The following is a 72,089-nucleotide window of genomic DNA, read 5'->3' as shown; positions in this document are numbered from 1 at the left end:
AGCATATTCAAGTTGATAAACAAGGTTTGAACCTTGATCTGTAGTACTTGGGCAAAACCCTAGTTTAACCTATTTAATTATAGATTCGTAGGTTGATTTTTCTACTTTTTATTATTACTATGCAAAGACATGTGTGTTTGCCCGTCGAGTGAAACTCGGAGGAAGAGGGATCACTCGGAAGGAGAGAAGAAGGGAGAGCATTATGGTGTCTTCCCTTTTTCGGGTGATGATGTTGACTTTTGTGCAGGGGTTTGTCAGTGAGCAGGAGGTGCGAGCGAGCGAGCGAGCGAGTCGAGCGAGGCCGAGAATGAGAGAGATTTGTTTTTTTTTGTGAGAGGGACAACCGAAGGATCCAGAAGGACCAACAGGCTTCCAATACGCATCCTGATGCGTCTTCTCTTGACAAAGAAGATGGCTGGGAGTTTGCGTACCTATTGCACGTGACTTGTGCTCACTGAAGTGTGGGACCTCACACGTGGGCACCACACGTAAGTGACAGACCTGTTGGTGTAAAAACTCGGTTGATTATTATAGTGCATTAGAACAAAGTTTCCTATGGATTCAAGGGTAGGAAATCCAAGTTAACTCATTTACATGACATTATTTTTCTTATGTCATATAGTAAGCATTAAAGTTGATAAACAATGTCTAGACATATTCAAACTGCATAAATCATGTATCTATACCCCTAACCCCTAAACTCTGTCTTATGAAGTCAAGCATGTGAAGAGATGTGGTTTTGGGTTTCAAACATGGAAATTTCAAAAACCTCCCAAAAGCTTCATTTTAGAGTGCCTAAGAAGGATACATGCTCCCCTTTTCATTTTCATGTTTTAAACTTGTTTTAATTATCTTGGTCAAACCTAGGATTTGACGAAGATACAAATGGGTGGGCACAAAATTCAAAAAAATCAGAAAAATGGAAAACCAAATCACATAGTCTTCTTATGTCATATCGTAAGCATTCAAGTTGATAAACAAGGTCTAAATATATCCAAACCAGACAAATCATGTATCTACCCCCTGTCGATCTTATGAAGTCTAGCATGAAGGGAAGTCGTTTTGGGTTTCAAACATGGAAATTTCAAGAACATCCCAAAAGCTTCATTTTAGAGTAAATAAGAAGGATACAGACTTCCCTTTTCATTTTCATGTTTTAAACTTGTTTAAATCTTGGTCAAACCAAGGATTTGACCAAGATTCAAATGGCCCTAAAAATTCAGAAAAAAATCAAAAGAATGAAAAACCAAAGCACATAGCATTCTTATGTCATATGTATAGTAAGCATTCATGTTGATAAACAAGGTCTAGACATATATATTCAAACCAGAAAAATCATGTATATATCTACCCCTAAAACCCAAATTAAACTCAGTCAATCATGAAGAGAAGTGGTTTTGGGTTTCAAACATGGAAATTTCAAGAACCTCCCAAAAGCTTCATTTTAGAGTGACTAAGAAGGATCCAGGCTTACTTATTCGTTTTCACGTGTTAAACTTGTCTAAATCTTGGTCAAACCTAGGATTTGACCAAGATATGATTCAAATGCGTAAAATTAAAAAAATCAGAAAAATGAAAAACCAAAGTACATCATATTCAAACCATACAAATCATGTATCTATACCCCCTAACCCTAAACTTTGTCTTATGAAGTCAAGCATGAAGAGAAGTGGTTTTGGGTTTCAAACATGGAAATTTCAAAAACCTCCCAAAAACTTCATTTTAAAGTGACTGAGAAGGTTACATGCTTCCCTTTTCATTTTCATGTTTTAAACTTGTTTAAATTATCTTGGTCAAACCTAGGATTTCATGAAGATACAAATGGGTGGGCACAATATTCAAAAAATCAGAAAAATGAAAAACCAATCACATTGTCTTCTTATGTCATATCGTAAGCATTCAAGTTGATAAACAAGGTCTAGATATATCCAAACCAGACAAATCATGTATCTACCCCCTGTCGATCTTATGAAGTCTAGCATGAAGGGAAGTCATTTTCGGTTTCAAACATGGAAATTTCAAGAACATCCCAAAAGCTTCCATTTTAGAGTGACTAATAAGAAGGATACAGACTTCCCTTTTCATTTTCATGTTTTAAACTTGTTTAAATCCTTGTCAAACCAAAGATTTGACCAAGATTCAAATGGGCCTAAAAATTTAGAAAAAAAATCAAAAGAGAATGAAAAACCAAAGCACATAGCATTCTTATGTCATATGTATAGTAAGCATTCAAGTTGATAAACCAGGTCTAGACATATATATTCAAACCAGAAAAATCATGTATATATCTACCCCTAAAACCCTAAACTCTGTCTTATGAAGTCAATCATGAATGTAGTGGTTTTGGGTTTCAAACATGGAAATTTCAAGAACCTCCGAAAGCTTCATTTTAGAGTGACTAAGAAGGATCCAGGCTTATCTTTTCATTTCATGTTTTAAACTTGTTTAAATCCTGGTCAAACCTAGGATTTGATGAAGATACAAATGGGTGGGCACAATATTCAAAAAAATCAGAAAAATGAAAAACCAAATCACATTGTCTTCTTATGTCATATCGTAAGCATTCAAGTTGATAAACAAGGTCTAGATATATCCAAACCAGACAAATCATGTATCTACCCCCTGTCGATCTTATGAAGTCTAGCATGAAGGGAAGTCGTTTTCGGTTTCAAACATGGAAATTTCAAGAACATCCCAAAAGCTTCCATTTTAGAGTGACTAAGAAGGATACAGACTTCCTTTTTATTTTCATGTTTTAAACTTGTTTAAATCTTGGTCAAACCAAGGATTTGACCAAGATTCAAATGGGCCTAAAAATTTAGAAAAAATTCAAAAGAGAATGAAAAAACAAAGCACATAGCATTCTTATGTCATATGTATAGTAAGCATTCAAGTTGATAAACAAGGTCTAGACATATTCAAACCAGAAAAATCATGTATATATCTACCCCTAAAACCCTAAACTCTGTCTTATGAAGTCAATCATGAAGAGAAGTGGTTTTGGGTTTCAAACATGGAAATTTCAAGAACCTCCCAAAAGATTTATTTTAGAGTGACTAATAAGGATCCATGCTTACCTTTTCATTTTCATAATTTAAACTTGTTTAAATCTTTGTCAAACCTAGGATTTGACCAAGATTCAAATATATGGGCATAAAATTCAAACAAAATCAGAAAATGAAAAACAAAAGCATATAGTCTTCTTATGTCATATAGTAAGCATTCAAGTTGATAAATTAACAAGGTTTGGACATATTCAAACCATACAAATCATGTATCTACCCCCTAACCCTAAACTCGGCCGATCTTATGAAGTCTAGCATGAAGAGAGGTCGTTTTGGGTTTCAAACATGGAAATTTCAAGAACATCCCAAAAGCTTCATTTTAGAGTGACTAAGAAGGATCCAGGCTTACTTATTCGTTTTCACGTGTTAAACTTGTCTAAATCTTGGTCAAACCTAGGATTTGACCAAGATTCAAATGCTATAAATTTAAAAAATCAGAAAAATGAAAACCAAAGTACATAGTCTTCTTATGTCATATAGTAAGCATATTCAAGTTGATAAACAAGGTTTGAACCTTGATCTGTAGTACTGGGCAAAACCCTAGTTTAACCTATTTAATTATAGATTCGTAGGTTGATTTTTCTACTTTTTATTATTACTATGCAGCACATGTGTGTTTGCCCGTCGAGTGAAACTCGGAGGAAGAGGGATCACTCGGAAGGAGAGAAGAAGGGAGAGCATTATGGTGTCTTCCCTTTTTCGGGTGATGATGTTGACTTTTGTGCAGGGGTTTGTCAGTGAGCAGGAGGTGCGAGCGAGCGAGCGAGTCGAGCGAGGCCGAGAATGAGAGAGATTTTTTTTTGTGAGAGGGACAACCGAAGGATCCAGAAGGACCAACAGGCTTCCAATACGCATCCTGATGCGTCTTCTCTTGACAAAGAAGATGGCTGGGAGTTTGCGTACCTATTGCACGTGACTTGTGCTCACTGAAGTGTGGGACCTCACACGTGGGCACCACACGTAAGTGACAGACCTGTTGGTGTAAAAACTCGGTTGATTATTATAGTGCATTAGAACAAAGTTTCCTATGGATTCAAGGGTAGGAAATCCAAGTTAACTCATTTACATGACATTATTTTTCTTATGTCATATAGTAAGCATTAAAGTTGATAAACAATGTCTAGACATATTCAAACCAGACAAATCATGTATCTATACCCCTAACCCCTAAACTCGTCTTATGAAGTCAAGCATGTGAAGAGATGTGGTTTTGGGTTTCAAACATGGAAATTTCAAAAACCTCCCAAAAGCTTCATTTTAGAGTGCCTAAGAAGGATACATGCTCCCCTTTTCATTTTCATGTTTTAAACTTGTTTTAATTATCTTGGTCAAACCTAGGATTTGACGAAGATACAAATGGGTGGGCACAAAATTCAAAAAAATCAGAAAAATGGAAAACCAAATCACATAGTCTTCTTATGTCATATCGTAAGCATTCAAGTTGATAAACAAGGTCTAAATATATCCAAACCAGACAAATCATGTATCTACCCCCTGTCGATCTTATGAAGTCTAGCATGAAGGGAAGTCGTTTTGGGTTTCAAACATGGAAATTTCAAGAACATCCCAAAAGCTTCATTTTAGAGTAAATAAGAAGGATACAGACTTCCCTTTTCATTTTCATGTTTTAAACTTGTTTAAATCTTGGTCAAACCAAGGATTTGACCAAGATTCAAATGGCCCTAAAAATTCAGAAAAAATCAAAAGAATGAAAAACCAAAGCACATAGCATTCTTATGTCATATGTATAGTAAGCATTCATGTTGATAAACAAGGTCTAGACATATATATTCAAACCAGAAAAATCATGTATATATCTACCCCTAAAACCCAAATTAAACTCAGTCAATCATGAAGAGAAGTGGTTTTGGGTTTCAAACATGGAAATTTCAAGAACCTCCCAAAAGCTTCATTTTAGAGTGACTAAGAAGGATCCAGGCTTACTTATTCGTTTTCACGTGTTAAACTTGTCTAAATCTTGGTCAAACCTAGGATTTGACCAAGATATGATTCAAATGCGCAGAAAATTAAAAAATCAGAAAAATGAAAAACCAAAGTACATCATATTCAAACCATACAAATCATGTATCTATACCCCCTAACCCTAAACTTTGTCTTATGAAGTCAAGCATGAAGAGAAGTGGTTTTGGGTTTCAAACATGGAAATTTCAAAAACCTCCCAAAAACTTCATTTTAAAGTGACTGAGAAGGTTACATGCTTCCCTTTTCATTTTCATGTTTTAAACTTGTTTAAATTATCTTGGTCAAACCTAGGATTTCATGAAGATACAAATGGGTGGGCACAATATTCAAAAAAATCAGAAAAATGAAAAACCAATCACATTGTCTTCTTATGTCATATCGTAAGCATTCAAGTTGATAAACAAGGTCTAGATATATCCAAACCAGACAAATCATGTATCTACCCCTGTCGATCTTATGAAGTCTAGCATGAAGGAAGTCATTTTCGGTTTCAAACATGGAAATTTCAAGAACATCCCAAAAGCTTCCATTTTAGAGTGACTAATAAGAAGGATACAGACTTCCCTTTTCATTTTCATGTTTTAAACTTGTTTAAATCCTTGTCAAACCAAAGATTTGACCAAGATTCAAATGGGCCTAAAAATTTAGAAAAAAAATCAAAAGAGAATGAAAAACCAAAGCACATAGCATTCTTATGTCATATGTATAGTAAGCATTCAAGTTGATAAACCAGGTCTAGACATATATATTCAAACCAGAAAAATCATGTATATATCTACCCCTAAAACCCTAAACTCTGTCTTATGAAGTCAATCATGAATGTAGTTGGTTGTGGGTTTCAAACATGGAAATTTCAAGAACCTCCCGAAAGCTTCATTTTAGAGTGACTAAGAAGGATCCAGGCTTATCTTTTCATTTCATGTTTTAAACTTGTTTAAATCCTGGTCAAACCTAGGATTTGATGAAGATACAAATGGGTGGGCACAATATTCAAAAAATCAGAAAAATGAAAAACCAAATCACATTGTCTTCTTATGTCATATCGTAAGCATTCAAGTTGATAAACAAGGTCTAGATATATCCAAACCAGACAAATCATGTATCTACCCCCTGTCGATCTTATGAAGTCTAGCATGAAGGGAAGTCGTTTTCGGTTTCAAACATGGAAATTTCAAGAACATCCCAAAAGCTTCCATTTTAGAGTGACTAAGAAGGATACAGACTTCCTTTTTTATTTTCATGTTTTAAACTTGTTTAAATCTTGGTCAAACCAAGGATTTGACCAAGATTCAAATGGGCCTAAAAATTTAGAAAAAATTCAAAAGAGAATGAAAAAACAAAGCACATAGCATTCTTATGTCATATGTATAGTAAGCATTCAAGTTGATAAACAAGGTCTAGACATATTCAAACCGTGAAAAATCATGTATATATCTACCCCTAAAACCCTAAACTCTGTCTTATGAAGTCAATCATGAAGAGAAGTGGTTTTGGGTTTCAAACATGGAAATTTCAAGAACCTCCCAAAAGATTTATTTTAGAGTGACTAATAAGGATCCATGCTTACCTTTTCATTTTCATAATTTAAACTTGTTTAAATCTTTGTCAAACCTAGGATTTGACCAAGATTCAAATATATGGGCATAAAATTCAAACAAAATCAGAAAATGAAAAACAAAAGCATATAGTCTTCTTATGTCATATAGTAAGCATTCAAGTTGATAAATTAACAAGGTTTGGACATATTCAAACCATACAAATCATGTATCTACCCCCTAACCCTAAACTCAGTCGATCTTATGAAGTCTAGCATGAAGAGAGGTCGTTTTGGGTTTCAAACATGGAAATTTCAAGAACATCCCAAAAGCTTCATTTTAGAGTGACTAAGAAGGATCCAGGCTTACTTATTCGTTTTCACGTGTTAAACTTGTCTAAATCTTGGTCAAACCTAGGATTTGACCAAGATTCAAATGCGCAGAAAATTAAAAAAATCAGAAAAATGAAAACCAAAGTACATAGTCTTCTTATGTCATATAGTAAGCATATTCAAGTTGATAAACAAGGTTTGAACCTTGATCTGTAGTACTGGGCAAAACCCTAGTTTAACCTATTTAATTATAGATTCGTAGGTTGATTTTTCTACTTTTTATTATTACTATGCAAAGACATGTGTGTTTGCCCGTCGAGTGAAACTCGGAGGAAGAGGGATCACTCGGAAGGAGAGAAGAAGGGAGAGCATTATGGTGTCTTCCCTTTTTCGGGTGATGATGTTGACTTTTGTGCAGGGGTTTGTCAGTGAGCAGGAGGTGCGAGCGAGCGAGTCGAGCGAGGCCGAGAATGAGAGAGATTTGTTTTTTTTTGTGAGAGGGACAACCGAAGGATCCAGAAGGACCAACAGGCTTCCAATACGCATCCTGATGCGTCTTCTCTTGACAAAGAAGATGGCTGGGAGTTTGCGTACCTATTGCACGTGACTTGTGCTCACTGAAGTGTGGGACCTCACACGTGGGCACCACACGTAAGTGACAGACCTGTTGGTGTAAAAACTCGGTTGATTATTATAGTGCATTAGAACAAAGTTTCCTATGGATTCAAGGGTAGGAAATCCAAGTTAACTCATTTACATGACATTATTTTTCTTATGTCATATAGTAAGCATTAAAGTTGATAAACAATGTCTAGACATATTCAAACCAGACAAATCATGTATCTATACCCCTAACCCCTAAACTCTGTCTTATGAAGTCAAGCATGTGAAGAGATGTGGTTTTGGGTTTCAAACATGGAAATTTCAAAAACCTCCCAAAAGCTTCATTTTAGAGTGCCTAAGAAGGATACATGCTCCCCTTTTCATTTTCATGTTTTAAACTTGTTTTAATTATCTTGGTCAAACCTAGGATTTGACGAAGATACAAATGGGTGGGCACAAAATTCAAAAAAATCAGAAAAATGGAAAACCAAATCACATAGTCTTCTTATGTCATATCGTAAGCATTCAAGTTGATAAACAAGGTCTAAATATATCCAAACCAGACAAATCATGTATCTACCCCCTGTCGATCTTATGAAGTCTAGCATGAAGGGAAGTCGTTTTGGGTTTCAAACATGGAAATTTCAAGAACATCCCAAAAGCTTCATTTTAGAGTAAATAAGAAGGATACAGACTTCCCTTTTCATTTTCATGTTTTAAACTTGTTTAAATCTTGGTCAAACCAAGGATTTGACCAAGATTCAAATGGCCCTAAAAATTCAGAAAAAAATCAAAAGAATGAAAAACCAAAGCACATAGCATTCTTATGTCATATGTATAGTAAGCATTCATGTTGATAAACAAGGTCTAGACATATATATTCAAACCAGAAAAATCATGTATATATCTACCCCTAAAACCCAAATTAAACTCAGTCAATCATGAAGAGAAGTGGTTTTGGGTTTCAAACATGGAAATTTCAAGAACCTCCCAAAAGCTTCATTTTAGAGTGACTAAGAAGGATCCAGGCTTACTTATTCGTTTTCACGTGTTAAACTTGTCTAAATCTTGGTCAAACCTAGGATTTGACCAAGATATGATTCAAATGCGCAGAAAATTAAAAAAATCAGAAAAATGAAAAACCAAAGTACATCATATTCAAACCATACAAATCATGTATCTATACCCCCTAACCCTAAACTTTGTCTTATGAAGTCAAGCATGAAGAGAAGTGGTTTTGGGTTTCAAACATGGAAATTTCAAAAACCTCCCAAAAACTTCATTTTAAAGTGACTGAGAAGGTTACATGCTTCCCTTTTCATTTTCATGTTTTAAACTTGTTTAAATTATCTTGGTCAAACCTAGGATTTCATGAAGATACAAATGGGTGGGCACAATATTCAAAAAAATCAGAAAAATGAAAAACCAATCACATTGTCTTCTTATGTCATATCGTAAGCATTCAAGTTGATAAACAAGGTCTAGATATATCCAAACCAGACAAATCATGTATCTACCCCCTGTCGATCTTATGAAGTCTAGCATGAAGGGAAGTCATTTTCGGTTTCAAACATGGAAATTTCAAGAACATCCCAAAAGCTTCCATTTTAGAGTGACTAATAAGAAGGATACAGACTTCCCTTTTCATTTTCATGTTTTAAACTTGTTTAAATCCTTGTCAAACCAAAGATTTGACCAAGATTCAAATGGGCCTAAAAATTTAGAAAAAAAATCAAAAGAGAATGAAAAACCAAAGCACATAGCATTCTTATGCACTACTAGGAAAAGGCCTAGCCATAAGATGGGTGTTAGTGGCGCACCAGAAGGGCAGTGCGCCACTACTACTTAGCAGTGGCGCACCGGAAAGTGGTGGGCCACTATTAAAAATGTAGTAGTGGCGCACCTCTCCTGCGGTGCGCCACCACTAAGTTTGACCATGGGTTTGACCCAGCCTTATACATAGCAATGGCGCACCGTGCAGAGGTGCGCCACGGCTATTTTTTTGTAGCAATGGCGCACCTCTACATGGTGCGCCATTACTATGTAAAGGGAGGGTGGACATGTTTGGGCATCACTTAGTAGTGGCGCATCATGCTTGGTGCGCCACTGCTAAGTGGTGCCCAAACATTTCCACCACCCCCACCGTGGATCGCCTTTTCGAGTTTGGAAAAAATAAAAGAAATAGATAGAAAATTCAAAAATTAAATCCTTTGAAATGCCCATGTAATATGTCATCTAGGTTTAGTGAAAATTGAAAAAATTGAATTTTGATATATTATGCAAAATGGCATCATCTTTCGGTAAAACGGGTTTTCTCGGTTGCATACGACCTCCGATGAAAAACTTTTATATCAAAATCGATCTACTCGAAATTTCCTATTCGATTCAACTGCCTACGGCCGTTTGGACAAAAATGGATTCGTCAATTGGAAAACAGAAACAGGACTTTTTTCATGTTTTAGATTTTGGGCAAAAAATAGAAAAAAATAGCGGTGGCGCACCCATGCCTTGGTGCGCCACTACTAAGCTTCCCGCCCACGAACTTCCAAATGGGATTCAAAATGGGAGGAGCCGGCCACTTACCCCCTCCTCCCTCCTCCCTCCTCCCTTCTCCCTGCTCTCATTCTCCCCTCCTCCTCCTGCTCTCCTCCTCTCCTCTCCTCCTTTCACTCCGGCGACCTCCTCCTCTACTCTCCTCCACTCACTCCGGCGACCTCCTCCTCCTCTACTCTCCTCCACTCACTCCCGGCGACCTCCTCCTCTACTCTCCTCCACTCACTCCGGCGACCTCCTCCTCTCCTCTCCTCCTTTCACCCGGCGACCTCCTCCACTATGTCGAGCTCCGGTGACCTTACTTTCCGGCGAGCTCCTCCACTATGGTGACCTCCGGTGACCTTACTCTCCAACGACCCTCCGGCGGTCCTCTTGTTCATCCTCTCCTACATCCTCCATCTCCTCACCTCTCTTCACCTCTCCTCACCTCTCCTACCTCCCTCATCCATCATCACCGGCGGCTAGGCTAAGAAAAATAAGAATGAACATTGCACAAATAATTCTAGCAACAAGAACGAGAAAAAATAACGAGCAAAAAAAATTCGAAAAAAAATGTGCCGTATCCAGATCCGCATCCGCATCCCGATCCGGATCTAGAAATTTCAAATTTTAGTAGTGGCGCACCTTGTTTCTATCCAGTGGCGCACCTCAGATATTTAGGAGTGGCGCACCATGAAGCTAGTAGTGGCGCACTACCTGGTGCGCCACTGCTAAGCCAAATAGCAATGGCGCACCACTAGTGCGCCACTACTAAAAGTTAGCAGTGGCGTGATAGTAGTGGCGCACCACTAGTGCGCCACTGATGGGTAAAAGTGGTGCGCCACTGATTGCCCTTTTCCTAGTAGTGATGTCATATGTATAGTAAGCATTCAAGTTGATAAACCAGGTCTAGACATATTCAAACCAGAAAAATCATGTATATATCTACCCCTAAAACCCTAAACTCTTTCTTATGAAGTCAATCATGAAGAGAAGTGGTTTTGGGTTTCAAACATGGAAATTTCAAGAACCTCCCAAAAGATTTATTTTAGAGTGACTAATAAGGATCCATGCTTACCTTTTCATTTTCATAATTTAAACTTGTTTAAATCTTTGTCAAACCTAGGATTTGACCAAGATTCAAATATATGGGCATAAAATTCAAACAAAATCAGAAAATGAAAAACAAAAGCATATAGTCTTCTTATGTCATATAGTAAGCATTCAAGTTGATAAATTAACAAGGTTTGGACATATTCAAACCATACAAATCATGTATCTACCCCCTAACCCTAAACTCAGTCGATCTTATGAAGTCTAGCATGAAGAGAGGTCGTTTTGGGTTTCAAACATGGAAATTTCAAGAACATCCCAAAAGCTTCATTTTAGAGTGACTAAGAAGGATCCAGGCTTACTTATTCGTTTTCACGTGTTAAACTTGTCTAAATCTTGGTCAAACCTAGGATTTGACCAAGATTCAAATGCGCAGAAAATTAAAAAAATCAGAAAAATGAAAACCAAAGTACATAGTCTTCTTATGTCATATAGTAAGCATATTCAAGTTGATAAACAAGGTTTGAACCTTGATCTGTAGTACTTGGGCAAAACCCTAGTTTAACCTATTTAATTATAGATTCGTAGGTTGATTTTTCTACTTTTTATTATTACTATGCAGATATGTGTGTTTTGCCGTCGAGTGAAACTCGGAGGAAGAGGGATCACTCGGAAGGAGAGAAGAAGGGAGAGCATTATGGTGTCTTCCCTTTTTCGGGTGATGATGTTGACTTTTGTGCAGGGGTTTGTCAGTGAGCAGGAGGTGCGAGCGAGCGAGCGAGTCGAGCGAGGCCGAGAATGAGAGAGATTTGTTTTTTTGTGAGAGGGACAACCGAAGGATCCGGAAGGACCAACGAAGCTTCCAATACGCATCCCGATGCGTCTTCTCTTGACAAAGAAGATGGCTGGGAGTTTGCGTACCTATTGCATCGTGACTTGTGCTCACCGAAGTGTGGGACCTCACACGTGGGCACCACACGTAAGTGACAGACCTGTTGGTGTAAAAACTCGGTTGATTATTATAGTGCATTAGAACAAAGTTTCCTATGGATTCAAGGGTAGGAAATCCAAGTTAACTCATTTACATGACATTATTTTTCTTATGTCATATAGTAAGCATTAAAGTTGATAAACAATGTCTAGACATATTCAAACCGGACAAATCATGTATCTATACCCCTAACCCCTAAACTCTGTCTTATGAAGTCAAGCATGTGAAGAGATGTGGTTTTGGGTTTCAAACATGGAAATTTCAAAAACCTCCCAAAAGCTTCATTTTAGAGTGCCTAAGAAGGATACATGCTCCCCTTTTCATTTTCATGTTTTAAACTTGTTTTAATTATTTTGGTCAAACCTAGGATTTGACGAAGATACAAATGGGTGGGCACAAAATTCAAAAAAATCAGAAAAATGGAAAACCAAATCACATAGTCTTCTTATGTCATATCGTAAGCATTCAAGTTGATAAACAAGGTCTAAATATATCCAAACCAGACAAATCATGTATCTACCCCCCTGTCGATCTTATGAAGTCTAGCATGAAGGGAAGTCGTTTTGGGTTTCAAACATGGAAATTTCAAGAACATCCCAAAAGCTTCATTTTAGAGTAAATAAGAAGGATACAGACTTCCCTTTTCATTTTCATGTTTTAAACTTGTTTAAATCTTGGTCAAACCAAGGATTTGACCAAGATTCAAATGGCCCTAAAAATTCAGAAAAAAATCAAAAGAATGAAAAACCAAAGCACATAGCATTCTTATGTCATATGTATAGTAAGCATTCATGTTGATAAACAAGGTCTAGACATATATATTCAAACCAGAAAAATCATGTATATATCTACCCCTAAAACCCAAATTAAACTCAGTCAATCATGAAGAGAAGTGGTTTTGGGTTTCAAACATGGAAATTTCAAGAACCTCCCAAAAGCTTCATTTTAGAGTGACTAAGAAGGATCCAGGCTTACTTATTCGTTTTCACGTGTTAAACTTGTCTAAATCTTGGTCAAACCTAGGATTTGACCAAGATATGATTCAAATGCGCAGAAAATTAAAAAAATCAGAAAAATGAAAAACCAAAGTACATCATATTCAAACCATACAAATCATGTATCTATACCCCCTAACCCTAAACTTTGTCTTATGAAGTCAAGCATGAAGAGAAGTGGTTTTGGGTTTCAAACATGGAAATTTCAAAAACCTCCCAAAAACTTCATTTTAAAGTGACTGAGAAGGTTACATGCTTCCCTTTTCATTTTCATGTTTTAAACTTGTTTAAATTATCTTGGTCAAACCTAGGATTTCATGAAGATACAAATGGGTGGGCACAATATTCAAAAAAATCAGAAAAATGAAAAACCAATCACATTGTCTTCTTATGTCATATCGTAAGCATTCAAGTTGATAAACAAGGTCTAGATATATCCAAACCAGACAAATCATGTATCTACCCCCTGTCGATCTTATGAAGTCTAGCATGAAGGGAAGTCATTTTCGGTTTCAAACATGGAAATTTCAAGAACATCCCAAAAGCTTCCATTTTAGAGTGACTAATAAGAAGGATACAGACTTCCCTTTTCATTTTCATGTTTTAAACTTGTTTAAATCCTTGTCAAACCAAAGATTTGACCAAGATTCAAATGGGCCTAAAAATTTAGAAAAAAAATCAAAAGAGAATGAAAAACCAAAGCACATAGCATTCTTATGCACTACTAGGAAAAGGCCTAGCCATAAGATGGGTGTTAGTGGCGCACCAGAAGGGCAGTGCGCCACTACTACTTAGCAGTGGCGCACCGGAAAGTGGTGGGCCACTATTAAAAATGTAGTAGTGGCGCACCTCTCCTGCGGTGCGCCACCACTAAGTTTGACCATGGGTTTGACCCAGCCTTATACATAGCAATGGCGCACCGTGCAGAGGTGCGCCACAGCTATTTTTTGTAGCAGTGGCGCACCTCTACATGGTGCGCCATTACTATGTAAAGGGGAGGGTGGACATGTTTGGGCATCACTTAGTAGTGGCGCATCATGCTTGGTGCGCCACTGCTAAGTGGTGCCCAAACATTTCCACCACCCCCCCCCCCCCCCGTGGATCGCCTTTTCGAGTTTGGAAAAAATAAAAGAAATAGATAGAAAATTCAAAAAATTAAATCCTTTGAAATGCCCATGTAATATGTCATCTAGGTTTAGTGAAAATTGAAAAAATTGAATTTTGATATATTATGCAAAATGGCATCATCTTTCGGTAAAACGGGTTTTCTGGTTGCATACGACCTCCGATGAAAAACTTTTTTATATCAAAATCGATCTACTCGAAATTTCCTATTCGAATTCAACTGCCTACGGCCGTTTGGACAAAAAATGGATTCGTCAATTGGAAAACAGAAACAGGACTTTTTTCATGTTTTAGATTTTGGGCAAAAAATAGAAAAAAAATAGCGGTGGCGCACCCATGCCTTGGTGCGCCACTACTAAGCTTCCCGCCCACGAAATTCAAAATGGGATTCAAAATGGGAGGAGCCGGCCACTTACCCCCTCCTCCCTCCTCCCTCCTCCCTTCTCCTGCTCTCATTCTCCCCTCCTCCTCCTGCTCTCCTCCTCTCCTCTCCTCCTTTCACTCCGGCGACCTCCTCCTCTACTCTCCTCCACTCACTCCGGCGACCTCCTCCTCTACTCTCCTCCACTCACTCCGGCGACCTCCTCCTCTACTCTCCTCCACTCACTCCGGCGACCTCCTCCTCTCCTCTCCTCCTTTCACTCCGGCGACCTCCTCCACTATGTCGAGCTCCGGTGACCTTACTTTCCGGCGAGCTCCTCCACTATGGTGACCTCCGGTGACCTTACTCTCCAACGACCCTCCGGCGGTCCTCTTGTTCATCCTCTCCTACATCCTCCATCTCCTCACCTCTCTTCACCTCTCCTCACCTCTCCTACCTCCCTCATCCATCATCACCGGCGGCTAGGCTAAGAAAAATAAGAATGAACATTGCACAAATAATTCTAGCAACAAGAACGAGAAAAAATAACGAGCAAAAAAAATTCGAAAAAAAATGTGCCAGATCCAGATCCAGATCCAGATCCCGATCCAGATCTAGAAATTTCAAATTTTAGTAGTGGCGCACCTTGTTTCTATCCAGTGGCGCACCTCAGATATTTAGGAGTGGCGCACCATGAAGCTAGTAGTGGCGCACTACCTGGTGCGCCACTGCTAAGCCAAATAGCAATGGCGCACCACTAGTGCGCCACTACTAAAAGTTAGCAGTGGCGTGATAGTAGTGGCGCACCACTAGTGCGCCACTGATGGGTAAAAGTGGTGCGCCACTGATTGCCCTTTTCCTAGTAGTGATGTCATATGTATAGTAAGCATTCAAGTTGATAAACCAGGTCTAGACATATTCAAACCAGAAAAATCATGTATATATCTACCCCTAAAACCCTAAACTCTTTCTTATGAAGTCAATCATGAAGAGAAGTGGTTTTGGGTTTCAAACATGGAAATTTCAAGAACCTCCCAAAAGATTTATTTTAGAGTGACTAATAAGGATCCATGCTTACCTTTTCATTTTCATAATTTAAACTTGTTTAAATCTTTGTCAAACCTAGGATTTGACCAAGATTCAAATATATGGGCATAAAATTCAAAAAACAAATCAGAAAAATGAAAAACAAAAGCATATAGTCTTGTTATGTCATCTAGTAAGCATTCAAGTTGATAAATTAACAAGGTTTGGACATATTCAAACCATACAAATCATGTATCTACCCCTAACCCTAAACTCGGTCGATCTTATGAAGTCTAGCATGAAGAGAGGTCGTTTTGGGTTTCAAACATGGAAATTGCAAGAACATCCCAAAAGCTTCATTTTAGAGTGACTAAGAAGGATCCAGGCTTACTTATTCATTTTCACGTGTTAAACTTGTCTAAATCTTGGTCAAACCTAGGATTTGACCAAGATTTGATTCAAATGCGCAGAAAATTAAAAAAAATCAGAAAAATGAAAAACCAAAGTACATAGTCTTCTTATGTCATATAGTAAGCATATTCAAGTTGATAAACAAGGTTTGAACCTTGATCTGTAGTACTGGGCAAAACCCTAGTTTAACCTATTTAATTATAGATTCGTAGGTTGATTTTTCTACCTTTTTATTATTACTATGCAGCACATGTGTGTTTGCCCGTCGAGTGAAACTCGGAGGAAGAGGGATCACTCGGAAGGAGAGAAGAAGGGAGAGCATTATGGTGTCTCCCCTTTTTCGGGTGATGATGTTGACTTTTGTGCAGGGTTTGTCAGTGAGCAGGAGGTGCGAGCGAGCGAGCGAGCGAGCGAGGCCGAGAATGAGAGAGATTTGTTTTTTTGTGAGAGGGACAACCGAAGGATCCAGAAGGACCCACAGACTTCCAATACGCATCCTGATGCGTCTTCTCTTGACAAAGAAGATGGCTGGGAGTTTGCGTACCTATTGCACGTGACTTGTGCTCACTGAAGTGTGGGACCTCACGCGTGGGCACCACACGTAAGTGACAGACCTGTTGGTGTAAAAACTCGGTTGATTATTATAGTGCATTAGAACAAAGTTTCCTATGGATTCAAGGGTAGGAAATCCAAGTTAACTCATTTACATGACATTATTCTTCTTATGTCATATAGTAAGCATATTCAAGTTGATAAACAAGGTTTGGACATATTCAAACCATACAAATCATGTATCTATACCCCCTAACCCTAAACTTTGTCTTATGAAGTCAAGCATGAAGAGAAGTGGTTTTGGGTTTCAAACATGGAAATTTCAAAAACATCCCAAAAACTTCATTTTAGAGTGACTGAGAAGGTTACATGCTTCCCTTTTCATTTTCATGTTTTAAACTTGTTTAAATTATCTTGGTCAAACCTAGGATTTCATGAAGATACAAATGGGTGGGCACAATATTCAAAAAAATCAGAAAAATGAAAAACCAAATCACATTGTCTTCTTATGTCATATCGTAAGCATTCAAGTTGATAAACAAGGTCTAGATATATCCAAACAAGACAAATCATGTATCTACCCCCTGTCGATCTTATGAAGTCTAGCATGAAGGGAAGTCGTTTTGGGTTTCAAACATGGAAATTTCAAGAACATCCCAAAAGCTTCATTTTAGAGTAAATAAGAAGGATACAGACTTCCCTTTTAATTTTCATGTTTTAAACATGTTTAAATCTTGGTCAAACCAAGGATTTGACCAAGATTCAAATGGCCCTAAAAATTCAGAAAAAAATCAAAAGAATGAAAAACCAAAGCACATAGCATTCTTATGTCATATGTATAGTAAGCATTCATGTTGATAAACAAGGTCTAGACATATATATTCAAACCAGAAAATCATGTATATATCTACCCCTAAAACCCAAATTGAACTCAGTCAATCATGAAGAGAAGTGGTTTTGGGTTTCAAACATGGAAATTTCAAGAACCTCCCAAAAGCTTCATTTTAGAGTGACGACTAAGAAGGATCCAGGCTTACTTATTCGTTTTCACGTGTTAAACTTGTCTAAAACTTGGTCAAACCTAGGATTTGACCAAGATATGATTCAAATGCGCAGAAAATTAAAAAAATCAGAAAAATGAAAAACCAAAGTACATAGTCTTCTTATGTCATATATATAGTAAGCGCATTAAAGTTGATAAACAAGGTCTGTACATATTCAAACCATACAAATCATGTATCTATACCCCTAACCCTAAACTTTATCTTATGATCGAAGTCAAGCATGAAGAGAAGTGGTTTTGGGTTTCAAACATGGAAATTTCAAAAACCTCCCAAAAACTTCATTTTAAAGTGACTGAGAAGGTTACATGCTTCCCTTTTCATTTTCATGTTTTAAACTTGTTTAAATTATCTTGGTCAAACCTAGGATTTGATGAAGATACAAATGGGTGGGCACAATATTCAAAAAAATCAGAAAAATGAAAAACCAAATCACATTGTCTTCTTATGTCATATCGTAAGCATTCAAGTTGATAAACAAGGTCTAGATATATCCAAACCAGACAAATCATGTATCTACCCCTTGTCGATCTTATGAAGTCTAGCATGAAGGGAAGTCGTTTTCGGTTTCAAACATGGAAATTTCAAGAACATCCTAAAAGCTTCCATTTTAGAGTGACTAAGAAGGATACAGACTTCCTTTTTTATTTTCATGTTTTAAACTTGTTTAAATCTTGGTCAAACCAAGGATTTGACCAAGATTCAAATGGGCCTGAAAATTTAGAAAAAAATCAAAAGAGAATGAAAAACCAAAGCACATAGCATACTTATGTCATATGTATAGTAAGCATTCAAGTTGATAAACAAGGTCTAGACATATTCAAACCAGAAAAATCATGTATATATCTACCCCTAAAACCCTAAACTCTGTCTTATGAAGTCAATCATGAAGAGAAGTGGTTTTGGCTTTCAAACATGGAAATTTCAAGAACCTCCCAAAAGATTTATTTTAGAGTGACTAATAAGGATCCATGCTTACCTTTTCATTTTCATAATTTAAACTTGTTTAAATCTTTGTCAAACCTAGGATTTGACCAAGATTCAAATATATGGGCATAAAATTCAAAAAAAATCAGAAAAATGAAAAACAAAAGCATATAGTCTTCTTATGTCATATAGTAAGCATTCAAGTTGATAAATTAACAAGGTTTGGACATATTCAAACCATACAAATCATGTATCTACCCCCTAACCCTAAACTCAGTCGATCTTATGAAGTCTAGCATGAAGAGAGGTCGTTTTGGGTTTCAAACATGGAAATTTCAAGAACATCCCAAAAGCTTCATTTTAGAGTGACTAAGAAGGATCCAGGCTTACTTATTCGTTTTCACGTGTTAAACTTGTCTAAATCTTGGTCAAACCTAGGATTTGACCAAGATTCAAATGCGTAAAATTAAAAAAATCAGAAAAATGAAAACCAAAGTACATAGTCTTCTTATGTCATATAGTAAGCATATTCAAGTTGATAAACAAGGTTTGAACCTTGATCTGTAGTACTGGGCAAAACCCTAGTTTAACCTATTTAATTATAGATTCGTAGGTTGATTTTTCTACCTTTTTATTATTACTATGCAGCACATGTGTGTTTGCCCGTCGAGTGAAACTCGGAGGAAGAGGGATCACTCGGAAGGAGAGAAGAAGGGAGAGCATTATGGTGTCTCCCCTTTTTCGGGTGATGATGTTGACTTTTGTGCAGGGTTTGTCAGTGAGCAGGAGGTGCGAGCGAGCGAGCGAGCGAGGCCGAGAATGAGAGAGATTTGTTTTTTTTGTGAGAGGGACAACCGAAGGATCCAGAAGGACCCACAGACTTCCAATACGCATCCTGATGCATCTTCTCTTGACAAAGAAGATGGCTGGGAGTTTGCGTACCTATTGCACGTGACTTGTGCTCACTGAAGTGTGGGACCTCACGCGTGGGCACCACACGTAAGTGACAGACCTATTGGTGTAAAAACTCGGTTGATTATTATAGTGCATTAGAACAAAGTTTCCTATGGATTCAAGGGTAGGAAATCCAAGTTAACTCATTTACATGACATTATTTTTCTTATGTCATATAGTAAGCATTAAAGTTGATAAACAATGTCTAGACATATTCAAACCAGACAAATCATGTATCTATACCCCTAACCCCTAAACTCTGTCTTATGAAGTCAAGCATGTGAAGAGATGTGGTTTTGGGTTTCAAACATGGAAATTTCAAAAACCTCCCAAAAGCTTCATTTTATAGTGCCTAAGAAGGATACATGCTTCCCTTTTCATTTTCATGTTTTAAACTTGTTTTAATTATCTTGGTCAAACCTAGGATTTGACGAAGATACAAATGGGTGGGCACAAAATTCAAAAAAATCAGAAAAATGGAAAACCAAATCACATAGTCTTCTTATGTCATATCATAAGCATTCAAGTTGATAAACAAGGTCTAAATATATCCAAACCAGACAAATCATGTATCTACCCCCTGTCGATCTTATGAAGTCTAGCATGAAGGGAAGTCGTTTTGGGTTTCAAACATGGAAATTTCAAGAACATCCCAAAAGCTTCATTTTAGAGTAAATAAGAAGGATACAGACTTCCCTTTTCATTTTCATGTTTTAAACTTGTTTAAATCTTGGTCAAACCAAGGATTTGACCAAGATTCAAATGGCCCTAAAAATTCAGAAAAAATCAAAAGAATGAAAAACCAAAGCACATAGCATTCTTATGTCATATGTATAGTAAGCTAGCATTCATGTTGATAAACAAGGTCTAGACATATATATTCAAACCGGAAAAATCATGTATATATCTACCCCTAAAACCCAAATTAAACTCAGTCAATCATGAAGAGAAGTGGTTTTGGGTTTCAAACATGGAAATTTCAAGAACCTCCCAAAAGCTTCATTTTAGAGTGACTAAGAAGGATCCAGGCTTACTTATTCGTTTTCACGTGTTAAACTTGTCTAAATCTTGGTCAAACCTAGGATTTGACCAAGATATGATTCAAATGCGCAGAAAATAAAAAAAAAAGAAAAATGAAAAACCAAAGTACATAGTCTTCTTATGTCATATATATAGTAAGCGCATTAAAGTTGATAAACAAGGTCTGGACATATTCAAACCATACAAATCATGTATCTATACCCCCTAACCCTAAACTTTGTCTTATGAAGTCAAGCATGAAGAGAAGTGGTTTTGGGTTTCAAACATGGAAATTTCAAAAACCTCCCAAAAACTTCATTTTAAAGTAACTGAGAAGGTTACATGCTGCTTCCCTTTTCATTTTCATGTTTTAAACTTGTTTAAATTATCTTGGTCAAACCTAGGATTTCATGAAGATACAAATGGGTGGGCACAATATTCAAAAAAATCAGAAAAATGAAAAACCAAATCACATTGTCTTCTTATGTCATATCGTAAGCATTCATGTTGATAAACAAGGTCTAGACATATATATTCAAACCAGAAAAATCATGTATATATCTACCCCTAAAACCCTAAGGCTCCGTTTGGATGTTTGCATTGGGAGGCTTGGCATTGTATTGGCTTGAATGCCAATATCTCAAGATTTTGATATTGAGATTGAATACCAATATTCTTGTTTGGATGTTTCGTTATTTGGAACCTAAATTTGATATTGAGGTTGAATGTTAAATCTTGTTTGGATGGTCAAAGCGATGAATTCCGTTGTGTAAGAGTCTGACCATTATACTGTTTCAAGATATTTTCTGTATATCTTTTGAATATATTAGAACAATTATATATGATACATCACATAGCAATAATAAAACCGACACAAAAAATGCAATATTACTATGTTCCTCATTTTTTTCGTCAGCCAAAGAATGCACGCATATGTAACAACATTCCTCAATACTACACCAAATTTACACGCCACTCATGGCCCTGTAGATACAAATAATGAAAACTGTCATATACGTGCTCTATTACACAATCAACTTATTGGCAGGTCCGTCTGAACCAATGCATCCTAACTTCAACATCTTACCTTCAGTTCGTTCGAGCAGGCAACAACCAGTGGCGCACGGGGTGCTGCAGACCTGCAGTTAGCGGGCGGAGGTTGGGGGCAGCTGTTATAGTTCGGGGATCCAATGGCGCGCGGTGTGCTCCTGTAGGTCGACGAACCGGCTAGGGAGCGGAAACACCGGACTTGGGCGCAGCTTCAACCGGGTCTGCCTCTACCGACCGCCATGGCGAGGTCGACGGGCCGTACCTGCGGAAAGGATAGGGCAGCTGTCCATGAAGAGATGTGGGGCGGCGGGCGTACCTGCGCCGGACGGGATGAGCGGGAGGGGCGGGGGAAGAGAAGACTTGACAGTAGGAGGGAGACGGCGGCGTCCCGCCTCATCGAAGGCGGAGGAGGAGGGTGTAGGGGCGGCGGGAGTGTACCTGCTCTCTCCCGTTCGGTGGTTTCAGTCATGAAGTCACGAAGAAGATAAGAGGGAGCAGGAGAAAACGCTTCGGACCGAATGCAAGCAAATGTCGAGCTCTCACCCAAAACATTCGGGAACAAGCTCCCCAGGCAAAATATCGGGAGCTCAATATTCAGATCGAATGCACCCGTTGAATACCTAGGCCAGCCAAATAGCTCCAATCCTGGTATTCGGGCCTGAAACCCTCCGAATATCCAATACCTAGCTCCAATACAAACATCCAAACACAGCCTAATTAAACTCAGCCAATCATGAAGAGAAGTGGTTTTGGGTTTCAAACATGGAAATTTCAAGAACCTCCCAAAAGCTTCATTTTAGAGTGACTAAGAAGGATCCAGGCTTACTTATTCGTTTTCACGTGTTAAAGTTGTCTAAATCTTGGTCAAACCTAGGATTTGACCAAGATATGATTCAAATGCGCAGAAAATTAAAAAAATTTAGAAAAATGAAAAACCAAAGTACATAGTCTTCTTATGTCATATAGTAAGCATATTCCAGTTGATAAACAAGGTTTGGACATATTCAAACCATACAAATCATGTATCTATACCCCCTAACCCTAAACTTTGTCTTATGAAGTCAAGCATGAAGGGAAGTGGTTTTGGGTTTCAAACATGGAAATTTCAAAAACCTCCCAAAAACTTCAATTTAGAGTGACTGAGAAGGTTACATGCTTCCCTTTTCATTTTCATGTTTTAAACTTGTTTAAATTATCTGTGTCAAACCTAGGATTTCATGAAGATACAAATGGGTGGGCACAATATTCCTAAAAATCAGAAAAATGAAAAACCAAATCACATAGTCTTCTTATGTCATATCGTAAGCATTCAAGTTGATAAACAGGGTCTAGATATATCCAAACCAGACAAATCATGTATCTATACCCCCTAACCCTATAGTTTGAGGCCATTTGGATGAGGTCGAAAAAATTCTTGGATTAGAATCGTGTTGTTCGAACCCCGTAGTTGGATTTTTTTGAACCTTGATCTGTAGTACAGGGCAAAACCCTAGTTTAACCTATTTAATTATAGATTCGTATATCGATTTTTCTACCTAGGATTTGACCAAGATTTATGGTCATAAAATTCAAAAAAATCAGAAAAATGAAAAACCAAAGCACATAGTCTTCTTATGTCATATAGTTAGCATTAAAGTTGTTAAACAAGGTCTAGACATATTCAAACTAGACAAACCACATGTATCTACACCCCCAGACCCCTAAACTCTATCTTATGAAGTCAGGCATGAAGAGAAGTGGCTTTGGGTTTCAAACATGGAATTTTCAAAAACCTCCCAAAAACTTCATTTTAGAGTGACTAAGAAGTATACATGCTTCCCTTTTCATATTCATGTTTTAAACTTGTTTAAATTATCTTGGTCAGACCTAGGATTTGACAAGATTCAAATGGGCATCAAAATAACATAAAATCAGAAAAATGAAAAACAAAAGCAAATAGTTTTCTTATGTCATATAGTAAGCATTCAAGTTGATAAACAAGGTCTAGACATATTCAAACCAGAAAAATCATGTATATATCTACCCCTAACCCTAAACTAATCTGTCGATCTTATGAAGTCAATCATGAAGAGAAGTGGTTTTGGGTTTCAAACATGGAAATTTCAAGAACCTCCCAAAAGCTTCATTTTAGAGTGACTAAGAAGGATCCAGGCTTACTTATTCGTTTTCACGTGTTAAACTTGTCTAAATCTTGGTCAAATTTAGGATTTTACCAAGATTCAAATGCTTGAGAAAATTAAAAAAATCAGAAAAATGAAAAACCAAAGTACATAGTCTTCTTATGTCATATAGTAAGCATATTCAAGTTGATAAACAAGGTCTGGACATATTCAAAGTTTCAAACTAGACAAACCATGTATCTACCCCTAACCCCTACACTCGTTCTTATGAAGTAAAGCATGAAGAGAAGTGGTTTTGGGTTTCAGACATGGAAATTTCAAAAACCTCCCAAAAACTTCATTTTAGAGTGACTAAGAAGGATACATGCTTCCCTTTTCATTTCCATGTTTTAAACTTGTTTAAATTATCTTGGTCAAACCTAGGATTTGACAAGATTCAAATGGGCATCAAAATTCAAAAAAATCAGAAAAATGAAAAACCAAAGCAAATAGTTTTCTTATGTCATATAGTAAGAATTAAAGTTGATAAACAAGGTATAGACATATTCAAACCAAACAAATCATGTATATATATACCCCTAACCCTAAACTCTGTCTTATGAAGTCAAGCATGGAAATTTCAAGAACATCCCAAAAGCTTCATTTTAGAGTGACTAAGAAGGATCCATGCTTACCTTTTCATATATTTTAAACTTGTTTAAATCTTTGTCAAACCTAGGATTTGACCAAAAGATTCAAATGGGCATAAAATTCAAAAAAATCAGAAAAATGAAAAACACTACGAACAGTGAACAATACTGTTTCGCGTCCCTACAGTACACCATGGACAGTGTTGCGAGTGACCTGTGTCCTTCACGGATAGAGATCAGGTGACATGCACCTTTCGCATGTCACCTGGTGACATGCGGCTTAAATCTAAATTTAAATATTGCGAAAAAATCATGTCCCAACCTATAGCCCTCTCGATTTATAGGCCCCTGCCGCCTCTCCCCATTCACTTCACTTCTCGCTACCTCACTCCTCTCGATTTATAGGCCCCTGCCGCCTCTCCCCATTCATCTTCAAAATCCTATAGCCCCAACCTGTACCAGGGCTCGTCGGCGGCTGTACCATCCACAACCTCTCGTATTAGCGCCTCCCTGCACCCCCATCTTCCGGCGATGAATCCCACGAGTGGACAAGGGGGCACTGTTAGGTGTGCGGCCCACCGTCGTAATCCCCAAAGAGCAACTACGGGACCTCGCCGCCAACTCGCACGCCCCCTACAGCTGCTGCGCAGCAGGCGCATGGCGGCCTCGCCGTTGAGTCCGATGTGCCCACCAAGCGGCAGCGGATCAACGACCTCTCCGTGGGCTCGGACGTGACGATGTCCTGCTGTGCAAGACAACCTCGCCGTCGCCGGGGAGTCGGTCCTCTCCAAGGAGGAGAGCTTCGAGGTCAGTGGTTAATGTAGTTTAATCATTGGTTTAAAACTAGTTAGCCCCCTACTGAGTATTATTCAGAGGGGATTTGATGCAAAATACTTCATTCACCATGTTTTGGCGTGAGTATTTGCGGCAGATCAGGACAACCTGAGAGATAGCCTGTCCTGGGGCATTATTAGTTTTTTTTGAGGGGTTCCTCGGGCCTTATTAGTGAAGCGTCCAATTTCTATTCACGTAATCCATGCCAGCAGGCCTCAGGACTTGTAATTTTGCATTGGAATCAATCCCTCAGCCTGATCCATGCTAGAACGGGGTGGATGCCTGGAAGGAGAAGCAGCAATCGGAGCACGTATGTGGAACGACCAGAAATGCGAGAGCATAGAGGTGTTGCGGTTCCACATCCACCCGACGTGCGCGGAAGTGTTTCCTGAGGATCCCCGCGACTCTGATCCTGTCCAATACTCTTCTGCCAAACAGATAAAATGTGTTCTTATTAAGAAAGACCCAGATATTACTCACTGAACCATGTGAAAACACGTCAACCAAACAAGGCACAAGGGATTTCTACTGCACTAATACTAGCTGCATTACCACTTTCGAACTTCAATGCAAACTTGAAACTTCACTGCAGTCTTTTTCCCCCTTTCGAACTTGAGATCCAGCCTCTCCATCGATTGATGCATAGGGCAAACTTTATTAGTTCATGTTTCGTTCTTAGTTTGAAACTTTATTACTCCAAGCTCCGGAGTACTCATATTACTACAGTATTGCAATTGAAATTTATACATATTACAATTACTATTGAAGTTAGGCTTGTACAGATTACTATGATTATTGAAGTTTAAGTCCTGCAAACTTTCGGAGTACTATATTTTTACTATTGAAGTTACACTCTTGCACTTTATTAGTATAATATCATGTGTCACACAGGGTCGCTCTGTGAATCTACCATCTAATGAAGGACGACAACATGAAACGTCTCTGCAAGTAATCCGGCGGTCGCTCCTGGATGGGTCGCGCGAGTTGATTGACCATGCGTCCAAGCTCCGAGATGTGAACGCACATCTGGTAAACCGTGCTATGAAGCTATGGAATGAGTATGCCGTACTCTTGAATGAGCACTTATCTCTATCAAAGGAGAACTCATCTCTATCGAAGGAGAACCTCTCCATGGTAAATCAGAACGGGTCTCTAACGAAGGAGAACATCTCCATCCTAAAAGAGAACTCATCTCTGAAAAAGGAGAACATCTCCATCCTAAAAGAGAATTCATCTCTGAAAAAGGAGCACACCTACTACAAGTGGCGGAGCATGACAGGAAACAAGTAATCTTCTTCGGGTGTGAAGAAGTTGTACCCATATGTGCATGTAGAGAGGTGGAGACGGTTGCCGATGAGACAAGTGAGTAGATTGAGGAGGGCAGTCACAACCCACAACGTTTGTAGTTACAAATCTTCTATCATAAAAGTAGTAGTATCGAAATTAATATGTATCCCTTAATATATGTGGTGTTTGACAATATATAGTTTAACATGCAAGGACTCTGCAATGTAATTTGTATCAGTTTGATTGGCTTTCTACCCAAGTGAGCATGTGTCATATTTGTCCAAGGTTTGATTTTTGCATCTTATCATATTTTGTTGAATACCATACTAAAAAATTCCATGTGCATCATTTTGATGCAGAGGCTGGGGGTCTCAACTTCCATTACGAAAAGGATTTGTCAAGACATGAAACATTGGATAAAGTCCTTGACTGTACCCTGCAAGTGTGGCACCTAGAAACAATGATTAAAATTCAAAGCTGCATCTCCTACCAATACAAATGGTATATCAGACAATTTTGAAACAAATTGAATCCAACCCGAAATAAATTAAATTATATTTGGAAGAAGATATGTAGAAGTACCCCTGTACAGTAGGACGCTATGTGCAATGCATGACATATTGGCAAAAAATTACCCGCATGTACCAAAGGCATGGGCACCAAGATCTGATGCAAATTTGAATTCGGCCAAAGGAGGGTACTAGCAAAGATTTCGATCGTGTCAGCGATCCAGACATTCTTATGAAGTAAAGGGAATTTGATCATCTTGGTCTTGCAAGTAATGAAATGTGGGGACTCCTAAGATCGACGCCTTCAACAACGATGTTTCTTTTTCATCGAAGCTAGTGGTGACAACTTTGATTCCTATTCGGCTGATGCAGATATCCATGAGATCATCAAGAGGATCTTGGAACATGTTGAAGCACGTGTCGACATTCTGCTCTCGTGCTTGAAGGCAGATGATTTTGATAGGGTGATGCAAAAGCCGCCATATGGTCAATAGATTGTTATTATATACAAGGATGTTGTTTCTTGGGTCATCATCTAGATCTTTTGTTTTCTTATGTGTTAGCAGTACTTTATGGAAACTATGTTAGTATTGTCTTATACTGAATTGTTGCTATATCTGGACACCGGATGCTTATGTTCTATGACATTATGGAATGTATGGAAAAAGATGACACCTTTTTAGCTATTCAGAAAAGGCAAAAAAACAACAACAATTTGTTTCCCACAATAAAATGAAATCTTATTGCACCTTTCCCCAAAATGGTAATGCACATTTTACCTTGGGCATTTTCGTTAAGACCCATGGTTTTTTATATAAAATGGTAGGCCATATTTTGAAGCTAGTTTTTTTTTAAAAAACATATCAAAATTCAAGCTTATCATTTTATAGCCACAAGTTCACTTTTTTTTTCTTCATTTTTTCCAAAACAGGGTGGGAATCGACTGCATGCCATTCCTTGCAAACATTGGCGAATGTCGGAAATAATCTTAGATAGGGCGAACTCTAAAAGAAGAGGTAAATACCGAAATAGTCCCGAGACATTGTGATGCATGTAATTCTAACGCAATCCCAATAAACCAAAACATATTTTATTATAAGTAGGACCTATATACATACCAATTATGTGATCAATGGCAAAACTTTAGTTCTTTTGAAAATCATTTTGTAATTCGATCGATCAAGAATTTTTTCAATATCTTTTGCTCGATGCACAACTCGGAATTTATGATCTTTGTTGTCGAGCCATTTCAGGAGTCCTTTAAGTCATAGGATAGGAAAAACGTATGTACATCTTGTCTATTTGAATCCTATGGGAATATGAGTTTCTTTGATTGTACCAAAGGGATTTTTCCCTGAGGGATGACCTAATGTTTTGTTCATATAGGATTTGTAGTACAAGATTCATATGGGATATGTTCCCTATGAATATAACCAATAGTGTAGAATAATTCCCGTAGGATCTAAATCCTATAAATCAAAGGAGCCTCAGTTGTTTTCGTCACCACATATAAAATCAGCGCCAACTCAATGAGATGATAAATGTTGTCGGATGAAACATGGCGTTTCTTTCAAATATAAAGAAATATCTGAAGTCTTCAATTCTACGCGTATGATAATGAATAGCTCAAGGTTATTTTACATATACTAAGATCCATGATACATCAATCTTTTTAATGCGGAGAACGAGTCTATATATGTTTTTTGGTACCTAGTCCATGTTTTGTTTTCGAAATCGGCTCCACGCAGTGTTCACTAAAATAGGTGCAACTTTGTCATATGAAGTCCGTTTTAAGTACTCAAATGTTCAGAAAAAAACACATATATATGAATGGATATTCACTAAAAATCAAGGTAGGATGGCTGCCGTACCGCCCATGCTTACAAATGAGACCTTGATGGGGTCGGACAGCGTCCATTTTTTTTTCGCGCATCCACCAAACCATTTCAACGAAGCGCCAAAACACCGGCGAAAATAGCTCGGGTTGCCGCCTCCAATTTTCAAATGTTCGAATTTCCCATCTTATCCTTTCATCAAAAACGTCCCCAGCGGTTCTTCTCTTATTCGGGCCAAGGCCAATCTCACCCCAGCCATTAAAACATACCACCGGCACAGGCGCCGAATCCCACATCTCTCACGCGTCACCCACCGAATCGGAGCATCTCGCCCGACAACGGCGATGCACCACCGTCCCACCACCTCGCCACCACAGCCTCCCGACCGGTCGGCCGTAGTGTCCGAGAAGACGTTGTCAAGCAAGCCGGAGCCGCTTCCCCGACGAAGGCGCATACCGCACCATTTGTGCTCCACCGTAGCCGACGCCCACCGCGCCGGATCCTGCTCTGGACGCCGTCCACCTCCGCCGCTGCGTCGGATCTGCTTCCCGACTCCCTGGTCTACCGCACGGTGAAATGGGTAGACCCCGCGCCCAACCGGTCCACCGCGCGAAACCAAAGCGTAAAGCCGTCCACTCCCCATGCGAAGGTTGGTGTTTAGCCGCTTCCGTTATGCATTTCATTTCCGAACATCAGTTTCGTGCGATCTGTTTTAGGGCTTGTTTGGTACTAGAGTTTTACTGGGATTAGCAGGGATAATCCGCTCCAAACTTTAAATCCCCACTTATCCCCAATGCATGTTTGGTGCTAGAGTATGAGCGAGTTTAATCCCCACTTGTCCCTACTTTTCCGCAAAATTTAGTGTATTTTTTCAATCCCCAATACTCTACCCCTACCTAGTGGATTGGGGATGGGGTTTTGTGGGTATTGGGTGAATTCTGCTGTCACCCAATACTCTAGAGTATTATCCCCACTAATCCCCACTAAAACACTGGACAGAGATCAGGTGACATGCAATAGGCATGTCACCTGAGAACAGTGTTGTGACATGCGACCATGTTCTGATCGTTGGACTGATAATGGAGGGCCAGATCAACATGAACAATAGACGCTACAGGGACAATCCACAGTGCATCGCTACAGGGACAAATCTACAGTGCATCAATACAGTACATCTGCTACAGGGTCATCTACAGTACATCACTACAGTGCTTGATCTTGTCTACTCATTTTCGATCCAACGGCCAAAAGTGCATGTTACGGCACTGTTCATCGGTGACATGCCTATGGTATGACTGTAGTAGAAGTCAAGCCTGCAGAGTGATTAGTCGACATTATTAAACTGCATGTTTATAAATCTTGTAATCATCAATTGGCATGCACAGGGAAATCATTTATTTTTGATCTACGCTTTATTCCTTTTTGAGCTATCATCTACTTGCTACTACAAATTTGCCCTTCTACTGCTCTACTCAAAGTTCCATGATAAATCTCGTTAGCATTTTTTTCTAATGCATGCTAAAGATACTGTAGTAGAGTACAAAGAGGGCCGGAGAGAAAATATAGGCATCACCAGTGAACAATCAAACACCTCTCCTGTCTCCATCGATAACAATCAATTTTCTTATTCAGAACCTGATCCTACTGAACAAGAGTACGAGGGAGACCTGAGTAAAGAGGATGCCCTTGTCAAGCACCCTACTCCACCCCCCAAGGTGATTGCTCGCTCTTTTCATTGGCATTATTGTTGCATCTTCAATAAGCGTGATGTATCCGTCCAACCCAGCCCAAGTTATAGCATTATCATCTCGCTCAGTTAACACATAATAATAACATATGTTTCATCATGTCTTGGCTTGCTGTTCTTATGTTCCATAATCGTATCAAGCATGTATATGATTTTGTTGATTGAAGTACCGTTTATCTCGGCAGGCATCGGGGACTTCACGTAAGGACGTTTCAAATACCAACAAGGTGAAGAACATAGTTCAACAGAAGATCAATATCTGACAGCTCACCTAAAAATAAAAAGGGTTCAAGCTGGTCATGTCGTATCACAAACAAATGCAAAGTGAACGAGTAAAAACAAGGTCTCGGACTCGTAGTCACTCTAATCTAGTTGAAAATGATGACCAGGCAAAAAAATATTGTAATGCGAAACACCAACATAAAAAGCTTCGACCTAACCCCACATCGGTTGGTCTAAAAGTCAGCAGACGGAGCAAATACCAAACCACATGTTCCCCAGCCACCTGTTGCCAATCCGATTACCCAAGAACAATTCACAAGCAGACCAGTTTCAACAAAGAGGTTCTCAACACCTAACTAATCACGATCGCCGCCGACATTTAGTCCCGCCAGTAGACAACTTCTTCCTTAAAGATGATGGTGGGGCCGAATTAGGTACGTGTTCCCTTACATGCTCCGTTACATAAATACCTTGATAGCTTGATGTAATGCTTAAATTTGCAGTTCCACCACGACCAAGAAAACGAAGGGGGCCAACGACTTTGAAATCACTTAAAAATAAGATTGCCCGAATGGGAACAAGATTTCCCATCACATCAGTTATAGCAGGTATCAGAAGGCCACTGGATCCACAAGAATCATCTAATATAGCATCGATCACAGGCGTTTTTGTCAGGACTCAAATTCCTATCTTTCCATCATGGAAACAACACGTAAACACCCCTTCCCATTTTGAAGGTTTACTGCACATGTTACATGTAAGTCATTTTCGTAAACAATACCATGTTGCTCGTTCACATTCCCTCTAGCTTTCTGTTGGCTAGCTATCTAACACATGAACGGTTCCCATTGTTGTAAACAGACATGTCTTGAGTTTGATGATGACATGAAGAATGTAATCACTGTTATCAGGAGCATATTCTCTTCAGCGTTGCGCCAGGAGCGCCATAGGCTAAAGATGAGATACTTTGCTGGGAGGACTCCTAGCGATATTCCAACAACCTCTCCTATACTAAAGATGACTGATGATCAATGGTGTGATCTTGTTGAGTATTGGTCTGCTCAAAAGAATTTTGTATGTTCTGTGAAGACAGTGAGACAAGATCACATTACTGATTCCTTTTTAAGCATGTATCTCACAAGTCTTCATTTGTAGTTCATCGCTCGAAGTAACATGCGTGCTCGTAATAATGTACGTTTACAACAGCGTACATGATCTCGTAGCTTGATTGGACACCTCTACTGTATGGTAAGGAACGTTATCTGTACAACTATATTTAAATTAGTAAATCATTTAGAATTTATAGATGCACAATATACATCGTAAATTGATGTCTCTGTTTTTTTTTGTTGAAAACTTTCAATTGTCGCATGTCGGCATGTGACGTGGTTGTGAAACTAATTTATATTTTCTCTTGCGAAAATATCAGAAGACAAGGCAAGCATACTGTGAGAGTACAGACAGAGAGATGAGTCTACTTGAGCAATTCAAGGTGTGCCAGACGAGCAGAAATGGTTTGACTGGACATTTTGCACAGAGTGTTATTGTAAGTATTCTCTACTAATGTCAGTTATGGTTTTCAATTGTATGCAGAAATATCTTGTCATATTTATCAAGCTTCATGCACTAGCCAACACAACCAAATGTCCGAACTGGTGGAAAGGGCTAGTACAATTCACTTATATACTTCTCAGCAATATCATGCACATTACGAATTCTACACATGGATCCATGCATATTTTTATAGTCCTGCTATTACGTGTTAGCAATAGAAGACATGTCAATATGATGTAACATGCTCTTACTAAAATGTATATGCGGTAATCAGCCATGCCAGTTTGTAGGATTATTAGAGGTAGTTCATACACATGTCTTCACATTATAATCTCTTCTCTTACACATGTGTAACAACTGAAAACTCCTCAGTCTGACATGAAAGTGGAGCTGGCAAAACCAAAGAAAGATGGTATAGAAAAAACCCAGGAAGAATGTCTGAATTCATTTTCCAAGGTACTACAATGTCATGGTATAGCCAACAACACATTTCTGCGTAATGCTGGGTTCACAACTAATTTGTCGAGGTCCAAGTCCAAGTCAAAGCCCAAGCGCAGGTTGAGGTCCAAGTCATTGTCTTTTTATGTTCTCGAGGAACTACTCAAAGAGGAACGAGCAATAGTGGCTGCACAAAGAGTAGTCATCCACCGTATAACTGCAGGATTAGAAGCAAGTCAAGCCCACCTGGGCAACATCCTGAGAAAGTGTGGGAGATGCTGAATACCACAGTGAACACCGATACCAAAGGTGTCCCTTGGTTGTGTGAAAGGGTTTGTGATGCTTTGGAACTATTTTGTTGGTGCTTCTATCTCGCACTTGTTATGTACCTGGTGGTTGTTTCCTTGGTGATGTGGATTAAATGAAAACTGAATGGATTGGATGCACCAATATTTAATCAAGGTTTAATCTGATTTGTAGTATTTTTTATATTGCGCTGCATGGGAAAAGTATAACTATTAGTTGGCCCATTGGTGACCATTTTCATACATTATTTTAGTTGATGGGTCCTTGTCCTTGTATCCCTGAAAGGAGGCAGTACTACAGTAAGCTATCAATTTTTCTAGTACAATATTTTTTTAGCGCCAGCTAAATTGAAAATATCTGTCAAGCGCTACAATCTCCCGCCAATAAAATCCAAAATATTCGCTACACGTTTTTAAATTTAAGTTTTTTAGGAGATAGTACATGGGAACTGATTTTGGTTGTGATTATGACTTGATGTGACCGTATAGTAGTGTCATGCGCATGCGGGAGTGGTGTTTTGAAACATAGGAGCATATGCTCCCTCCATTTTGAAATGCATCTTACACATATTTTGAATTTCAAAAAAAAATGAAACAAAAAATTCGCATGTACATCTTCTCGTGCTACGCCCTTACAAAGTTGCGACTTGTCATGTGACGTGTGTAAAAAGATAAAATACAGTACTAAAAATAATGCTTTTCACAAGATAAGTTTTCTCTTTTTTACATAGACCACAAAAAATATTAGTTTTTCGTGAAACTTGACGAACGAACATATATTATGAATATGTACATGTAAAATTTTTTGCTAATTTTTTCGACATTTTAAAATATGATTTTTTTGGTAGAGGGAACATATGCACCCGGGAGCCAAATTGAATTTCCGCATGCATATGACACTACTCTATGTTACTACCTTCATAATGCATAGTAACTTAGATGTAGTACTATCATGCATGATTGTTTTAGTTAGTATGTAGACTCATTCTATCTTGAAAAGTGTTATGGTAACATAGCTAGTTACCACAACCAGCTCTATGTTAATACTCCTTAGTTACTCCCACTATGAGTAGTCTAAGTAGCATGGTCTACCCCGGAAGTAGATCCTCTAACGTGCAACAGATAAGTCGGGTAAGCTACACCTCTCTAATTTTCCTTCTCCACATCTACATGATTAAGTCTAATTTGATCTAAATTAACTTCCATAATATATGTAAGCCATATGCATTTACGATAATTAGTAACAATCAAAATTATGACTATCTTTTTTTAATATTTATACGATTTTTTTATACAGTAAAAATATACAGTGATTGCTACAGTAAATACGTACAGTATTTGTTACATTTTCCTGATTTTTCTTCTACGTTTTGCACTACTTAAGCACTGTGCTTACCTGACTTGTCATCTCTACGTTAGAGGATATGGTTCCGGTCTACCCCTGGCCTTATATTACAATCACGAGTATATTACTTGGACCATCTGTACAACATACTTTTGTTGCTCCTTGCAAAAAAAAAATACTTTTGTTGCGACTGGATTATTAATAAAGGCCGTGTGCATCACCACGATGCAGAGGCTGGGGTCATATCTCCTTTTCGAAGAAAAAAAAATTACTTAGACCATAGCCTTATTCAAAATCAATTCTTAGTCAAGCTGCAAAATCTCCTAGTACCAATCCCGAAATATTTCAGAAGGCTTTTCAAAATTGATTTTCAAGATATATCATGATTATGATCGTGGTAACCGATTTTCAACTTGATGATGACTTGATGTGACACTTGGCCGTACTAGTACGGTCTCATATTTTTGTATTACTTGGACTGTAGCCAAATTCGAAATCTCATTCCAGCGGCAAAACTTCCCGCCCGAAAAATACAAATATTTCACACGCCTCTAACTTCCCATTCTACCCTCGTAAAGATGACAACAATGTCCATGCATAAGTCGGTTGGTGGGGGGTCTACCCGTCATTTTTTTCGATCACCACCTCCCTAGCTCCGAAACTCCCCGAAAAAAAATTCATTTCCCTCACTCTCTCCTCTGAGACCACCCACCGGAACTTCCCAAGTCCCTCTCTCTCCCACCTCCACGACCACCGCACCGGAACATCCCCGCCAGACTTCCCTGGCCTACCCGAGGCCTCGCGATCCTCGTCATCCGGCTGTCTGCCGGAGCCGCTTCATCGACGCCGTCATCAACCGGACTGGATCATCCCCGCCGAACCTCGAAACCATATACTCATCCAGCAGTCTACCGCAGTCGCTTCAGCTGCGGTATCGTCCACCCCACCGGAGCCGCTTCACCGGATACGTCGTCCACCGCATCGGATCTAGCTCACCGACACCGCTGTGCATGAATCGGATCTGCTTCACCGGCGCCTTGCATGATCTAAACTCTTCTACTGTCGCTTTTCTATTGCTTGCCTGCAAGTTCTTGTTTAATCTTGGGGGAACCTGTTTGTGCTAACGATGCGCCGTTACGTTTTTGCAGATGAGATGAGTAATCATGAAGTGTAATGGCCGTCTCTCCAACCCCAAGTAGCACATGTAGCGTACTTCATCACCGGATCTATCAACCCCAGGAAGATCTGCTGTGACTCCCACGTAGTGCTTCTCCTAATGTAAGTCCCTTGTTTTAGCGCCATGTTCTCGGGGTTCGTATGCTTGTTTGTCTGAAGCTCTTTTAGTTCATTCCTAGCTATGACCGTAACACGTTGCTATTTTCTACTTCATTGCTAACTTTAAGCGATTGAACATTTTGGTTTGCATTCCCTGCTCTGTAGATGTAGCCATCATAACTTCTATCTTGCTCAGTCGTTGTTACAAAAATTATAGGTATTATAGTAACATCCTGCTATTATTTAGTTCATGGCCAATTTTAAGTAATTGCACATGTTGGTTCGCATTCCCTGCTCTATAGCTTTTGGCATCGTAACTTCTATATTTGGTTTATATTTCCTGCTCTGTAGATCTAGCCATCATAACTTTATCTTGCTCAGTCGTTGTTACAAAAATTATGGCCTGCTACTATGTTGTTTGTGCCAATTTTTTACTCCATGAACATGTTGGCTTGCATTCCCTGTACTACAGGTGATGCCATTGTTTTGTATCTAGTTCATTGTAAGCTAACAAAGTAAGGATTTAGTTTGGCATGCTATCACTCGCTTATCTAGCCCGTAGTACAAATAAACTTGTCATACTACTAGATAATAATTTTGCGTGCCATCTTGTTCTTCAAAAGCTGCATTATTGACTTGTTTCTCGACTTGGCATGACGCTCACATATGGAAAGCTGAACATATTGGTTTGCATTCCCTCTTATACAAGTTCACAGTGATCCCACTATATTCTGTATCTGGTCCATCCTAAGCTCCAAAGATTAACTATCCTCTATGTGTTGCTCATTACAAGTTTATATCCCGAAACATCTTGATTTGCATCCCCTTCACTATAAGTTCAGGAGTATTATTTAGTTCACGGCCAAAATGAAGTAATTGCACTTGGCACATGTTGGTTCACATTCCCTCCTCTTTAGCTTTTGCCATCGTAACTTCTATTTTTGGTTTACATTCCCTGCTCTGTAGATGTAGCCATCATAACTTCATCTTGCTCAGTCGTTGTTACAAAATTTATAGCCTGCTACTATGTTGTTCATGCCAATTTTGTACTCCCTGAACATGTTGGTTTGCATGGGACTCGGACAGTAGTAAGTCTATTTGTTTCATTCTAACATGCTCTGTTATATTGGTTGTTGGTATGCGGCATGCACTCTTTGTTTGCTTATTGTGCGCATTACAATGATCATGTTATAACGACGAAATGATGAGTTCCAAATTCTTTGGCAAACAATATTGCAGTGTCTTTGCGTTTCCATAGTTGCTGTCTTAACTTGTAATGTCTTTGTTTCAGATATAGGTGCTGCATGGACAACTTAAAAGATTGCCGGATCGCTTCATTGTATTGCTAGGTTTAATTACCATTCAATTTCTCTGGGTTCTGTAATATTTTTTCAAAGCCTTGCAGCTGATGTAATATTTAGTTAGTTTTTATAGTTCTTTCGCGCATTTTTTCTTTGGTGCTTGTGGTAAGTGAGGCTATCCGACAGAAATCAATGCTGCGTAAATATTCTCAGTATCTAAATCACGAATTCCCATCCCTTAAATGGCCAAATTAAGCGAAATCACATATGTGCCGGCCCGCAAAATCCTAAAGCGCCTATTACGCCGGCATATAAACAACAACTAAACGGGCTAGCCCACTTACTTATTGGGCCAGCCCACTTGATTTACGGTGGACCCCACACTCTAATTGGGCCGGCCCACTTGCTTGAAGGTGGACCCCACCCACTACTGGGCCGGCCCACTAACTAGTTGGGCCAGCCCAATTGCTTTTGTGGTGGACCCCACATACTAAATGGGCCGGCCTTTTAAGACGAAAGTGGGACCCACCAGTGTTTTTGGCCCGGCCCACTATCTTGTTGGGCCGGCCCACTTGCTATATGGTGGACCCCACATACTAAACGGGCCGTCCCTTTAAGAGGAAAGTGGGACCCACCTGTGTTTTGCCAGCCCCACTTGCGTGTTGGGCCGGCCCACTTGCTATATGGTGGACCCCACATACTAAATGGGCCGGCCCTTTAGCAGGAAAGTGGGACCCACCTGTGTTTTTGGCCCGGCCCACTATCTTGTTGGGCCGGCCCAATTGCTATATGGTGGACCCCACATACTAAATGGGCTAGCCCTTTAACTGGAAAGTGGGACCCACCTGTGTTTTGGCCCGGCCCACTATCTTGTTGGGCCGGCCCACTTGCTATATGGTGGACCCCACATACTAAATGGGCTGGCCCTTTAACAGGAAAGTGGGACCCACCTGTGCTTTTGGCCCGGCCCACTGGCTTGTTGGGCCAGCCCAGTTGATCTAGTGTGGACCCCACGTACTAAATGGGCCGGCCCGATAGCAGGAAAGTGGGACCCACATGCTAATTGGGCCGGCCCAATAATTTTTTGGGCCGGCCCACTTGCTTTAAGGCGGACCCCACGTGTTAAATGGGCCAGCCCGATAACAGGAAAGTGGGTCCCTCATGTCTTGTGGGCCGGCCCTTTTGCCTGTTGACCGGTCAAACGAGTGCATTCGGCCCGGCCCACATGCTTAGTGGGCCGGCCCATTAAAGTTTTGACCAGTCAACTTTAGAGGTTAGGCCCGGCCCACGTAACTAATGGACCAGCCCAGCTATATAGTTGACCGGTCAAACTAAGTCAGCTGGCCCGGCCCGTAAACTTAATGGGCCGGCCCGCTTAAGACGTGGCAGGCCTCGTGTGGGCCTACCATCTACCACGGGGTTTCAGCCGGTTAACGCCGTTAATCGCCGATTAACGGCGTACGCCACGTGTCGGTTGCATGACGTCGGCGATCAACGGGCTCCCGGAAACACTTGGGCAACGGTCCGATTTTCCGTGGCGGAAGGGCGCCCAAGCGCGACGGACCGAAAAAATCGTCGTAGGACTTTGCCTGACGCAGTTTCCACAACAGAACCCATATCGTCGGGTTAGGCCCATAGGCGACGAAAAATACCCCTTAGCGGACGATTTTGAGACGTTGTCTATCAGAACTTTTCTTGTAGTGAAGTCAAAGTTCCAATGCTTTCGCAAAGGGGCTCACAGATGCCTCTGCTTACAATTTTAGTTGTTAACAGTTAAGTAAAGCATGTGTATCTCCTACAACTGATATAGCATGTGATAACCTCCCAACAACCCAACATATCCCGATAATAGATTGAGATAAACAACAGAGCCTAAACATGCCTACGACTCGCAAGGCTCAAACATCAAGCAACGACTATGGTTAAGGAATGATACATATATGATTATTATGGTAAACAAGTGGATAGGACACGTGACTCGATAAAGAAGCGCAACATAAGGATAGCAGTGCGAGGGAGAATGTATAATAGGTGAAGAGAGAGGGCTCGCCTGTGAAAAACTGCAGAAGAACTTGTCGTATCTCACAACACCACTTCGCGATCCTATCCGGAAAGAAGCAAATGCTGGAACACACAACGTATGCAAGTATTACTACTACGGATAAAGAACCGGCATGAGCAAGATGCGTGCATGCATGTCATGACAGATATGATGCGATGCAACTATCCAATTTAAGCGGAGTCGGAACCCCGGACAAATAATTTAGAGTTGGAGTTGCATTTGCTACCGCCAAAATTAAGTGGTTGTTAGCATGGCATAACATGGCAAGGGTGCGCTACTTAAAAATTAAATGGAACCGGGACAACATTTATATAATATCCCACATATTACATATGTTACATATTAGGTGGTAATGCAAACTAGCACGAAATTATATGATGCATGATGCAACAGCAAGCATGGATGGCATATTAATGTTCCTCTCATTTTTCTGATCAATTTTCATATAGAACACTTTTTATTTCGAATTACCAATTAAAAGTTATTAACATAATAGTTTTAGTTATTTAGAAATAGATAAACATGTTTTCTTTAATTGGGAAAGGACCCGAAAATCATTTTCAGTCGGGGGGAGGACCCTGGGTTTATTTTAAAAAGAAGCAGGGGGTTATCTTGGAAACGGTAAGGGGCAGGGACTGCGGGTTAAGAAACAGAAAGGTGGAGGGGCCTGGATGCGAAAGCATCCAGATCTGGATCTGGTGGAGATTCTCACCGGAGGGGACGCTAGCCCGGTCGCTGACGTGTGGGGCCAGGGTGATGAGGTGGCGCCAGCGTGGCGGATCTTGCGCGTAACTAAAGTTGTGAGGCAGTACCTCTAGGGCTGTGCATTGGGTATGCCCTCATGTTAGTTTAGGATAGGCCAATTTGTGTATACTGAATCTGCTTCGGCATCTCTTGAAGGCTCTGGCAGCTCTCCAAAGCACCAATTGACTGCTTTTAGAACAACCATGATCAGTTATACCTGAAATACCTTGTTGAACAACCTTGTTTCTTGCTTTTGTCAATTGACTCGTGGGACTATACTGAATTCTAGCATAGGTGTGGTAGATTACTGACGTGAAGATGGACCTAAGTGCTCTACATGGAGGGATCAAAGCTATTCTGAAAACTACATCCACTGGAGTGGGATGATACTTAAGATGTAGAAGAGGACTCGAGCATGTTTGGTCCTCGTTCTATGTGTTCTTAGAACCCACTACCCTCCCTCCTAAAAAACCATGTAACCATCAGATTCACTTCACGATAGTCAACCAGTGAAATAAAGGCCATATAGGTATTCACATCACCAGATGAAATTGAAGCCATAATCAAGGAGTTACTCTAGAACCTAATTCATGCCTCACCAGCTCTTCTTGTAAAGAAGAAAGAAGGTTTGTTGCGCCTATGGATTACAGGCAACTCAATGTGCAAACGTAAAAAAGAAATACCCGCTAGATGATCTGTGTACTCTAAAATCATTTTATCTATTCCCACATCGATTCACCAATCTCGTCATTGATGATCTGTGTACTCTAAAATCGTGTTATCAATTCCCACATCGATTCACCGACCTCGTTATGTTTAGAAGGTCCGTAGAAGTGAGAGTAGGACGACGAGAGAAAAGAGTACGGAGTACCGGAAAAAGAAGATTTAGGACTTCCTGCCCACGAAGATATAGTAGCATTTGAAACGGGAAAGATTTACTTTTCTAGTAAATCCCCAAAGAAAGGCTATAATCCAAACAAAGGAGGAGCTAGCGGAAAATTCGAATTTCAACGGTTAGGGAGGGGAATGAAACACTTGTCTTTCACAAATTCTTTTTGAACAATCAGTATAGGACACGCGAAGCGAGAGCGAAACTCGCTATGAGGAGAAGACTCGGCAAGAGAGGTTTGAACAAGAGGAACTGCCGTCTAGTTGAGTTTGATCATTCTCTCTTTCTTTCAAGAGCTGAATAAGGGCATATCCGCAAAGGAGAGAGAAATCGGACTTTCTTCTTTACCCCCCTCATTATTCAAGACGTGAATATAAAGTTTATTGTACTCCCTTGGATCTTTTCCGGGATCTTTACTCGTCGTTGATCAAGGAAGCTAGAAGGAAGATGGGTGGTAGGGTGAATAGACATTCGTATCCTCTCCGGCTCGTCAGTTAGGAGAGTAGCGACCAAAAACAAATCATTATACATGATAACTGCTGTAGAGATAAAATGTAGGAAGGATAAAGTTGGTTTCAGTTTCAATGAATCATAAGAATTGTAGAAGAAATAGGTGTATGTGGTGCTGTCTTTTAGAGTGGCTGAGTTGAGTAGTCCTGTATTGTTTCAGTTGTCCTTTACATGGTACGACTAGGAGTACTCTTGCAAGAAAAAAAGCTCCCACCTATCATTTCTAGCTCCATTTAGCAGCTAGCTGTGCAGACTATTCATACGGTACCAAATCAGATGTGGTTAATTAGTGCTCAGTGTACTTGTAATTTATGAGCCTAATTGGGCGTAGGAGCTATCGTGGGCTCGTGGCTCACCATCTCATTTGCCTATGTTCAGTTGATATGTGCAACAACCTCCTCACCATATTATGTTTGATCCAATTAACTGCTGCAGTTTATGCGTCTCTATATAACGCCATAGCTACTGGTTGATCCATAGGCCAAGAGAATACCACTGTGTTGACCTGAGCTGAGTTGTTGAGGGTAAGGTGCTGCAAAGTTTATACTACACTAGCAATGATCGGCGCGGCGGCACGCCGCGCCAGTATGGTGACTGATAGATGGAAGCGGTTTCCTGGTGTTTCATGGCCCTCCCCTTGTCCCAAAAGAGAAGTATAGCATACAAAGCTGTTTGGATTTTCTCTGGTTGATGGCATGGCATACGCAAGTAAATGTGTCGGTGGAAGGATATTAATCTATAGGTTTGCTTGCATCTTCCGCATATTGTTTAGTCATGCAATGTGTGCCTCTTAATATGTGAGCACTGTACTGTTATATTCTTTCAAACATGTAAGTGAGAAGCTCAATTAATTCCTTGTGCTTCGTGATGTCAAACAATACTTGTTGCAGAACATGGTTGAAATACGGCAGTGAGGCCAGAAGTACCTACCACTTGCAATGGATATCTCAAATAAAGTGAGCTAAACGTCATAATGCCTACACAATCAAACAAACTTGACGAATGACAACAATACCTTTGCACTTACTGTTTACCTAGCCGATGGCATCTTAGATATGTCAGAAGAATGGCTGGTGGCAAGATATTCGTGAAGAACAGTTCACAAATGGGCAATTGAAGCAATAGTCACTTAATGATATGATTGTCTCATCAGTAGCCCATGGAAAACCTACAAGGTAAATTGGTTACTGGAAATTAAATTACTGGAAATCTTTTGCGCAAAGAACAAAATCATGGTTTAGATAGGAAACTATAGTATAGCAGAAGAATGGTATTTCATGAACATATAGTAATCTCATGTAGTCGTTCGCAGCTGATCAATCTTTAAATAAGAGAATATTTCCAGAACAAAAGGATAGGTAAACTGGTAGGTTAATCTTCAGAAAGAGAAGTAGAATAGAGACTACATTATATTTAAAAAGAACGAAAACACTGAGGAAAACCAGAGATATTTGTGCCCAGCTAATCTACAGAAAAAACATACCAGCCCTACAAGTAAAAATGGAAACTGTGGTCTACTTGTACCAACCAGTACCTAGGTATCGCATTGCGCCTTTAGACCCTAAAGTTTATTGAGACATCATATTATTGCTAAGGACCTAGAAATATCGAGGTATCATATTGTTGCTGAGATCCCTAGGCTGAACATCCCACTCCGAATAGTATAAAGGTAAGAAGACCTACTTTCGGTCTTGCCAAATAGCAATGTATGGTTTATCATTTATTGCAAAATTCACCTTTACACTTAGCTTGATTGGAACAGTTAACATATTTCTTACCTTCTGTAAATAACATTACTTTGAATAGCAAGTACATTTTTCGTTGGATTTTCTGCACTACATCTAGAAGTACTAAAACATTAAATATGAATAATGAAGTGGCGCCATGATCTCTGCAAGAGTAGCGTTCTTGTGCACCTGAAATTGAATTGTGGCAACATGACTGCCCAGCGTCACAGGTTGCACTTAGACTTCTACACGGAGTTGCCCACAGAGATGAAATGCGAAGGTTCTATGGGGTAGCATACTGGCAATGCATCAGATATTCATTAGGTATGGGAAAATAAGTTATAACTTAGTGCACCTAAGTTCTAAAAATGCATACGAACCATGCAAGCATTTTCTCCTTCATAATCGTTTGTATGAACAAAAAATTACAACATAAATGTCCATGTTTATGTAAACTAAGAAGGCGCATGTGATTCTGAGATGACATGTACCGATGTAGTCCTGGAAGTTATACATTTGGCACTGTCATACTAAAGCGTTGTTCGGAGGCCATGTATTTAGACCATGAACTATGGAACCTGCCTGGATACAACTAAGGAGCATACAAAAATGATAGGAAAAAAATGATACTTGCCTTAAATAACAACATAATTTGTAAAAGAAGATTACCTTGACTATGCTACAGTATTAGCATCGCAGCTACATGGAGCCCTACTATTTGATTTCCTGGGAACGATTTCTAATGCTGGAAAACATAAAAGTTCTAGAATAGTCCAGTATCAGCAGCCTAGAAAAGAATTGTGAAATGTGGTCTGTAGTTCCCTGGGCATTTACAATGGAGGGGCAGAATCGAGATATATGCTTCAGTCCGCACAACAGAAATCCTTAAAATAGATAATCAAAAGAAACTGCAAGTTGTGACGACGCTTTACTTCACTATAAAAACAACCAGGAAAAAAATACCAAGACAAAGCAGAAACAATATACTATCTCAGGATTTTTAATATGTGCAGTGTAGAGTCCTCGGATCACACTATTTCTGTCCCTCTCATTTTACAATTTTGGTTGTGAAGATTACTCTACATCTTGTAGCGATGACCCCATAAAGATTTAGTGAACCATAGAGTTCTTCATTCCCCTGGATACTTCACACGATACACAACTACATGCATTAACAATACTATCACAAAACTTCCAACTTTCCAAGTATGGAAGCAGGTTGCCAATCAATTCTGAATTCATGCTCCCTTAGTTTTCAGTAAGTTCAAAATATGTGCTTATTTTGCAGCAACCTAAAAGTTAGTTACCATTTCTATGGAGACCCAGAGTAAGAACAAAATACAATGATCACCAAGAATTCAAATGGAGCAATATATTAAGTCGGTTTAGCTGTAAGAGTCCAAAGGGAGTGACAGAAATTTAACCTGTTCAACTGCTCAGTCGCAACTTAAACTAATTGGGACCACTACCACATGAAGAAGACAGTGCAAATAGTTTATTAAAGATTATTTGAATTTAAGTTCGAACATTACTCATGAAGCCACAAAAATAATGGCGGTGCACATATTATCCAGAAGAGAAAAAAATTAGTAAACTAATCATTAAAACAACATTCAAAAGATTGTACTCGCACATACATAAAGCTACACATCATAGTCCTCCCAGCAAATGTAGATACGTGTTCCCATTGATAGCATAAACATAAGAAATCCGTGTACACTATACATGTTAACATTATAAAGCAAACATATATGATAGTTGGCCCACCTGATAGAGTAGTTAAAAAAAGGCTTCGATTTCCAACATCAAGTGCTACATCGTAGGACAACTAAAAGATATAATGCTAGAGTGCAGAAGTCACAACCCCAAATCTATCAATAACCAGTAGATGCATCCATCAGTTGGTCAGAAGGGGTTTTATACACTGAAGCCACTTCGAATAATTGGTTGTATACTTCCTCATAAATGTTTTATAGAATTTGCTAACGAAAGAAACAAAGCACTATGAATGGAGACATCATCATCCGGGTGCCATCTAGAAACTGATGTTCTATTTCGGAAATTAAATGAATGGAGACACAAATACTTCAAGATAGATTCATTTGTGCCTAGCAAATAGCATGGTCTAGTACAAACCCCTATGAAAACAACAGCAACGGAAACTTGTTCTATAGAAGAAGACATGTTGATCTCTGAATGGGCATACAATAGATGTTTTCAGTGTTTTTTCCTCTGAACTTTTTGGTGGTCTCTCACGCTCCAAACTATTGAATTACTCCTGCAAAAAAATCTACACAGATGGTGTAAGCTAATTTGCCAGTCAGGAAAAGCACATTAGAAAATCTGCAAGAGAACATATGCTAGGTTTTCAATGTGATCCAGGAGACCAGGACATGAGCCAACCACATGTAAACAAATACTGGTCAGTCTTGATCGCTAACAAGTTACATATCTTTATTCATCCTAAGATAAACCATCGAACACGTCCACCTTGCTCTAGGAAAGCGTACATCTGAAGCAGATGTGCACCATTATAAGTGGCTCTTTCATCTGGATAATCAAAATAGAGGCAGTTTCCGGGTTATTAATTTAATCATCTACTAATTTTTCAATTGGCAGGTACAAAATAGAAAAAGAATATCATTCCTCCTTTTACATTTTTTCTCTCGACCAATTACACAAAAGATAAGAACCAGAAATAGCTAATCACCGTCTCTCTTAATTTGTAAACAAAAGCTTTTGGTTGATTAGTACTCTCCAGATGATTAATTGTTCAGCCTAACTTTATATTTAAATTGTAAAAATTTGCAAAGACTTGTAGCTTCTACTCTGAAGATTTCCTATTTCTAAACTAAATAAAAAATTAAGATGCTAACACTGCTGCTGTTTGATCAACATCTGTTGTGAGGATCATTTCAAAAATACACTTCCACTAATTCTGGAACTAATTGATGCATTTAAATTTAAGAGCATCGATCATCATATGGGCTTGGACGAACAAAAGTTTAATGATTACAGATTAACTAACATATATATAGTAGAAAATTCTTGTAGTACTACCTGATAAATTATCGAAGTAAGAAAAATCTAATCTAAAATCAGAAACATTGGTGACTTTGAATAAAAAGAAAAAATATCAATTTAGTTCAAAACAATCCCTAAATGCGAGGAGTACGATGAGCATCTTACAATCCACTTCACCAAACTGCATCTTTAAATACAGAAAAATTGATGGCTGAGATTTAAGATGAGAAGGCCTAAATTACACATAGGTAGTAGATGAACACAGAATATGCACAATTGGACTAAAACAATTGGTTGCCTTCAGCTACCAATGTTTCCTATCCAAGTATACACAGTACAAACAATAGGAATTTGGTAAGGCCACGTACCTGAATGAAGTCTAGGTGTGGGTAAACCTTCAGTAAGTTTATTGAGTTTGTCGCTGAATGGAGCTGCGCCGTAGGAGACCTGTAGCACGCACTCCAGTAGCAAGGAGCATGTTGCCATGATTGACGGCAACCAGCAAGTGATTCCACGCACGTAGTACCCCACCGCTCCATGTGGTGAACCACTGATGGCATGACTTGACTGAACTAAGAAAAAGAACATGGGAGAAATTATCTAATGAGGGAAGTAAAAAGTGCAGGGATATCAATGATTTACCTGGATGCCGGAGTTCCTGCGTCAGTGGTCGCCGGCATCGCTGCAACGCTTGTGACCCACGTGCGCGCGACCCTGAATTCACCCTGAAGGTCACGTGGTTGACCTGCTCTGAAGGCACCTGCACTTGTGGCCCGTGGGAGCCAAAATCTCTGTGTTGGGGATGGGCACACCGGCCATGGTCGACTTGGTGCTGTCGGGGATGCTCCTGACCCCCGCCTCTCCTCTTCTCTCTCCTGGGTAAAACGGCGGCGGCGCCTTGTTGAAGTCGAGAAAGGGACGCGGTGGCCAGGCGGCCGTTGTCGCCGCTCCCACTGCATCCCCGTCAGGAAGAATAGCTGCTCATGGAGTACCAATCCTGAGGACCGCCGCCACTGGCACGCCGGCCGTCCGTCCGTGAGCCTCAGCTCCGCTCCTACAGAGGGATCTCTGCGCTGCCACTATCATCTGCACTCCACCTTGCCCATGGCGTCGGAGGCGGCAGCAGGGTGGTCCTGAGGCAATTTAGTGCCCCCGATCTGGAGCTGCCAGCCTGCCACAAGCGCTGATGGCCGTTGTTGCGCCCACCCGGCGAACCATACGGCTGATTCGAGGGACGCCGTCTAGGAGGAGAGCTACGGCAGCGGTGGGGGATGATGGGAGCGTGTCGGTGACCACCACGGTGTCGGAGGACCTGACCATGGAAGGGGCGGCTCGTGCGGTTAAAGGGCAAGGGAAGAGGGATTGAGTCTTCTAGAGCGGTGGTCAAAGCGGTGCGGCAGGACAAATCCACGACGCAATCGACGGAAACAGCAAAAGCCACGTAACTGATGTACCAACAAAACTCAGCGCCAAAGCAGGAGAGAAGATACCGGACCACAAAAATTTCCAGAGGGCACCCAAACTTGTACACCGGTAAAATCCCTCGAAAATTAACCACAAAGTAGCATACGTGTCACCACGAGGTGAATTCGTAAAAGGGACCAAAATTCTCACAAAAAAGAAGTTTGTTGCCAAATAGTATAGTACTTATGGGCTTGGGAGGCTCCGGTAAAATGTTGGCCACGTAGGGGAGATCTTGCTCCTTGCCAAGAACACAGCATAGGCTGAACTAAACAGTTTCTTGGACAATCAAACTGACCTCGGACATGGACAAAACACGAGCGAGCCTTGTAAGCAGGAGCGAAGGGATTCATTGGCTATCGTGGCAAAACGTTTCACCTGAGCGTAGGCACTAGTCCCCTAAATGTTAAAGATTGATGGCTGAGTGTTGTGAACCTGAACAACGCTCATATCCCTGAGGCGTGGGTTTCCTCACTTCCGGATAGCTTGGAATGAAATGACCAATAGGGTTTTCTACCACATAGGATCAACGAGGAAGCGACAAGTTGGACTCTTGGGGGGGGGGGTGTAGACTGGTCTAGTTGTACATTTTAATATTTCAACTCCCGGTTTATCAAACAGACCTTTTGTTGCGTTTCAAGAAAAAGAAAAAAGGCAAGGAACGGAGACAGATAATATGCCAATGAATACTCGTGTTTTTTTAGTCTTCGACGCGGCGGTGAGACCAGCGGTCCTACCGATCAAGACGAAGATCAAGGAGGAGTATGTGAGGTGACGTCTAGCTAGGCTCTTTGGTAGTGATAGCTTTGGCTTCCTGAAGCCGGAGGAATTGTGGTGACAGTTAGGAGAGTAGGCTTTGGGTTGGAGAGCTACCACCCCATGTTGGCAGCTTGAATTTGCCGCTTGCGGTGTTGCCGAGCTTTTTTGCCCCTTCTATATAATTAATACACCTTCCATAGTATATTCTCGAAAAAGAAGAATAATTGATCGAGCACATGCCACATAGGTAAGTTGGAGGAATATGGGGTTTGATTGAAAACAACCTATTTTCATGCGCACCATCACCTCCTCCTATTCGAGCGGAAAAGCTATTAGGAAAAGGGAAGAGTGGCATGCGCTGGACAAAATGCTGATGTTTATGCGCTCCCGCACACTTGTAGTTGCTCTGGAAATAATGCTCTTGTCAAATGAAGAATGAGATTTCCCTCTCGCTTCGCATAACACTAGTACAAACCAATCGAGACACAAAAAGTTTGGGATCATAGTACTCACATCCTTTGTGAAAAGTTATTTAACTCTTGTATGTAAGCGAAATTTAAGAACATATGCATCATGAACCCGTGGCAAACAGTAAAATCAAAACAAATACGAAGTACTAAGTAAACTTAGAAAATCCAAAATAAAATTTTGCATGTAGAGGATATGTACTTGCATGCCAAGTATCTTCTCAACCGTTAGTTAGTTTTCTTTCTTAGATAGAAAGAATTTCCATCAATTTTCACTTTCCACGGTTGTTGCATTTAATCTATGGCTAAATTATCTGATTACACGCAGGGCATTGCACACCCTTAACTGTTTCAACCTATCTTTCAGATCGGACGGTGTGGAAACGGTGCTTGGACGAGCAAAAAATACTTGATGTTTTGTGGGCAGATTACCCTGCTATAGGTTATACTTTGGATGACTTGAATTGAATTAGTGCAGCTCTATGTATACATACAATCGATTTGAAGGAAGATGCAAAACCTGTTGTAGATCATCAAGGTCGGTCTTACTATAAAATAAATTAAGTGGTACAAAAAAGGTAGTAAAATTACTTGAAGCATGTAGTATGAATTTCATCTCTGATAGTAATGGGCTAGTCATGCCCACTGTTTTCCTAAGAAAGGTGGATTAAGTATCGTTCCTAACCAAGGTAATGAATGAATTTGTCAAAGAACTATTATAAGCTATAGAAGCACTCCTTATAGGAACTAGCAAAAGTGCCCATGCGTTGCATCGGGAAAACAAATACCCAAACACCTCAGCAACAACAAACCGTCTGTGTTGACATTTATTTCTCTTTCTCACCATCATCGAGGGTGGTGACACATATATAGCTATATGGTAACTCTTATACGCAAAACCAAAAATCGTGATGCCTTACCCACTCGAAACGTACTACCCCACTTACCTAAGAAAACTATCTTAACTTGTTCCCTTCGTCCTTCCACAAATCCTCGATACACGTCCGGCACCTCAAAATTACTTTCGGATCGACACACGTCCGGTATAGATTGGGGCTTCCTTCTTTTCCGGATCGATCATATATTCCTTCACGAGCACGAATGGATCAGGAGCAACGGGAGGGACGTCCTACGACGGACGAAACAACAAACCAACGGACCAAACCGCGGAAACGCTTTTCCCTTTATTATTAGGTATAGATAGGTATAGATTTAAATAAAGCTACTAGAAATATACCACTATTGTGTAATTCCTATTAATCAAATGTTAGAAAGATTATCTAAACACTCTAATTTTTTCTATATTGAGGGAGAATATCTTTTTTCTCCATTGCATGTTCACACGTATGATTAGGATAAAATATTATATACTTGTCCTGTTGCATAATTATGGAGAAAATGACCGAACTTCTATTTATGGAACCTCATTCGTCAATTTTCTATACATTCTTAACAAAGTTTTGTAGAAATGTGAAGATCATAACCTTATCTTTGATTGGGATAAATGACACTATGGTGTACTAAATTAATGAGGAAATAACAAAGTGACTAGAAACTATTTTTCAAATATTGGATGTACGTCGTAGAAGGTAAAGAGGAACCCTATAACATTAATTCTATATTTAAAATCTACCTTAATTATTTTAAATATATATCTTATTAGTCATTGGGAAATAATCATTCGTAGTATTTTTTATGGGTATTGCGTATACAAATTTTTGGCTCCGACCAAGTAAGAATAAACAAGCTATTTATTGGAAATAAACTCCTACCTTCGTCCCAGTTCATAGGACTTGCGCGTATTTTTGGCTTATCAATTTATCAACATAATATCATTTGTATAATATAAAAATTATATCATTAGAAAGTAGAATATCTAAGTTTTCTAATAATATATATTTTGCAATATATATGTTGCATTATCATCATCAAATTTACGACCTTGGAACGGAGGGAGTAGTATGAACCTCATTAAATGAGAACTATCATGTCGTCCTTGAGAATTCTCAGCCTATTAAGTGTGATCATTGGCTTATCTTGAGTTAATATTGTGGACTCGCTCATCCCTGAATATTATTTAATAGTATCATTATTTACTTTCTTGAGAATTTCACAACACAAATGATGTCCAACAATCTTTTCCATCAGTCTGTTCCATTCCATAGTACAATACGTTTTATGTCCATAATGTTTTCATTCACCAGGAGGTGTACCGGGATCACAAAAGAGCTAGAAATGATTGAATTTATTTAAAGTCTTTTCCATTGTATTTATGATGTTTTATACTACCTTAGTTCTTTAGTATTATTCATGAGTATTGCGGTATACTAAATTTTGGCTTCGGCCGCATAAGAAAAAACAAGTTATTTATCGGAAATCAACTACCCCCTCCGACCCATAATAATTGTTGGGTCTTTAATTTAAAATTTAATAATTTTGAACTAAAAACCAGGAGTATTAACTAAGAATTATCCCGTCACCCTCTAGAACACCCATCCCTATTAAGTGTGATCGCCGGCTTATCTTGAGCTAATATTGTGGACTGAACCATCTCTGAATATTATTTAATATCATCATTATTTATTTTCTTCACAAATACTATCCACAATCTTTTCTAGAAATTATATCCATACTATTTTCGTTCACCAGTTCATTTCCTTGTCCTCACTGTGCTCGATGATCTTACCGAAAATGACTATAAATGATCCTAATACTTGTATGTATCACCAACACTGCCGATGGTCATTGCATTTCCCACAGCATGACACATACATACTATAAATCACACCATTGTTTAAACTCTATTGGCTTCTTCCTCTTACTGGAAGACAGTGGAACCCAGCCGCAAGAGAGGCCATATAAACAGAATAGTAGTAGAATAATACTTCCTACATGTGACAACCAAAGAATTTTTTTGCAAGCTAAATAAATTGTAAAAATGTCTTATATTGTAGGAGGGTGGGAATAGATCATAACGAAGAAAACCCAATAGACTCGACCCTATGGGTTCCATCATGAGTAAACAGCGAATTAGAAGCTAGCTATCACACGTAGAGAATCTCAGCATTAGATTGAGCCGGCATGTTTTCTCCAGACATCTAGATCACACCGAATTGGATCCGTTCACTGTCAAGCGTACTCAGATCACAACGAAGAAAACCCATTAGACTCGACCCTATGGGTTTCCATCATGAGTAAACAGCCAATTAGAAGCTAGCTATCACACGTAGAGAATCTCAGCATTAGATTGAGCCGGCATGTTTTCTCCAGACATCTAGATCACACCGAATTGGTTTTGTTCACTGTCAAGCGTACTGCTGAGTAGTTCTATTTCCAGTTGAATGGCACTCCTGGTAGGTACTAGTGTTGACAACACAGTCGCGCCCTACTTGATTAGGTGAGTGCATTTACTAGTGTTCAGTCCGATAGGAGCAACAACCTACTTACTGTCATAATATGTTTGATTTCATTAGCTGCTGCAGTTTAGGTGGCAATATATAACGCTGCTAGCTAGTGGTTGACCCATACCCCAAGAGAAGATCAAGCCTGTAATATGAGTAGTCCCGAGTTGAGATGAGCTGAGTTTTTTTTTTTGAACTCAGAGATGAGCTGAGTTGATGAGTACAACAAGAGCAATGAAAAATGAAGACATGGGTGTGGGAGGTACCGGTGAAGTGTTGGCTACACGAGCGAACTGTTGCATCTGACAACCAACTGGGCACAAGTTGAACCAAACGAAGCCTCTCAGACGATGGAGCGTGTCCCCGACATGGAGTCAGGAGTTTCGTTCCTTGTGGTCGGTGTTTTGTTCTGCCACAATCCAGTACTGCCGTTTGTTCAAGCATGCTCGGAGTCGGTGTTTGCACGAGGCCCCATTCTAGCAGTAACCCGTAGCGTTAATTTTAGAAACTAATTACACAGTACATTTTTTTTTTCACGGGAAATATCCCTCCGTGACTACTCCATACACCCATGCTAGCCCTCCCATTCCATGTAAATTTTCGAGGTGTATCAGGATCACAAAAGAGCTGAAAATGATTGAATTAATTTATAGTCTTCTTCCTTGTCTTTATGCTGTGGACAGTGCTAGAAATCATTGGGAGGCTTAGAGCCTTCCAGCCTTCTGCTTGCATGCGTGACACGTGTTCACTTTTATTTTAAATTCAGATTTTGCTTCGTCGCAGCAAAAATTCCGCTTTTTCTTTACTGAAGCAAAAACGGTTCGACTAAAAATAAAAAGAGACTTGCCGGAGACTTTGTAGCAAAAAAATTGCGCTATTGAAGCTAAACCGATCTCGCCGGAGACCTTGTAGCAATAATTTGTACTAAAGTAGCAAAATAGCATAACATTTGCAGCAAAAAATAATACTATCATAGCATCGTTAACTACTCGCCGGCGCACCACGGCAACATCCCAACTCCGGCTAGCAATAATTTTGTACTAAAGTAGCAAATTAGCAGAACATTTGCAGCATAAAAAAATAATACTACCATAGCATCGTTAACTATTCGCCAGCGCACCGCTGGCAGCATCCCAACTCCGGCTAGCAGCACCGTCACTTTCTTCTTGCAGCACCGCTACTAACTGGTTGCAGCACTGCCGCTGATCGTTTGCAGTACCGTTGATGACTATTTGTAGCACCTCGGTGACAGTTTGTAGCATCGATGCTCACAATTTGGCAGCATCGTCGCTAACCATATGCAGCACCTCCTGTATGGATTCACATCACCATCACATTGATTTCATCAGGGCCGTCGACAAGCACGTGCGAGCTGGGCGGCCGAACAGGGCCCCCCAAAATTAGGGGCCCCCGAGTCTTGCTAAGTGCGGCTAGTTAGAGCCGCCGCCCTGCTTTAATTTTTTTGGATTTTGGTTAGTATAGTTTGGAGATCAACGCAGAAGTCGCAGCGCCGCCATGGAAGAGGGTGCTCAGTTCTTGGTTGCGATGTAGAAGAAGATAGAACGAGCTGGCAAAGAGATATGTTGGGCTTCCGGGCCATGTTTCGTTGACTGAGGACGTGAGGAATTAGGCCTGGTTATTGATGTGGTGACTAAGAATAGGCAAAAGATACAGAACGTGGTTTCTAAAAAAAAGTGTAAAACCTGTACGGGTGGTGCTAGACTGCTAGCTAGAGGAAATAGCCCCATTTCTTACAAATAATTATTTTGAGCATTATAAGTCTTTCACATATTACATGTAATTCACATTTTAAAGCTATATAATTAAATAAAAATATGTTTAGATTTCTTAAATTTTTTATATATAGGCTATATTTTATAATTCGCACAGGGGCCCCAAATTCCTGGAGACGGCCCTGGATTTCATAGCAGCAAAAGGAGAAACTCGAAGTAGGGGACTCCATCCATGGCGGCGAACTTGAACACGCTTGACGCCGCAGGCGAGCAACCACGGCAATGGTTGGTGCAAGTCCCGCGAGGAGAGGGCGCCGAGATGGGGGAGTGATGGCGTGTAACTCACACGTTCGTTGGGAACCCCAAGAGGAAGGTATGATGCGCACAGCAGCAAGTTTTCCCTCAGAAAGAAACCAAGGTTTATCGAACCAGGAGGAGCCAAGAAGCACGTTGAAGGTTGATGGCGGCGGGATATAGTGCGGCGCAACACCAGGGATTCCGGCGCCAACGTGGAACCTGCACAACACAACCAAAGTACTTTGCCCCAACGAAACAGTGAGGTTGTCAATCTCACCAGCTTGCTGTAACAAAGGATTAACCGTATTGTGTGGAAGATGATTGTTTGCAGAAAACAGTAGAACAAGTATTGCAGTAGATTGTATTTCAGTAAAGAGAATTGGACCGGGGTCCACAGTTCACTAGAGGTGTCTCTCCCATAAGACAAACAGCATGTTGGGTGAACAAATTACAGTTGGGCAATTGACAAATAAAGAGAGCATGACAATGCACATACATATCATGATGAGTATAGTGAGATTTAATTGGGCATTACGACAAAGTACATAGACCGCCATCCAACTGCATCTATGCCTAAAAAGTCCACCTTCAGGTTATCATCCGAACCCCTCCGCATTAAGTTGCAAAGCAACAGACAATTGCATTAAGTATGGTGCGTAATGTAATCAACAACTACATCCTTAGACATAGCATCAATGTTTTATCCCTAGTGGCAACAAGACAACACAACCTTAGAACTTTTACATCCTTTGTCCCGGTGTCAATGCAGGCATGAACCCACTATCGAGCATAAGTACTCCATCTTGGAGTTACAAGCATCTACTTGGCCAGAGCATCTACTAGTAACGGAGAGCATGCAAGATCATAAATAACACGTAGATATAACTTTGATAATCAACATAACAAGTATTCTCTATTCATCGGATCCCAACAAACGCAACATATAGAATTACAGATAGATGATCTTGATCATGTTAGGCAGCTCACAAGATCCGACAATGAAGCACAATGGGGAGAAGACAACCATCTAGCTACTGCTATGGACCCATAGTCCAGGGGTAGACTACTCACACATCACACCGGAGGCGACCATGGCGGCGTAGAGTCCTCCGGGAGATGATTCCCCTCTCCGGCAGGGTGCCGGAGGCGATCTCCTGGATCCCCCGAGATGGGATCGGCGTTGGCGGCGTCTCTGGAAGGTTTTCCGTATCGTGGCTCTCGGTCCTGGGGGTTTCGTCACGGAGGCTTTAAGTAGGCGGAAGGGTAGGTCAAGAGGCGGCACGGGGGGCCCAGACCATAGGGCCGCGCGGCCAGGGCAGGGGCCGCGCCGCCCTATGCTCTGGCTGCCTCGTGGCCCCTCTTCGTTTCGTCTTCGGACTTCTGGAAGCTTCGTGGAAAAATAGGCCCCTGGACTTTGATTTCGTCCAATTCCGAGAATATTTCCTTACTAGGATTTCTGAAACCAAAAACAGCAGAAAACAGCAACTGGCACTTCGGCATCTTGTTAATAGGTTAGTTCCAGAAAATGCACGAATATGACATAAAGTGTGCATAAAACATGTAGATAACATCAATAATGTGGCATGGAACATAAGAAATTATCGATACGTCGGAGACGTATCAGCATCCCCAAGCTTAGTTCTGCTCGTCCCGAGCGAGTAAAACGATAACACGTATAATTTCTGGAGTGACATGCCATCATAATCTTGATCATACTATTTGTAAAGCATATGTAGTGAATGCAGCGATCGAAACAATGTATATGACATGAGTAAACAAGTGAATCATAAAGCAAAGACTTTTCATGAATAGCACTTCAAGACAAGCATCAATAAGTCTTGCATAAGAGTTAACTCATAAAGCAATAATTCAAAGTAAAGGCATTGAAGCAACACAAAAGAAGATTAAGTTTCAGCGGTTGCTTTCAACTTGTGACATGTATATCTCATGGATATTGTCAACATAGAGTAATATAATAAGTGCAATATGCAAGTATGTAGGAATCAATGCACAGTTCACACAAGTGTTTGCTTCTTGAGGTGGAGAGAAATAGGTGAACTGACTCAACATTGAAAGTAAAAGAATGGTCCTCCATAGAGGAAAAGCATCGATTGCTATATTTGTGCTAGAGCTTTGATTTTGAAAACATGAAACAATTTTGTCAACGGTAGTAATAAAGCATATGCATCATGTAAATTATATCTTATAAGTTGCAAGCCTCATGCATAGTGTACTAATAGTGCCCGCACCTTGTCCTAATTAGCTTGGACTACCGGATCATCACAATGCACATGTTTTTACCAAGTGTCACAAAGGGGTACCTCTATGCCGCCTGTACAAAGGTCTAAGGAGAAAGCTCGCATTGGATTTCTCGCTATTGATTATTCTTCAACTTAGACATCCATACCGGGACAACATAGACAACAGATAATGGACTCCTCTTTTATGCATAAGCATGTAACAACAATTAATAATTTTCTCATTTGAGATTTGAGGATATATGTCCAAAACTGAAACTTCCACCATGGATCATGGCTTTAGTTAGCGGCCCAATGTTCTTCTCTAACATTATGCATGCTTAACCATAAGGTGGTAGATCTCTCTTACTTCAGACAAGACGGACATGCATAGCAACTCACATGAAATTCAACAATGAATAGTTGATGGCGTCCCCAGTGAACATGGTTATCGCACAACAAGCAACTTAATAAGAGATAAAGTGCATAATTACATATTCAATACCATAATAGTTTTTAAGCTATTTGTCCCATGAGCTATATATTGCAAAGGCGAATGATGGAATTTTAAAGGTAGCACTCAAGCAATATACTTTGGAATGGCGGAAAATACCATGTAGTAGGTAGGTATGGTGGACACAAACGGCATAGTGGTTGGCTCAAGTACTTTGGATGCATGAGAAGTATTCCCTCTCGATACAAGGTTTAGGCTAGTAAGGCTTATTTGAAACAAACACAAGGATGAACCGGTGCAGCAAAACTCACATAAAAGACATATTGAAAACATTATAAGACTCTACACCGTCTTCCTTGTTGTTCAAACTCAATACTAGAAATTATCTAGACCTTAGAGAAACCAAATATGCAAACCAGATTTTAGCATGCTCAATGTATTTCTTCATTAATTGGTGCAAAGCATATGATGCAAGAGCTTAATCATGAGCACAACAATTGCCAAGTATCACATTACCCAAGACATTTATAGCAATTACTATATGTATCATTTTCCAATTCCAACCATATAACAGTTTAACGAAGGAGAAACTTCGCCATGAATACTATGAGTAGAAACCAAGGACATACTTGTCCATATGCTACAGCGGAGCGTGTCTCTCTCCCATAAAGTGAATGCTAGGATCCATTTTATTCAAACAAAACAAAAACAAAAACAAACCGACGCTCCAAGAAAAAGCACATAAGATGTGATGGAATAAAAATATAGTTTCAGGGGAGGAACCTGATAATGTTGTCGATGAAGAAGGGGATGCCTTGGGCATCCCCAAGCTTAGACGCTTGAGTCTTCTTAATATATGCAGGGGTGAACCACCGGGGCATCCCCAAGCTTAGAGCTTTCACTCTCCTTGATCATGTTGCATCATACTCCTCTCTTGATCCTTGAAAACTTCCTCCACACCAAACTCGAAACAACTCATTAGAGGGTTAGTGCACAATATAAATTAACATATTCAGAGGTGACACAATCATTCTTAACACTTCTGGACATTGCATAATGGTACTGGACATTAGTGGATCAAAGAAATTCATCCAACATAGCAAAAGAGACAATGCGAAATAAAAGGCAGAATCTGTCAAAACAGAACAGTTCGTATTGACGAATTTTAAAATGGTACCAGACTTGCTCAGATGAAAATGCTCAAATTGAATGAAAGTTGCATACATATCTGAGGATCATGCACGTAAATTAGCTTAATTTTCTGAGCTACCTACAGGGAGGTGGACCCAGATTCGTGACAGCAAAGAAATCTGGAACTGTGCAGTAATCCAAATCTAGTACTTACTTTTCTATCAACGGCTTAACTTGGCACAACAAAACACAAAACTAAGATAAGGAGAGGTTGCTACAGTATTAAACAACTTCCAAGACACAAAATAAAAACAAAGTACTGTAGGTAAAAACATGGGTTGTCTCCCATAAGCGCTTTTCTTTAACGCCTTTCAGCTAGGCGCAGAAAGTGTGTATCAAGTATTATCAAGGGGTGATGCATTCTCAGCGGGGTGCGGAGTTTTCTCAACTAGGCATAGTATATTGGATACATAAGTTTTAGCATCTCCCTTTTCATTAGTCTTAGGCGTGCTACTCTCATCAAACAAATTTTCAGGAACAAGCCAAGCATAGTTATTTTCTAGTGCATCATTCATAGCTAAGAGTTTACATGGTATTGGTGCTTTGATCTCCCCACCATCATCAATATTATTAGTGTATCTTATTCTATCCATGTCCATCTTTTCAAGGAGACTAACAAAATTAGTATGAGAACCAAGCATATTAAATTTAGCAAAGACCTTTCTAGCCTCTCTTGCTAGACCACCAAATTCTCTAAGAAGGGTTTCTAAAACAAAATCTTTCTTTTCCCCTTCTTCCATATCACCAAGTGTGAGAAACATGTGTTGGATTATAGGATTAAGATTAACAAATTTAGTTTCCAACAGGCGAACTAAATGCGCAGCAGCAATTTCATAAGTAGGCGCAAGGTCTACCAAGTGTCTATCTTCAAAATTTTCAATGGTACTAACATGGTTGAAGAATTCTTCTATATTATTTCTCCCAACTATAGACCCACGTCCTACCGGTATGTCTTTTGTGGTAAAATTAAAAGGAAACATGATGAAATAAGTAAAGTAAATGCAAGTAAACTAATTTTTTTTGTGTTTTTGATATAGCAAACAAGATAGCAAATAAAGTAAAACTAGCAACTAATTTTTTTGTATTTTGATTTAGTGCAGCAAACAAAGTAGTAAATAAAACTAAGCAAGACAAAAACAAAGTAAAGAGATTGAGAAGTGGAGACTCCCCTTGCAGCGTGTCTTGATCTCCCCGGCAACGGCGCCAGAAAAAGAGCTTGATGGCGTGTAACTCACACGTTCGTTGGGAACCCCAAGAGGAAGGTATGATGCGCACAGCAGCAAGTTTTCCCTCAGAAAGAAACCAAGGTTTATCGAACCAGGAGGAGCCAAGAAGCACGTTGAAGGTTGATGGCGGCGGGATATAGTGCGGCGCAACACCAGGGATTCCGGCGCCAACGTGGAACCTGCACAACACAACCAAAGTACTTTGCCCCAACAAAACAGTGAGGTTGTCAATCTCACCGGCTTGCTGTAACAAAGGATTAACCGTATTGTGTGGAAGATGATTGTTTGCAGAAAACAGTAGAACAAGTATTGCAGTAGATTGTATTTCAGTAAAGAGAATTGGACCGGGGTCCACAGTTCACTAGAGGTGTCTCTCCCATAAGACAAATAGCATGTTGGGTGAACAAATTACAGTTGGGCAATTGACAAATAAAGAGAGCATGACAATGCACATACATATCATGATGAGTATAGTGAGATTTAATTGGGCATTACGACAAAGTACATAGACCACCATCCAACTGCATCTATGCCTAAAAAGTCCACCTTCAAAGTTATCATCCGAACCCCCTCCAAGTATTAAGTTGCAAAGCAACAGACAATTGCATTAAGTATGGTGCGTAATGTAATCAACAACTACATCCTTAGACATAGCATCAATGTTTTATCCCTAGTGGCAACAGCACAACACAACCTTAGAACTTTCTGTCACTGTCCCAGGTGTCAATGCAGGCATGAACCCACTATCGAGCATAAGTACTCCCTCTTGGAGTTACAAGCATCTACTTGGCCAGAGCATCTACTAGTAACGGAGAGCATGCAAGATCATAAACAACACGTAGATATAACTTTGATAATCAACATAACAAGTATTCTCTATTCATCGGATCCCAACAAACGCAACATATAGAATTACAGATAGATGATCTTGATCATGTTAGGCAGCTCACAAGATCCGACAATGAAGCACAATGGGGAGAAGACAACCATCTAGCTACTGCTATGGACCCATAGTCCAGGGGTAGACTACTCACACATCACACCGGAGGCGACCATGGCGGCGTAGAGTCCTCCGGGAGATGATTCCCCTCTCCGGCAGGGTGCCGGAGGCGATCTCCTGGATCCCCCGAGATGGGATCGGCGTTGGCGGCGTCTCTGGAAGGTTTTCCGTATCGTGGCTCTCGGTCCTGGGGGTTTCGTCACGGAGGCTTTAAGTAGGCGGAAGGGTAGGTCAAGAGGCGGCACGGGGGGCCCAGACCATAGGGCCGCGCGGCCAGGGCAGGGGCCGCGCCGCCCTATGCTCTGGCTGCCTCGTGGCCCCTCTTCGTTTCGTCTTCGGACTTCTGGAAGCTTCGTGGAAAAATAGGCCCCTGGGCTTTGATTTCGTCCAATTCCGAGAATATTTCCTTACTAGGATTTCTGAAACCAAAAACAGCAGAAAACAAAGAATCGGCACTTCGGCATCTTGTTAATAGGTTAGTTCCAGAAAATGCACGAATATGACATAAAGTGTGCATAAAACATGTAGATAACATCAATAATGTGGCATGGAACATAAGAAATTATCGATACGTCGGAGACGTATCAGGGAGCACGCATGCATCATGGGTGTGAAGACGGGTGGAGGCCGGGAGGCGGCCGACAGCCGACGAGGTGGAGGTAGGAGGGGGCTCGCATGGCTGACGCGAGCAGGAGGTGGAGGCTCCCGACGAGGTGGAAGCGGAGGTTACCAACGCTTGACGGCGGCCGTCGAGGTGGAGGCAGGCACACACCAGAGAAAGCCAGGTTACAGGCGGGTGCGCCAGCGGAAGAGCTAGCCAAGGGCGAGCGCGTCGATGCTACATGGGGCATGGCGGCAGCCCATCGTCGTGGTGGTTTCTTTCTCGATCCGTTGTGTGTTGACAAAAAGATACATGATGGGGCAGGTTCCACCGTGCGCTGGACTCGTATCGTATGCGGGAGATCATGTCGATCGAACGACGGAGGAGCCGAAGGCACAACGCGTCCCAACCTCCGAGGGAAACAAATCATTTTCCTTATGGTATTATGTACCCCTCCCAAAATAGGATGCCAGACAAAGTTAACTTTTTCGAAGTTGGCTAATATAACATATGAGTAAAAAAAATCCGAACCCTTTTAGGAATCAAATATGATCAAGTATTGTACTTGTATAAAAAATCTATAGGCTCGAAATGATTCCCATGATATCCTGGGCAAGAAAGACAAAATCAAACAAGCCCCATATTCATGTGTGTTATTTTGGTGGTGTTTGTGCCGCCATATTCGTCATAAATTTGTCCAAAGATTTCTGATCGGGCGATGATAGCGCTTATGAACTATTTTTTTTCTTGGAGATGTCGCTTTTGAAGAATTTGGACTTCAAGTGTGTTATCTTGGTGGTGTTGGTGCTGCTGCTAGAAGAACTGAAACACTATAAGGAAACTTTTTTTTTAAAATCTTTTTTCTTCTTTTTTGGTTGTGTGCATCTGAACAGTCATTAGGATATTGGATTGTTCCAGATGCTAGATGAAATTTATATGTTCGCGATATTAATATATTCCTTTTATCGAAAAAATGAATTTCATCTTTGATAATAAAGAGTTAGCCCCATGTCCACTATATTCCTAAGGAAGGAGGATTAACTGTTGTTCCTAAGCAAGGCAATGAATGAGTTTGTACAAGAGATAATGAATTGTCAAAGAACAATTATATGCCATAGAATGTGCACTGCTTATAGAATTTAAAATAAATCTACTAAAATTTTAATAGACCACTATCATTTAATTCCTATTAATGAAATATTAGAAATATTATCTAAGGACTCTTATTTTTTCCTATGTTGATGGATACTCTGCTTTTTCTCGAACGCATCAATTGTTCATGCGAATGTTTAGGACAAGGTAAATTTTACTTGCCCCTTTTGGCTTCTATTTATAGAGAAAGTAACATTACTTATATTTACGCAACCTCTTTCCGCATTTTTTTGGTACAATCTTAACATTTTCTTGCAGAGATGTGAAGATCATAACCATATTTTCCATTGCAAGAAATGACATTATGGTGCAACGAATTAACAAGGAAATACAAAAGGGACAACAATATATATCTCAAATCTTGGATTTATGGCATACGTGGTAAAGAGGGACCTTATAACGCAAATTCTATATTTAGGCTTTGCCTTTTTATAGATGTCTGGTTAGTTTGTTGAGAATTAATCGTATGTATTATATTTTTCATGGATATCGAGGCATACTAAATTTTAGCTCCGCCCACGTAAGAACAAACAAGCTATTTATCGGAGATCAACTACTCCATCCGTTCCATAATAAGTGTTAGGGTTATATTTCAAATTAACTTAAATTTGAACTAAACTCCTCAAACTTATCATTTTTTTGAAGGGTAAAACAGTGGGGAGAACCCCACTGCAATTTTTATATTATTAAATAAGAGTACAAGGTATATACATATGAAGATAGCCTCAGCTATCAAAAAGCAAAAAGGATAAAAAGTACAAAACTATAAAACTAACAAAGCTAAGCCACTTGGGATTGCAACCATTCTTTGAAGGATTGAACGTTTTTTTTTCTTCATTCTGTATTGTAACATGTGAAGCTCTTGATGAAATAAGAATTTCCATGTTTGGAAAGTAGGTCTTTGATTCTTGAAAATCTTGTTATTCCTGATATTCCAGATACCCCATGCTGCTAAAATGATGATATCCATTGAGAAAGGAAGACTTAATTTGTCCCTGATGTCATAAAAAGCTTCATGTACTGAAAGATTTCTTGTTCTCTGTGGACAGAGGTAGTCCCAACATTTTTGTGCAAAAGGGCAAGACCAGAATAAATGAACCAGAGTCTCTTCTTGAACACAGTTTAGAGTGGCACAATTATATGTGGGAATCTCAAAAATTTTCCTTCTGAGAAGGTTTCTTGTGTTTAGTCTATCATGCAGGAGTAACCAGAAGAAGATTTTGTGCTTAGCTTGACAGGAAGTGTTCCATAGGGATGGAAAAAGGTCTGGTGTTGGAAGAACCCCAATCAAAGCATTATATGCCTTTTTTGAAGAAAAAGAATTATTGCCCCAAATATACGTCCAGGCATCTTGATCACCCATTTGAATTCTTTGTCCTGCTGTTACACAAATGTCTTCAAGAATTTCGAATTCATTAAAAGCTTGTACAGAGAGAGACAAATGGAAGAGATCCTGTAAGAATTCAGTATTAATAGTTTCCGCCACCGATAAATCAGTTCTTTTAGCGAAGGTAATCAAGTGTGGAAATTGCTGCTGCAGACAATTGTCATTCCATAAATCAGTCCAAAAGAAAACCGTGCTGCCATCTCCCAAGTTACACCTTGCCATTTGCTTGTAATGGTCTATTAGTTTTAAGTGTGCCTTCCACCAAAAAGAACCTTCCAAGTTTGTACCAGGTAATCTTCCATTTCCATAATAAGATGATCTGATCAATTGAACCCAAGGAATCTCCAAATTATTGTAAAATTTATGAAGATTTTTTAAAAGCAAAGCTTTGTTTTGGATTTCCAAGTTAAGAACACCTAAGCCTCCTTGCTTCTTGGGTCTGCAAATTTTGCTCCAAGAAATCAAAGCAGTACCTTTGGCTTGAACCTCTGCATTTCTTTTTCTCCATAGACAACGCCTCATGTATTTTATCACCTGATCCTTGATAGTCACTGGCACATCAAAGCATGACATGTAAAAGATAGGAAGAGATGCTAGTACTGAGTTCACCATCTGCAATTTGCCACCATAGTTTAGAAAATCTGCAATCCCTCCTAGTCTTTTTTGAACTCTCTGTACCATTGGGATGAAATATTCTAGAGTTGGTTTGGTAATCCCAAGAGGGAGTCCAAGATATGTAAAGGGGAAACTTCCACTTTGGCAATTGAAAGTGGATGTGAAGTGTTTTAATCTTTCTTCATTCATGTTAATAGGAACCATACTGGATTTTTGATAATTAACTTTCAGACCAGTTGAGAATGCAAAGGTTGTTAGGAGTGCTTTGAGGCAAGTAAGTTGAGAAGCATCTGCTTTCATAATAACCAGAGTATCATCAGCATATTGAATGATGGGAAAATCAGGACAACTTGGGCAGTTAATAGGGAGATATATCAAATTCTGTCTCAATGCTTTGTTGAGAATTGATTGGAGAAAGTCTGCTGCCAGTACAAACAATAGAGGTGAGAGATGATCACCTTGTCTTACTCCTCTTCTACAATATAATTTTTTCCCTGGAACTCCATTTAATAGAACTGATGATGTAGCATTGCTGAAGATGGATTTGATCCAGTTAATCCATTTATTTCCAAACCCTTTTGCCTTAAGAATGTCCAAAATGGTTCCATGCTCAATCTTATCAAAGGCCTTTCAAAGTCTAGCTTAAGGATTAATATTTCTTCTCGAGATTTGTGGCATTGGAAGAGATATTCAAAGGCCCAACCTAAGCAATCTTTTATAGATCTTTTCTGCAGGAAGCCATACTGATTTTTATGCACAATGTTTAGGATAATTTTTTGCAGTCTATTAGCAAGCAGCTTTGTGATTATTTTGAACACACTGTTGAGAAGTGAAATTGGCCTAAAATCATTGGGACTTGAAGGATTATCTGTTTTTGGTATCAAAGAAATGAGTGAAGAATTAATACTTTCCAGGGTAACTTTCTCTTGATGAAAATCATTGATCAGAGCTCTGACATCATCTCCAATTATATTCCAACAACTTTTAATGAACTCATTGTTGAACCCATCAGGCCCAGGTGATTTGTCATTTGGTAAATCCTTGATAACATCCTCAACTTCTTTTGCAGAGAAGGGTAACTCTAAATCAGTTTTTTGTTCTTCTGACAGTGAAGGTGTGTCTAAAGTCTCTTCAAGATTGAAATGCATTTTTGGATTGTCAGAGCTGCCCATTATTTCTTTGAAAGCATTCCAAAGAATTGAAGCTTTGCCATCATGATCAGTAATCTCAGCAAGATTTTCATTCTTGAGCATGGCAATGTAATTGTGTCTGTAGTTAACTGTGGCCTTGGAATGAAAAAAGTTAGTGTTAGCATCACCAAGTTTTACCCATTTGATCTTTCCTCTCTGTTTCCAGTATGTGTTTTGATTTTGAAGCAGAGTGATAACATGGCTTTTGAGCAAATCTCTAAGATTCCATTCAACTAGAGATATGGTTCTGAATTCTTCCAGAGTGTCTAGGAGCTCAATGATTGAATTAATTTCTTCAATGTTTTTCTGTAAGCAAGGAAGATTTTTGGACCAAAGCTTAAGACCCCTTCTGAGATTCTTGAGTTTTGCATTGATCCTCTTGGCAGAATCAGTAAAACCAACAGGGATGTTCCAACAACTTTGAACAATATTTTTGAATTCACTATGTTGCAGCCAGAAGTTTTCAAATCTGAATACTTGAGCTCTGGGTATTCTTGTTTCAATAGAAATGACACATGGCAAATGATCTGATGTTGGCTTAACAAGAGGATACACAAATGTTGAGGGGTAAGATGTTGTCCAAGAGGAAGATGTGAAAAACCAATCCAGCCTTTCCAGTAAAGGATCCTGCTGCATATTGCTCCAAGTATACTTTCTTCCTTTTAGAGGTAGTTCAATAATTCCCAATTTGCTAATGGCTTCATTGAAGAGAAACATATTATTAACATCTCCTCCAGGTCTATTTCTATCTGATGGCTGCCTTATGAAGTTAAAGTCACCCATAATAATCCAATCTGTGTCATCTGGCATAACAATGTTGGAGAACCAATCAATGAAATCACCTTTTCTATCTGTTTGGCTAGGACCATAGACATTGGTAAGAATCCAAGATTGCTTAGTAATGTTACTGTTCAGATTGATAGAGATAGAAAATTCATTTTGAAAAGCTATATGTCCGGAGAAAAGTGCTCCATTCCAAATAATAATGAGTCCACCAGCAGTATGAACCTTACTTACTAATGTCTATGGATCGGAGGGAGTAGTATGAACCTTACTTACTAAGAACTATCATGTCGTCTTTGAGAACACCCAACCCTATTAAGTGTGGCTTATCTTGGGATAACATTGTGGACTCTCCCATCTCTGAATGTTATTTAATATCATTATTATTTATTTTCTTGACAAGTTTACAACAAAAATACTATCCACAATATTTTCTAGAAATTATATCCATACTATTTTCGTTCACCACTTCATTTCCTTATCCTCGTTATGCTCGACAATCATACTTACCAAAAATGACTATAAACGATCCCAATACTTGGTGTATCACTAACACCGCCGGAGGCCATTGCATTTGCCACAGCATGACACATATGTACTGTCAATCACACCATTGTTCAAAATCTATTGGGTTCGTACTCTTACTGGAAGACCGTGGAACCCAGCCTCAGGAGAGGCCATATAAACAGAAAAATAACAATACTTACTCCATCTCACAATCGAAGACATTTTTTGCAAGCTAAATGGATTGTAAAAATGTCTCATATTTTTCGTTCAAATGCCACTCCTGGCAGGTGAAAACATTGCCAGAACCTACTTGATTAGTTGAGTGCATTGCTTCAATCATGGCTCACCAACTCATTTACTAATGTCCAGTCTGGTAAGTGCAACAGCCTCCTTACAGTCACATTATGTTAGATTTGATTAGCTGCTGCAGTTCTGGTGGATCCGTAGTCTAAGATAAGATCAAGGCAGTGAGATGAGTAGACACCGGTTGAGATGAGAATAAGAACAGTGAAAAATGTAGACATGGGTGTGTGAGGTACTGGTAAAGTGTTGGCTACACGGGCGAACCGTTGCATCTGAGAGGGAACTGGACACAAGGTGAAGCATACGGAGCAGCTCACACGATCGATAGAGCGCTTCGTCGACGGCCAACCGACAGTTCAGTGCCTTCTGGCCGCTGCCCTGTTCTCCCGCAAGTCAGGCATGCAATTCGCCCGTGACGGCATGCGCCGAGTGGAAACATGTACGAGGCGCCATAGATAAAGCTGCTAGCCAGTGGAAGATCCATAGTCCAAAAGAAGATAATGGCAGTAAGATGAGTATTCTTGGCCAGATACCCCATCTATGTGTACCACTTAACACGGCTAGGGTATGCTGCATCCGTAGTTTCCATCACGAAAAGTTAGGCGGCAGAAATATATGCCTATAATCATATTGTAAAAAAAGCATATTTCTTAGAAAAAGAATATTTCTCTTTTTCCTCTTTCCATGTTCTTCGCCGCGAACAACCCCGCACGTCCCTCCCGCCTGGCCGCACTTGCCGCCGCCTCACTTCTCGCGCCGCCCGCACATGCCCTGACCCGCGCCGTTGGCTTCGCCCGCCCTGACTCCCCCTCCGTCCAACCGTGCATGTCCCGGCCCCGCCCGCCCGCTGGCCCCTGGCTTCGCCCGTGCCCGCAGCTCAATCCAGCTTTCGGCTCGGCCCCCCATTGCAGTGATATTTGCGGTTAAGACAGGAGTTCCAAGCTGAACATTCCCTCCTGCCAACCTTTTTTCTAATAGGGTAGTGCTGCAAATGTTTGGCCTAAATCCGGGCATTTGGGCTTGTGATGAGATATTGTTGCACGCGAAATTGACGATCTCGCAAATTTACGATATCTAATCGAAACATTTTTTGGCCCGATACCTCATACTAACGGTTATTATCTAGTTTTGTCCAGGATGTCGTATCTTGGTCTGAGCTGAGTTGATGAGCATAAGAAAGAAACAATGTAAAATGTAAACATGATTATGGGAGGTACCGGTAAAGTGTTATAGCTAGGCGGGCCAATCGTCGCACCTGACAGGGATCTCAATACAAGCTGAACCAAACGGACTTAGACAAACGGAGCCTTTTGGTCTCGGTTTTCTCTTCTTAGACCATCTCCGGTCACGTTTCCCAAAACGTTTCTTAAAGGTTTTTGGTTGCGCCGAACAATTTTTTTTTTGTTTCAGTCGCACGCCCCAAAGTCTCCTTCCGCCTGGCGCGGTTTAATACGGTGTCCGGGCCTCGAGGCCACCCCTGCTCCACAGAGGACACTCCATGCGCCTCGAACAGAGCGAGAAGCAAGGCGGGCGCCCACATGTCAGCGACTAAATCCAGAACGGTTGGTTCCCGTCTTTTATTTCTCGTCGCGCCTTCCCAGCCGTGCCTCCCACCCCTCCGCCGCCACTCGATTTGACGGCCGTCTCGATGGCCAATCTCTCCTGAGTTAGGCACCGTCGTGACGGCTGGTTCCCTCGCCGTCCTTTTTGCCGGTGCTGCTTCGCCAACGCGTCCCAGAATGCGCCGACAAATCCACCCCTCCTCCGCGCACAGAAGGTGTTCGGTGCCTTGTCTGGTAGGCGCGCCAGGTCGCTATTCGTTCCTCCTTTGTCGCGGATGAATTTTAACCATCGGTTTTGCTTCATACATGGATAGCAACAACGAGATGATCGTCCAAATGATGGAGGAAGAGCAAGCCTTCGACGATGACATTCTGGAGCATTTGTCGATCATATCATCCCTCCAAAACATGCTTGACGCCGAGGAGGAGAAGAGGAAAAGGCCGCGTCGCGGAGGTCCAAAGGCGGGAAGAAAGAATTCGAAGCCCCAGCAGAGGATCGAGGGGCATACCATGCTGCACAATGATTACTTTGGAGGTGAAGTAACACAAGCCGATAATTTTCGGTGCCGGTATAAGATGAGCAAGGGTTTGTTCATGAATATCCTCCACGGCTTTCGAGAGTTCGACCCCTACTTTAAGCTGAAGCACGACGCTGTTGAAATTGCCGGATTCTCGTCGATTCAGAAATGCACCGCCGCCACTAGGATGCTTACATACAGAGCACCTGCCGATACACAAGACGACTACCTTCGCATGAGTGAGTCTACTGACATTGAGTGCATGTACAAGTTTGCCGAGCTGTGGTGGGAAAGTTTGGCAAATACTACTTGAGAGGGCCAACTGAATAAGAGACTGCAAGGATCATGGCGAAAAATGTAGCGAGAGGATTCCCTAGGATGCTTGGAAGCACCGATTGTATGCATTGGTTATAGAAGAACTTGCCGTTTGCTTGGCAAGGTATATACAAAGAGCGTCATGGATATTGCAGTCTTGTGCTTGAAACTGTGGCAGATTATGACCTATGCATTTGGCATTCTTTCTTTGGCATGACAGGATCACACAATGAATCAACGTGTTGCAGCGGTCTCCAGAGTTCAACAAACTAGTGGAAGGTCATGCTCCACCATGCAACTATGAGATCAATGGCCACAAATATACCAAAGTATTATGTAGCCGATGGTATATATCCAATATGGGCAACTTATGTCAAAATAATCCCGGCTCCATCAGATCAGAAGAATTGTCACTTTGCCTCACGACAGGAAGCTTGCAGGAAGGATGTCTAGTGGGCATTTGGTGTGCTTCAAGCTTAATTTGCTATTGTTCGGTACCTTGCTCTAAGGTGGTCTCACGACCAAATGTGGGAGGTGATGCTTGCTTTTGTGATCATGCACAACATGATCATCGAGGATGACCGCAAGAATCGGGTGAGGACACATGTTGGTTCCTACGAGTGTCATGGCCCTCTTGCGGATGTTGATCATGACGTGCCTGCAGATTTTGCTGATTTCCTCGCCATGCACTCAGAGATCCGTGACATCAATGTTCACGAGCAACTTCAACATGATCAATATCCGTCTTGCGGTTTGTTGTTTTTTAATTTGAAAACAATTTTGGCAAACATATTTATTTGTATGTCATGTTTAATAAAATGGTTGTGTTTTCGAATACTCTAATAAAAAAGTTAGGGCCTCGTTTAGGGGACGTGACTGGACAACTAAATCCTCGAAACGCGGCACGAAGATAAAACATCCCCAAACGCTCGATCCGACGCGATTTAGAGGATGCTTTAGGGAACACAACTAGAGATGCTCTTACGCAAGGAAAACATGGCGTGCCTTGGAGCCTGCATGTGCTGAGTGGTTCTGGCACGAGGTCCCAGTCTAATAGCACTAATTGACAGTGTTAATCAAGGAACTAGGATGTAGTAGTAATATTCTTTTTCGGAATAAAAGAGATGATTTTTATTTTCGTGATAAAGGATATATATTAATATTATAAAGATAGCAATTATATCTAGCCTCTCCAACAACATTGTCCTAACAATATTAGGGATACACACAACTTAAAAAAAACAAGGATTACAATAAAAAGAAGTCCAGCTCCTCCAAAAGCGACACTTTCAAGAACGAAACAATGCACAAGCGCCCTCATCGCCCGATCAAAGATCTTAAGGTTTCACTCTGGAGAAAATCCTCGCTCATAAAATAGTGTATTCAACAAGGTTGCCAGGCACAACCAACTAAAATCAGACCTTGGATTTTCACCCTAAGAGGTAAAACTTTAAACTTCTAATATGCCGACGCCCTACTTACGATGTTGTTGCTCTAAGTCACAAAACACGAAAGCCAATGCCTTGTAGCCATAAAGAATGAAACCACCATATCTAGTCCTCAGATCTCAACCTAAATGACATTACCCGCCGTCTGACTTCACCAAGAAATGAGAAAGCATGCTCCATGAGGTAACAGCCAGCAGAGATTCACAACGCTCCTTCTAAAATCAAACGGCTAGAGAAAAACACGAGTGCACACAAACAAATACCACTTGATCCAGCAATCTCCATGCAAAAATCACCCAATGAAGTTCGTTGGCGAAGCCTTTCGTAACACGACACTCGCGCACGCTTATATCACCACCAACCCCACCCCCACCCCCAACTGCTATCGCTCTACGCAAAGGGATGGGCCACCGGGATGCGCCTCCACTCCCACCTTCCTTTGACAGACGGGCGCTGCCATTACCGCGGCACCGGGGACGGCGACGACCGGGAGAGGGAGGGATCATAGGGCGCACGAGGAGGAGATCGTGGAGCCTCTGGAGTTACCCGCGCGGATGACTCGGGAGGGAATTGTTTTCCTCCTTGTTGATCGTTCATGGCACATGCGACGATGAGGACATCGGATTCATCCAAGAGGCGCAAATGTTGGATTGTTTCTTAGAAGTAGGTAGTAGTGTTTTTATCGGGTAAAAGATGCGATCCATCAACTTTTTCCAAAGTAATGCAAAAGGCATTATTAATGAACGGTTCAACGTTTTCTGTCCTGATCGATGTGAAGAAACGTCGCATCAAAGCAGTGCATCAAAGCACTGCAGGCTTGATAGTGAGTAGGGGTGGAAATTGGTAGCGGTAGTCCATATTATCCGACATTCGTATTCGAGAAACTGAAAATGATCGTGGTAATATCCTTATCCGAACGAAATGGAAATGGATGTGGTAAATATCCGCATTATTTTTATAAATACAAATGCAAATGTGGTGTAATTTTGAAGGAAATATGGATATGAGACTGGATATATCCGTATACAAATAAAATTATGTTAACCTATTTTAGTAATTCTGCTAGATATGCTATTTATCTAACCTTAAAAGCTCATAGATTGTTCAAATGATTTTTTCTGTGATTCAAGTGGAAACTTATGTGTATCATGTCAGGATATTTATCTCTAACCGTTGACTCACACGAGCATGTTATTTTGTTATTCGTATCCGTTCTAAATTGAGAAAATATCTAATCTGCTCCCGTATATGATTAACATTCGCTCCACATTCATATTTGATAACATCCGTATTCGCATCCATATTCATTTTGAAAATATAAAAATGGATATGAGAAAGGGCACTCTCCAATCTGCATCCGATCCGTTTTCACCCCTAATAGTGAGGCAAACAACAAAACAAGATAATGACATTTTAGCTTATAAGAGAGGCGAGGAATAATGACGCATTTTTATGACGTCACTGTAGGTATGGGCATTTTCCCAATAAAGGAGGCGACAAATAGTGGAGCATTTTTCCAACTCCACGGGGCGATCATTAGGAGATAAAA

At 40.2% G+C, this 72,089-nt stretch overlaps 1 protein-coding gene across 6 annotated transcripts; it reads right to left on the bottom strand.

Annotated features, from left to right (window-relative positions):
* Positions 1–38,661: 38,661 nt before the first annotated feature.
* Positions 38,662–47,334, bottom strand: LOC127300293 (uncharacterized). Of its 6 annotated transcripts, none has more exons than XR_011745134.1 (3): positions 46,576–47,334; positions 42,210–46,500; positions 38,662–39,101 (listed from the first exon to the last, which is right to left on the bottom strand). XR_011745134.1 is itself a non-coding variant. In XM_051330393.2 (3 exons), the coding sequence occupies exons 1-3, from the start codon at positions 46,890–46,892 to the stop codon at positions 45,182–45,184; spliced, it is 522 nt and encodes a 173-aa protein (XP_051186353.1). In that variant the 5' UTR covers positions 46,893–47,333; the 3' UTR covers positions 44,686–45,181. The 6 variants fall into 6 exon arrangements, 1 of the variants encoding a protein (XP_051186353.1); XR_011745133.1 differs by lacking the exon at positions 38,662–39,101 and having other exon boundaries at positions 39,293–42,350; positions 43,099–46,500; XR_011745136.1 differs by lacking the exon at positions 38,662–39,101 and having other exon boundaries at positions 44,686–45,459; positions 46,302–46,500.
* Positions 47,335–72,089: the final 24,755 nt, after the last annotated feature.

The sequence above is a fragment of the Lolium perenne genome, chromosome 5 (genome assembly GCF_019359855.2).
Source record: "Lolium perenne isolate Kyuss_39 chromosome 5, Kyuss_2.0, whole genome shotgun sequence".
Lineage (NCBI taxonomy): Eukaryota > Viridiplantae > Streptophyta > Magnoliopsida > Poales > Poaceae > Lolium > Lolium perenne.
Note: the sequence above shows the minus strand (reverse complement) of the source record. Positions and strands in the feature narration are given on the sequence as shown.

Bases quoted from the DNA above. Each gene is read 5' to 3' on its own strand.
- LOC127300293 (XM_051330393.2), bottom strand. From the start codon at position 46,892: ATGCAGTGGGAGCGGCGACAACGGCCGCCTGGCCACCGCGTCCCTTTC. The intron at 46,501-46,575 runs GTAAATCATTGA...TTCTTAGTTCAG, and splicing joins GCAGGAACTCCGGCATCCAG to TCAAGTCATGCCATCAGTGG.